At 33.1% G+C, this 60,948-nt stretch overlaps 3 protein-coding genes across 6 annotated transcripts; all 3 read left to right on the top strand.

The window, feature by feature from the left end:
* The first annotated feature begins 560 nt into the window (after positions 1–560).
* LOC137822520 (uncharacterized) lies at positions 561–6,957 on the top strand. Of its 3 annotated transcripts, XM_068627417.2 has the most exons (12): positions 561–682; positions 886–1,141; positions 1,691–1,840; positions 1,988–2,155; positions 2,530–2,682; positions 2,799–2,951; positions 3,107–3,271; positions 3,390–3,521; positions 3,996–4,179; positions 4,266–4,479; positions 5,303–5,588; positions 6,574–6,957. In XM_068627417.2, exons 2-12 carry the CDS (start codon positions 985–987, stop codon positions 6,636–6,638), a joined length of 1,827 nt encoding a protein of 608 aa, XP_068483518.1. In that variant the 5' UTR covers positions 561–682; positions 886–984; the 3' UTR covers positions 6,639–6,957. The 3 variants fall into 3 exon arrangements, with proteins under 3 accessions (XP_068483518.1, XP_068483517.1, XP_090152015.1); XM_068627416.2 differs by lacking the exon at positions 561–682 and having other exon boundaries at positions 687–1,141; XM_090295889.1 differs by lacking the exons at positions 561–682; positions 886–1,141; positions 1,691–1,840; positions 1,988–2,155 and adding an exon at positions 2,406–2,435.
* Positions 6,958–11,150: 4,193 nt separating this feature from the next.
* LOC137820079 (uncharacterized) lies at positions 11,151–22,665 on the top strand. Its single transcript, XM_068623866.2, has 6 exons — positions 11,151–11,547; positions 11,748–13,027; positions 16,951–17,157; positions 17,668–18,568; positions 18,987–21,558; positions 22,199–22,665. The coding sequence occupies exons 2-6, from the start codon at positions 11,836–11,838 to the stop codon at positions 22,226–22,228; spliced, it is 4,902 nt and encodes a 1,633-aa protein (XP_068479967.1). The 5' UTR covers positions 11,151–11,547; positions 11,748–11,835; the 3' UTR covers positions 22,229–22,665.
* A 27,719-nt stretch (positions 22,666–50,384) lies between these two features.
* Positions 50,385–59,468, top strand: LOC137820903 (pentatricopeptide repeat-containing protein At2g38420, mitochondrial). 2 transcript variants are annotated; one of them, XR_016515654.1, is made up of 3 exons: positions 50,385–51,760; positions 55,478–57,181; positions 58,407–59,468. XR_016515654.1 is itself a non-coding variant. In XM_090295462.1 (2 exons), the coding sequence occupies exon 2, from the start codon at positions 55,542–55,544 to the stop codon at positions 57,081–57,083; it is 1,542 nt and encodes a 513-aa protein (XP_090151588.1). In that variant the 5' UTR covers positions 50,385–51,760; positions 55,478–55,541; the 3' UTR covers positions 57,084–57,350. The 2 variants fall into 2 exon arrangements, 1 of the variants encoding a protein (XP_090151588.1); XM_090295462.1 differs by lacking the exon at positions 58,407–59,468 and having other exon boundaries at positions 55,478–57,350.
* The last annotated feature ends 1,480 nt before the right edge of the window (positions 59,469–60,948 follow it).

Genomic DNA, 60,948 nt, shown 5'->3' with positions numbered 1-60,948 from the left:
GCTAAACAAATTCAGAATGATTGAACAAATTTCCTCACAACAAATCATTTTAAAAATGAACTTAAAAGGGAAGTTAAGTTATATTCCTATAAAATACTAATCTAGATGTTACTTAGAGAGAGAAAGTGTTTAAAACATTTTTTTAAAAAAATAAACTTAATTTAAATTATGTTTTTCTATTGTGTAAAAGAATTACTAAATTTTCTTTGAAAAGAAACGGTAAAATTATTTATTATTACTATTATTATATATATATATATATATATACTATGAATCTATTTATTTATTATGTAAAGAAACAATTCAATTAATTCATTTATTTATTATACAATGAAAAACTCTCAACAGTCTAGAGTTACTATCCAATATCTCACCATTACAAATATAAAATAAATTTGGAAAAAATATTTTACAAAAAATTTAAGGCTTAATAAATGCAATCTTGTAATAATAAATTAAATGAATCAGTACACACACTTGGTCAAACCATGTAAAGCAGACCAGAACAAAATTATAGAATAATAAGAAGTATAATTTCCAATTAACAAATATTTAACCTTGAAAGAAAAATAACATTGAAGAAAATAATATCAAAATTAAAATTCCAATGTCTTCTTTAATCCTCTCTCACTGATCAGATTCTGGAGAACTGTTATCAGTATTCAGTCTTTACCCCTTCCTGGTTTGTATTCTTTAACCCATCTTCACTCACCTTGTTATGCTATATACATTTTTTTTTTCAATTTTTGTCTTGTGACAGTGATATCAGTGATACACATTTTATTTATTTATTTATTTTTGTTTTGCATGAACAAAAAATAATCACAAATCCCAAAATCTCTTTCTGTATTCTTTAATATTCACACACTTTCTCCTGTCTCTCAGGTTAGGGAAGATTAAAAATTGAAGAGAAAAAGCTTGATTCTTTTTTAGTGGGGTAGTGCGTTTTGTTTTGTTTAACCATTTTTGAAGAAGAGGGGGAAAATGAGGTGGGAAAAGGTAAAGGTTACAGGAGGAGAAGGACCAGGGAAGAGGTGGGGCCACACGTGTAACGCGGTTAGAGATGGCAGACTTCTTTATCTCTTCGGTGGTTACGGCAAATTTAACTGTCAGACCAACCAAGTTCACGTCTTCGACACTCGTAAATTCCACAATCTTTCTCTTTTATTGTGTCTGAGTATTATTGTTTTTGTTTCTTTAAATCTTGATATCGTTTTTAGTTATAAAGATTGATTTTTCTTCTTAACTTTGCTTGCATTGTCATTTTGTGCTTGGTACTGTTCACTAAGCATGGTTACATTATATTTTTTCATGTTTTCATCTTTTAATTTCTGTTATGGGTGGGGTCCCTGTTGTTCTTGAATCTTATGATCGAATGCATTCTTTATTGGGGCATCCTATACCTTTTAGGTTGAGTGCATTGTTTATTATTTATTTGTTATATATTTTAATTATATTTTGTTTTGACGAGGTGGTAATGAGATCTTTTTTTTTTTCTGCTGTACACCGTAATAAAGGTACAACATAGACCTAGAAGGTTTGGGAAAATAGATTTTGGTAACTTGTTTACTGTTTGATGGTGTAGTAGTTTTGTTTTGTGCTTCGTGGTGTTTGCGTTATTTTTGAAGTGTTTCTATCCATTTATTCTGTTATCTGCAGCTATTTTATGGCTCATGTTGGTGATTTGCAGTGAGGCGGATTTGGAGTGAACCAGCTGTTAAAGGGACCCCACCTTCTCCTAGGGACAGCCATAGTTGCTCGGTTGTTGGCGATAATCTTTTTGTGTTTGGGGGTACAGATGGGACCAGGCTGCTGAATGATTTGCACATTCTAGACACTGGTGAGTCATTATTCTGGTATTTTTAATGTGGAAAGGGAATGTTATTAGACTAATTTTTACACCATAGTGATGATCTACTTATGTACACCCTGTGGTGTACAGTAACTGTTTCACTTCATGACACTCACTATTGTTAAACTATCTTAGCTTCACATACATGGATTTTTCCAACTGTGAGAGGGGAAGCACCAGATGCACGGGAGGGTCATGCTTCTGCAGTTATTGGCAAACGACTATTTGTGTTTGGTGGTTGTGGGAGATATTCAAATAATACTGATGATGTGTACTACAATGACCTTTACATATTGAATACAGGTGACTTTTCTTTATCGCAGACTACCATTTATTTATCTAACTAATTCACTTTTCAATTTTTACCCTTAAAATTCATGAGACCTCACACAGTCACATATGTTGATATAGTGTGACAAAATTGTTAAAGATTTCTTATCGTAATTATTATATTCTAGTACATTGGTGGAAATGGAATAGTTATGCTTTTTGTCTTGATTCTAGAGGTTCATTATAATTTCAGTTGTGAATGAAATGCAAGGAAGGCTGCACTGTTTGGTTGTTCTACTATTTACTCTGTTCTGTATAATTCCATTTGCATTAGTACTTTGCAGTTTTTCATTAATGGATAAGATGACAAATATACTAATGATTCCTTTTCATCTTTTCACTTGTAGAAACATATATGTGGATGCGTGCTATAACATCAGGCACTCCACCATCTCCTCGAGATAGCCACACTTGCTCATCTTGGAAAAACAAACTTATTGTGGCAGGTGGTGAAGATGAACAAGATTATTATCTGTCTGATGTTCATGTCCTAGATACTGGTAATTGTTGTATCCTTTTATATAAGCATTATACTTTTGGTGCACTTATTGAATATTTGTGCAAGAAAGGGGATATTTATCGGAGTAGAATTTACTAGAATCTTCTGTAAATGCAGATACTCTTATCTGGAGCAAAGTGTGTACGTCTAGCCAATCATTGCCACCTCGAGCTGGTCATTGTACAGTTTCTTTCGGCAAATACTTGTTTGTGTTTGGGGGCTTTACGGAAGCTCAAAGCCTATACAACGACTTGTATATGCTTGACATTGGTATGTCTAATATCGATATTTGTCTCTAAGTCTGATAAACACTGAAACAGGAGGTCAAACTTTTTAATTGTACTAGTGTGCATAGTAAATATTTATTGTTTGTTCATGCTTTAAATTTGTGCCCTATATAATTTTTCATTTCTGACTGAAAACAGAGACTGGTGTGTGGACGAAGGTGGCAACTACACCTAATGGTCCTTCTGCTAGATTTTCTGTTGCTGGTGACTGTTTAGATCCACATATGAGTGGTGTTCTTGTGCTCTTGGGAGGTTGTAATAGAAATCTGGAGGCCCTGGATGATATGTATTACCTATACACAGGTTGAGCTAAGAGTAAACTTTTTCCTGTATATACTGAGGAAAATTTTGATTGTAAAATTTCTGCAGATTAAGAAGTATGTCACAGAATCGTGTTTCTAATATATTTCTGAATTTTTAGGGATTGCACGGGAAAGAGATCCCAGACTAGATAAGCTTTCCTTAAGGAAGCAATTGAAGCTGAAATGTCAAGGGCAGAATCTCAATCTTGTCCAAAACCCAATTCTGTGTGGATATGGAGTTAATGCTGATGGTAACCATCCCATGAAAATCTTGAACTATAGCCAACTAAGTGAGAATTTGCTTATATATGAACGTTCTGAGGAATATAACAAAGTCTTGTTTTTCCTTGAAGTGATATGTTTTCCTGTCATTCTTGGTACATTGGATTTTGGAAGTCTGTCCAATGTATATCACAGCTTATATTGCGTGCTCTCTTGTTAATGTATTTTCTTGGTCTTCTACCATTTTGTGTGGATAATGTTAAGGTAGTGAGGATTGGTCTTCTTGGCTGCACTCAAAATATAGTTAGATTCTCCGACTACTTTGTGTGTTTATTCTGAGACATGTACCTTAGTTGTGGCAAGCTGATATTTTGTAAAGTTTTATAAGTTCTAAAAGATGGAAAATGGTGTTTCGTTATGGGCCTGGATTAAAAGAATGGAAAATGGTGTTTAGTTATTTCCATTCAAAGTGCGAATCTAAGTATCGAGCATCATGTTTACAGGTAAACTAAATACCCCAGTAAGGCAACCCATGCATCTGGGACAGAGAGTGTTTCATGCCAAAGTTACGGAAAAAAACTCAACAGGATATACTATTGAAACTGTTATTGATGGAAAGCATCTTCGTGGAATTCTGTTTTCAAACAAGCCAAACATTCTTAGTTCAGTTGCTAATACTTCCAATAGGTATGTCTTTCTCTTTACAAATTTTCACTACAATGAATCTCCCTTTTGGAAAAATTGGTTTTAACATAGTGCTTGGTTCTCAACAGGAAAAGGACTGCTAGTGAAATTGAAACTGTTGCTGCTTCAGATGATATTCTTATGCAATCAAACAATGTAACAACTTCTACAGTGCTCAGGCAAGACAAAAGGGAAGATCAACAGGAATTACGGACAGAGAGTTTAGAATTTCTTGAACGCCATAATGAAGCAGATACTATTGCTGTATCAAGTATCCCGACAACTGCTGCTGAGTCCTTTAAGGTCAAGTAGTTTTTTTATTTTACTTCTGTTGAATTGAATTCTATATGTGGGCCAGATTAGTGGCTCTAAAATTTTATGTAGAGGCACCAACAGGGAATAATTAAAAATTTAAAATTGATAGTTTCAGTTGAGTTTTGTTATTGGAACGAAGTTGATTATAAATGTGATCTTATAAACGGTTTTAGATTCTGTTTGCAGGGTGAAGTTTATGAGAATTTGAGATTTTTCAATTGCTGAATAAAATTTTCAGTGTCCAGTGCCTGGTTTGTCCATAAGTGTTGTGCATGTAGGCACTATGCCCATAAAATTAATAGGACTTGCACATGGTTGTAAGTGGTGTATACCCACACAGGCTCTGTCTGCATGCAAGAAAAGCTCTGGATTGCCACTAAATATTGATTTTTTTTCCTATGTATTATGGGTTGAATCCTGAAATCCTTTTCTATGTAACCTTACCTGAGATATAGTTGGTCATGATCTAATTTATTTAATACCTTGGTGGGATATTTGTACCAACACTAAAGTTTTTCCTTTCTTGCCGTGTGTTAAATTATGTTCAATTCAAGATAGTGATCTCACAAAATAAACATTCTTAGAGTTTCCACACAGGGAGACTATTTCCCTGGCTCTAGTGGTGTATGTGAATGAAAAGTCACCCGCCAGTTAATGTGCATGAATCTAATTCTAAGGTTGAGTTATGGAGTCCTAGATGGTTTCTAATGTTCCCAAATGGATACCTAACTAATAAGGAGTATCCCTGGAATGTAACGTGAGTCTTTGGTAAGGTTTCTTTCTTACTTACACATCCATGAATATCCTTCAGGTTTCTGTCGACCCGGAACCAGAAGCTAGTTCCTTGAATCTAAACAGTGATGAGAAAAAGGACAGTGGTGAGAAAAATGACGCACCAAAATCCTTAATTGAGAGCTTGGAAAATGATGGATCCAATGATGTGACAAGTTCCAAAGGTGAAATTCAAATTGGTGATCAAATAAATGTGCCATTTTTCAATTGTGAAATTTCAAGACAAACGAGTGATGCACCAAACTGTGATGCTAATATCCTGGAACCTGCAGCAGCGGAAAGTTCTGTTTCTCCGCCAAATCAAGGTATGGAACTATGGAGAGCAGTTACTGGAGATTCTTTGGCTTGACCTTTTTCGTCTTTTGCATGTCTTTGCATAAAATAGTATCACCTTTTTCCATTTCACATATGCCAACATTTTCATGAAAGTTTGAATTAAATCTAAATAATTCAATTGATAAGTTGCTTCTATCCCCCTCCCACTATAGAAAAGAAAGAAAAAAACATCTGGCTTTACATATTTTGTCTTTTGCATGTCTTTGAGTGAAATGACATTTCCTTTTCATCTCACATATGACAGCATTTTCATGTGAGTTTGAGTTAAACCTAAATAATTCAATTGAGAAGCTGCTTCTATCTCCCCTCCCAAGAAAAAAAAGAACCTCTGGCCCAATATGCTTTGGGATAATTGATTTAGTTTTATAAATGGGATAGGGAGATAATGGTGATGTTTCTTACCTCTTACTTAAAAGAAGTCATCATGTATGCACTTGAAAGCCGCATGAACGATTAACCCTTTGTTTTGTTTCAATTATTTCTGTTTAAAAACTTAAAAGCAATCATGATTAGAGATAAGATATATTTTAGCATCAGATAGATGTCTTCGTAATGTTAAATGAACTCTTGTAATGCTGAAAACTAGAAAATCTGGAGTAAATTTTCCTTTGTTATATATACTGAGTATATGTGAACACGCAGTTGATTACAATATAATTTTTAAATCAAATAATTAGGACTCGATTTCTAATATATTAAATTGTAAGAAATTCTATTAAAAGAAATTGTTAGAAATTTAGTCAGTTTAAAAACAATATGATGCTACTATCTTTAGAGCACTTAACTTTGTTACTAATAGTGAGAAATCTTGATTACCACAATGTTGCAGCACTGTGTTGTTCACTCATAGTGTTTTATAGTTTTGTTTACAGCATACCACATTTAAGCACTTGCATTATTGTGAGTTTGAGCACAATTCTTGTTATATGAGGTGCAATTTTCCTTTGAATACAGGAATAACTGTGGATTGCGCAACTCCAAGGACAGAAGGCCAAAGTGAAGAAGCAAAATTAACTTGAATTCAGGCATTTGTACATTCCTCTTATGAAGGTTACAACAGATGCACATAACAGTTCAATACAGACAAACGTGCTAACTGGTGGGATATACTGTTTACCTAGACAACATATCTTGATCTAAAATTGTTGAGCAAGACCATTATTACCTTAGGTATAGGTAGTGTTAGAAGTTTTTGTCTGCTACTAGTTAGTTTTTGGACATCATAAACTGTTTATTCATTAGGAGAAAAATATTGTTAAGAAGCTGACAATAGTTGCCAGCTTCTAATATTTTTTCTTGGTCGGGGTATCATCAATAGAGGAATATTGTTCTCATCAATTCAGTTTTATGGGACCCATGGTTGTAGCGTGTTTAAGAAATTATATTAACACATTAATTAGCTCATATAATTTAGTATAGATTAAATTTAATTTAATAAATTGTTAAAAAATATTTTATATCACAAATTTTTAATACACTCTTTTTTATCAATTAAATTTTATAGAAAACTAAAATTTAAGAGTTATTAAATAAGAGAGAAGTCCTATACTGTTTTGTTTTTTTAATAATTTTCAATCAAAATACGAAATAAAGAGTACATTTATAGTACTTCATTTATATTTATAATTTTAAAAACATTTGTGGTGGACGATGGAGTTCATGCATTGACACTGGACAAAAGTATCAAGGATCCACAAGAAAAAGAAGAGCACAACTTCATGAGAGTTTGAGTTGCTTACTATGAAAGAAGGTGAAAAAGTTTACAACTTCTTGGCACGAACCTTGACGCTAGTGAGTAAGATGAAGTCAAATGGTAAGACAATGGAGCAAAAGTACAATGGTTAGTAAGATACTTATATCATTGACGACCAAGTTCAATTATGTTGTTCGGAAAATAGAGGAGTCCAATGATTTAAGTACTTTATGCATTGATTAGTTGCATGGGAGTCTATTTGTACATGAACAAAGCATATAGGGATACCAAGAGGAGAAGCATGTGTTGAAAGTAACTCAGGAAACTAACCCAACAGAGGTACATTTAGCCAAGTTTTATCGATGATTTAACTTGTAAAACTTAGGTATATTTCTTACATGAGAAGTCAAAAGTGTGTGTACATTTAAAAAGTTCAAGGCTGGTGTTGAAAAAGAGATAGGTGCATACATAGCTTGTTTAAGGACAAATTGGGGTTTGAAGAGTTTTGTCAATCACACAACATCAGTAAACATTTGACTGCATCTTATACTCCTCAGCAAAACAGAGTGGCTGAAACAAAAAATAAACAAGACAATTATGAATGTTTTTCTCCATGTTAAATGTGAAGCAAGTCCCTAAAGTTTGTTTTTGCTTGAGGCTGTAAAATGTTGTGTGCATATTTAGAATCGATGTCCAACAATAGCAGTTGAAAACAAGACTCTAAAAGAGGCTTGGAATGGTGAGAACCCTATGGCGGAGTCCATTTTTTTGGATCAAAGGAGGACTAAGCTAGACTATAAGAGTAGAAAATGTCTCTTCCTAAGAGTTAGTGATGAGTCCAAGGTATGTAGGTTATATGATCCAATCTCAAAGAACATTATTATCAGTAAAGATGTTGTTTTTGTAAAAGAAGAAAATTGGGACTAGGGGAGAGCAGAGGAAGAAATCAAGCAATACCACGAGAGGACAAAGCACATAGACATCAAACTGCACTTGATGAGAGACATTATTGAGTTTGGGAAGGTCATGATCAAGAAGATAGTCTCATAAGTGCTTATGAAGTCTTTGCCAAGATTAAGGTTTAGATATTGTCTGGATCTAGTTAATTTTTCGTTTAACGAGAAAGAAAGTTGAAGTTGGATGCTCTTCAATGATTTGAACTCAAGGTGAAAAATTGTGAAGATCGATTCTAAATCATATACAACAAACTATCTGTTGAAGAGCTTAGTCAGACGGTTTGGTTAGATTGTTTAATGCAAAGGAGAAGAAAATCGTCTATTAGGAACAATTTAGTAGTGTTAAGATGGGTGAGATCATCTAGTACGTGTTTGTTGTAACTATCTTAGCGATTTTATTGTTTTGAACGATTTTCTATTACTCCTTAGTCTAAGGACTATATAAAGGCTTTAAGAACTCAAACGACACACACGGTATTGTGAGTAGACTCTATGTATAGACCATTTGGTATTAATAAAAGTAATTTCTTCAATCTTATGTTTTTGTTTATTGTTGTGTTATTGTTAAGCAACATATTTTTTTATGTACGTATTGTACTTTTGTATTAATACAATCATTGAAAAATGATAAATCATACTAAAAAAATATAATAAAGAAAAACAAATATTAAAGAAAAGAATTAAAAAGCATAAAAGTTTTATGACTAAAATTAATATTACCGCATAACGAAGTTTACACATTAATGCATGATAATATAACTATTGTTGAAAATTCAATGTCAATTAGAGATAAAGTCAAATTGCATTATATAAATGCGAGTAAACTTCATTTTACAAGTCAATCTTGCAATGATGTAGACTTAAACCCACTTTAGTGATATGGTTTTTTTTTATCAACAAAGAATTTAATGACATGGTATCATAGTTTATCCTAGGAAGACATTTTGAACTTATTGTGTAACCTGCTATCGCGTCATTATTAGACCACCTATAAATATGTAGTCCCACGTAGGGGTATGTTGAAAATACATGTTGACTAGAAATAAGACTAAATTACAATATATAAGTAAAGACAAACCTTCCTATAAAAGTTAATTTTGTGGGAACTTAAACCCACTTTTTAACAATAATATCCACAAATAAGTAAATATCACGTCAATCAGTTCTGAAAACAAAGTGAACAAATCTTCCATCTTTTTTTTTAAAGACAAATATATATGTTCTTCCCTTATCAATACTTTGCCTCTCATGTTCGTGAGCCTTTTATTGTTGTAATGTAGTAGTAAGATTATTTCTCATATGTCAAAAAGGATTCCTTCATACATAAAAGAATGAAAATCACAACAAAATTTGAAGTAAAATCTATCATGAACCCAACTCTTTTTCAACTAGGCTAGCCGAAAGTCACTCCTTCTACTGATCCAATATTGATGATCCAATATTGACAATCCATTTAGAGTGAAGAAAAGACATGTTATGGACAATGACATCACAAATCCATTTGAGAGATGATTATTGAATTACAAGTCTTTTCTTATTCTCAAATTGATTTCTTATTGAGGCAGTTTGTGTTTTTTTAATTATTTTTTTATGATAATAGAGTCTTCTCATATATAAGTCTTGAGATATGTTTTGTTAATTATGGCTTAAAGTTTTGCTATTTTCCTTAAATGATGTCATTTCAAATTTATCCATCTTTATGTTACATATTTTTTGCTCCACTCAAATCTCCAATAATGTTATTATTATATTTTATCAATTACATAATTAGATGTAACTCAAAAAAATTCTACAACATACTACATACTAAATATGACTATAGATCAATGATAAGTCCATAATAGTAAACCAATTACAAGTTAATTAATTCATATTCTAAGAAATACTCTAAACCTATCATACTCTAATGAATTAAGATAATTTTTAAAGTAAAAAAAGTTAAACTTAATAGATTAAAGTTGAACCCAAACTCATCTTTTACTTATGTAACAAATTAAAATAACATTTAGAGTAGAAAAAACTTAGGCTTCACATGACTTTATTATTAACCTTCAATAACAAAAATCATCATGACTTAGTATAACTCCACTTAATCTGCTAAAATAAATTTATCGCACTAAGAAAAGTCATATTGTTCCATACAACTTCACCATAAACATTGAAATTGTTCCTAGATCACACAACTTCACTTCATTTTAGCTAAGTCGTCTTAAGTTTACACGACTTTAATAAAATTTCAAACTAAAACAACTTGAATAAGTTACCTATTTACTTAATTAAAAACACCCTTTTTGATAATAAACAAGTGAAATTTCATCTCTTAATTAAATTTTCCAACAAAATAAGTGGAGTATAAATAAAATAGAATAAAACATTTATTATTTAAATAAATTAAAACAATAAAAAATTTATTTATTTATATTTATTTGAGTGGAAGATAAAATAAAAAAAATGTAAACATTTATTGCCGATTAAAAATAAATTTAGATTTAAAATTTTAATTTTTAACATTACTTTCAAAATTAATCTTTTATGATATTTTTGACGATTTTATTGTTTAAATAATTACAGCCTCTTAAACTTTATTTACCCATAAATATATCTATTTAGATTTGTTTGAACCAACTTATATCAAAACATCTTTATAATTTAAAATTAATTTATAAAAATTCTTTAATATAATTTTTTTAAAAATATTTTTAAATTATACATAAGTTAATTTTAATTTACAAAAAGTTATTTTACTTTTAAATATTTTGGGATAAACTTATCCAAGATACCTTAATCTAAATTTAAAGATTAAAAAAATATTTTGATAATTATTTTTCTTATTTTAATTTATTCTATAACAATATTAATATTAATGCAGAGGAGAGTCTCCTATTTATTTTTCTCTAATAAAACAAAATAGACAAAAAAAATGCGAGTTTCTCAGTGTAACGGTTCTGGGATGCGTTTGGGGCAATTGTGTTTTTGCGACATTAATCTGTTGTTTTCACTCCCCCAAATTCTTCTTCTTTCTTCTTCTCACTAATCACGCGCAATAACAATTACGCGAATCCACCAATGTACTTCTCCCCAACCCCTCTGCTCTCATAGCTTCCGACCTAGGGTTTATCTCTCACACTCCTCACTCGCTCCCAACAAAACCCTACCCCACCGATTCCCATTACCCACAAGCTATGATTCCTCTTCTCTGAAGCTGTGGCTTCTCAGAAATCCACAAACGGAAACGGCGCGTTCTGCTCGCGGCAATTTTCGATTATTCAAATATGAAGAGTAAGGGGAATTGGTTTCTTGTTTTTATGGGAAAATGTTACCAAATACTATATCACCTTTTCTTGAAAGCATTTTCTTTCTTAATTCGAACCATTAATATCCCACTTGCTGAGTTAGTTAATAATACTTTGTTGCTTCTGGTTGTTTTGCTTGCTTTTCTCCTTACTTGTTTTATTCACTTTATTGTTGTTGTTGTTCAGGGTATCAGATATTGGAAGCAGTGAAGATTATGATTTTGGAGTTACTTTATTGCTAGTTTATGTTGAATAGGAAGTTTGCATTGGAAATATGTATAGTCAAGTGAATCGTGGTTCTCATTTCGGGCAGAGTCCTGCCCCTCCGGTGCTGCCGCCTCCACCACCACCACCACAGCAGTATCAGCAGGCTCCGCCACATTTCCATCGGTTCCCACCACCTAACGTTGGTGGTCCTCCTCCTCCTCCACCTCCGCCTAACATTGGCGGTCCACCCCCACCACCACCACCTCATCATATTTATTTAAATGGACCTCCTCCTCCTCCTCCACCACTGCTTCCTAATTCGTCTTCCTTAGTTCCCATTAACCTTCCGGTTCAAGGTTCACTTAATGTTAGGCCAAATGCAGGACAATCTTATGCTATCCCTTCTCAATTACACCATGGGAACACCATGGCGCCACAAGCATCATGGGCTCCAGGGCCATCGGCTAGAGTATTGCCACCACCACCTCCACCCCATCCTCCCTCGGCTTCTCAAGGTCAAATTTTGTATAACACCCCTTTCCATCGTCCACCTCTGCAGCCCGGTGATGTTCAGAATCTGCATAATGCTCCTCCACCACCACCCCCTTCACCAGGTTATTTCCATTCAACTATTGGGAATTACCAAGTGCCTCCTGTTATTCCCCCACCTTTGCCGTCGTCTCCACCACCTGCTCTTCCGGCTCCACCGCCTCCTCCTCTTAATGCTCTGGTAACGTCTTCCTCCTCATCAAATGCTGCACGCACTGATGACCTTCACCCTGTGAAGGTTTCTGGGTTAGAATCAAAGACTATGGATTCGGTTGACGGAGTTGTAGCTTCTCTTCCGTCTGGTATTGTACCTGTACATGGTTCTGATTCTAATTGGGATGGTCCAAGTTGTAGAGAGGTTGCTGGTGCTGAAAAAGATGAGGATCTTCCCCCACCTAAGCCAACGGAAGAAAATACAATATTGAAGATAGAAGCTTTGTGTCAGCTTATTTCTGAGAAGGGTGCTGATATTGAAGATAGGATTCGTCAAGATGAATTTCAAAATCCTGAATATGAATTTTTGTTTGGCGGAGACCCAGGAACGGAGGCTGGAATTTCTTACACTTATTTCCTGTGGATGAAGAAGAAATATAATTTAGATACTGGATGGCATGAAAAGAAAAGGCAACCAGAGAGAGTATATTCTTCAGGTGAGCAGTATAACCTGCATGTTGCAACTGCGGGTGCTGATTCTGACATGGAAATGGAAGGTTAGTTTTCTTATGATCCTCAAATTGAAAACTGATATTTAACACTTTATATTTGAGGTATTAAATTATGACATCTCTCATTCTAGTCCAGCATTGGTTTGAGTATGCTGTTACGTATTCTTAACATGAAAGCCCCTATAGTTTGTATTGAATTCCTTATAATTATAGAAATAACTGATCCTATATAATAGAAAAATATCTAGATTGTATATGCATTATTAGGAGCGATTTTATTTATTAGCCGAACTTATTAGCCAAACGTAAAAACAAGTATCTTATTGAAACTACTAGGACACTTCTTCTCGGTCATCTTCCTAACCATTTTTGGGGGATGTTGTCCTTATAACATGTTATCTCATTAATAGAATATCATCATTTGTCCTTAATGATTGGGTATCACATTCTGTCCTTTTTTCTCCGTCACTACTCTATACAACCTTTCTCCACGTGTTTTTGGTACCATATATTTTGTACATAACCTCACACTTGGTCGAGATAAACTTTTCCTTTGTCATTCAAATGTGTCTTCGTGGGATATCATCGCAGTCAAAAAGGGTATTGATATTTCTCTCCTAATCTTCATAGGTATTTTGTGTCTTCTAACATTTCTTTCTTTGAGTCTGTTCCATATTATACAATTATTCATTCCAATAACGACATTTGTGGTCACTTTCCCACCATTGTCATTCTTCCTTCATCACAATCAATGACTTTATTAAAACTTAGGATGCTTCTCCAACACCTCTCTAGGAATATCATCGTTGTTCACAACCTATTGAAATTCCAGTACAAGATTCGTCTTCGATGGATAAAGATATGGTGGAGTCCATGCTTAATCCTTCCTCAACACGATCTCCAGTACTAGATCCAATTTTCTTTGAAAATGATTGGCCTATTGCTATTCGAAAAGGTACACGTTACCTGCAACCTTTTTCCCCACTATACTAACCTTAGTTATCATCAACTTTCCAACATACATTATACTTGCTTGTTTTCACTATCTTCTATTCCTATTCTTAAGTCTCAAGGTAAAGTTTTATCTCACCCAGAGTGGTGACAAGTGATGATCGATGAGATGGGTGTGGTATTTAGGAGTTGGTTCTTCTTCGAACTAGCAAATCAATTGTTGGGTGTCGATGTTTATGTACGCTTAAAACAAGAGTTGATGGTGACATTGATTGCTATAAAGCCGGACTGGTTGCCAAAGGATACACACAAATCTATGACCAACGCTTAAAATAAGAGTTGATGGTGACATTGATTGCTATAAAGCCGGACTGGTTGCCAAAGGATACACACAAATCTATGACCAATCTTATACTGATACTTTCTCTCGTGTTGCCAGAATGACATGTATTCGACTTCTATTTTCCATTGCAGTTATTTAAATTTGACTCTATTTTAAGTTGACGTAAAGAATGCATTTTTGCATAGTGATCTTGCTGACAATGTCTACATGGAGCAACCTCCTTGAGTTATTGCTTAGGGGGAGTCGTCTAATATGGTATGTCGTCTATGCAGGTCCTATAATGGCCTCAAGCAATCACCCTGGGCATGGTTTGAGCATTTCTAGGTTGTCATTTAGCAGCTTGGAATGATATGAAGCGATGTTGATAATTTTCTATTCTATCGTTGTTCTCCCTAAGGATGTATTTATCTCATTATATATGATAATGAGGGTATTGCACAACTAAAACAATATCTTGCTCAAAAGTTCTAGACAAAAGATAATGGACACCTAAGTATTTTCTTGGTACAAATTGTCATTTAGCAGCTTGGAATGATATGAAGTGATGTTGATAATTTTCTATTTTATCATTATTGTCCCTAAGGATGTGTTTATCTCATTATATATGTGGACAACGTTGTTATTATAGGCAATGATAATGAGGGTATTGCACAACTAAAACAATATCTTGCTTAAAAGTTCTAGACAAAAGATTATGGGCACCTAAGTATTTTCTTGGTACAAAAGTGGCACAATCCAAGGATGGTTTGGTCATATTTCATAGAAATTTGCTCTCGATATTCTGAAAGAAACAAGGATGACAAATGCTAAGCTTGTGGACATGCTAATAGATCCAAATGTCAAACGTGTACTTGGCCAAGGAGAACCAAATTTATTCTGGGAGATACCAAAGGATAATTGGTAAGCTAAATTACCTCATTATTACTCGTTTTGACATTACCTTTGCAACGAGTATGGTAAATTAAATTTTAAACTCTCCTTGTCAAGAAGACCAATAGGATGTGGTTGTTTGGATCCTAGAGTATATCAAGAAGGCTATTGGAAATTGCTTAATTTATGAAGATAAGGAAAATACTCAAATTATTTGGTAGTCTGACGTTGACTGACGATAGATGCTCTTCTTCAAGGTATTGTGTTCTTATTGGAGGTAATTTAATCTTGGGGAAAAGTAAGAAACAAAATGTTGTGGCAAGATCAAGTGTAGAAACAATGTACAAGACAATGACATTAGTCACTTGTATGGCTAAAATAACTCCTCCAAGGGCTTACATTTGAAGAAAGTTCTCAAATGCACCTTGTATATGACAATTAGGTAGCATCACACATTGCCTCTAATCCTGTCTTTAGGAGAAGACCAAACATAAGAGAAAAACTGGTGTGTGGAGACATCATCACTATTTGTCAACTTTAGGGAATAATTGGTTGACATATTTGTCAAGTCTTTAGGAGGACTTTTAGAAAGTTTAAGCCTAACTCAACCTCACTTTTAGAGATTCCACATCGACTAGAGATATGACCAAATTATAATATATAAGTGGATGCAACATGTTATAAGTCAGTTTTATAGGGTTGAATTATGTTTAAAGTTTGCTTTATAAGATGGTATTAAGGTCTTTCCTTGTGAGGTTTGTAGGGCCTATCGTGACACCCTTTATCGAGCCACTTTTTGGACCACCCACAAATATCTATCCCACGCTCGAGATGTCCAATCCTCAGTGTGAGTGGGTGTGTTAGAGTAGGGGCCGATAGTGGGTGACATGATAAATCCAACAAAAACTTTATTAGGTTAGGCTTTGATGCCACTTTATGAAATGGACTTTAAGTCTAACTCATTATCGCAAAAATGACTTGTAAGGTGATATTTGCATTCACTTATAAATATTTATTATTATTTGACCATCTCTCTAATCGATGTGTGATCTCTAATATGGATCGAAGATCGATTATATTTGCAACAAGATGGTCACATACGACTTATATGGTCCAACATGAGGGAAAACGTTATAATTGTAGAATTAAGGAGTTGATCCTATATAATTGAGGATATCTAGATCATATATGTATTATTAGGAATAATATTATTTATTCCCGTATCATATCTTTATTTTTAGATGATATCAAATCTCCTTTATTCATTATTGTATTGATTCATTTTTCTCAAAATAAATAAAACACTCATGTTGTTATGGTTTCAGCTCAATGTTTCTCTTTTAGCTAGAGTTAAAGAAAATTTGTTGGATATTCTAGAGTGCACGGTGCATTTTAGAAAGTGAAGTGCGGAGTAGACAGCTGTTTAGGGAAAGCTGTAGTTTTTAGTGTTATAAAATACCAGTTTTTGGATAACAAATCATGGATACATGGCAACTCAATTTTTTTGTTATCATGATGATTTTTTTGTTACGACAGATAAGTGTGTGTGTGTGTGTGTGTTGGGCTGGGGCAAGGTAGTGGTTATTAATTTTGTTTTTAACTGACTGGTTATTTATTGTTTTGGATAATGGCTAGTTACTTGGCTAGGAGAGAGCAGGAGGGACCAAACCTAGTCTCCTAATACTTATTTGGATTACTTTGTAATTTTTATTTGATAAATGCTTCACCCCATTACGCAAATAAAAATTCATTTTAGATGTTGAGCCTGATCTGCTTTGTTTTATTTCTCCATGGATGGGTTAAGATGATATCACACTTTCTGACAAGGACCAAGGTTCAAACTATGCAACTGAAGTCCATACTCACCAACATAATCGGGATGATGAAGCGTTTAGTGTGAATCAGAATATAGGGAAGCTGCAGACACTATCAGAGAATGACCCTGCCAGGGACATCTCATCCTGCTGTCCATCATACTTTGGGTCCATGGGAGTCAGCAAACAGAATGAAGGTTTCATTTCAGAAAAATCTCTTTTCTCTATGTTTAATTACTTTTTGATACTTGTCAACTAAGTATTACTTAATATGTTTTTCTTTACTCAATAAAGTTAGTAATGCCGGTGATTGATATATGTCAAAAGTTTAGGGACACAGGCAGTTTCTATTACATTGAATCAATAATGCCGGTGCTTAATTTAGTGTTTTGATAGTTTTCTCACTTTACACACTGAATCTGACTTGACAGTTTGAGGATTGACTTTTTTTATATAATTGAAAAGAGGATAGCTGTAGGAAGTCATTGTTCATGATAACTGCATGTGGATTATTTGCTCCTTTTTCACTGAATTAAAAGATAATTACTTTTATCTCATATTTTATGTAGTCGATCAGAATTCAAAGTGGTAGAATATTAATAGAGTTGACTGTTATTTGATGTCAAATTCATTCTGGGGCTAACTCTAATATACTGCTTTATTAGAAAAATATTGTTTGTGTTAATAAGGCTCTTTAATAAATACAGGACCAGAGATTTTATCTGATCTGGAGCACATGAAATCTGTAAGACCAGTTACCAAGGTTTGTAGTCCTGAGAATAACTCCACTGAAGTGGCCAAGTTATCCTTGAGCACAGCTTTGGAGAAAGCTGCAGCTTGTGTTGATGATTTGGTATGTAATGTTACTTCGGATCACAATGAAACCACTACTACTAATAGGGATTATGGGCCACTCCTAGCGAGTGGCAGCCCAATAAGACTTCTTCAAGATTATGCTTCTGATGACACTTCAGCTAATGAGGATGAAAGCAATGCTGCAAAAGCTAATGTTTTCACATTCTCAGGAGGTGCTGATACTGGTGTTTCAGTTGTCCATAAAGATTCTGGGAGTCATATGGAAGTTGGTATTGGATCTAAGAGTTCCACCAGTACTCAAAAGGGGTTTGGGTCAGTCTCCATAACTTCACGGGATGATTCAGAAATATCTCCACATTTATTACCAGAGTCTAAGAAAACTCGGAACCGAAAAAAATTTGTCTCACGTTGGAGTAATGATGGATGTATTGAGCACAACCTTGAAAACCAGATGTCTGTTAATTTTGCTTCTTCGATAGAAGCTTTCAAGGGCAAAGATAGATTAGAGGATACTGCCATTGACAGTGATATTAAAAGTGGTAATGTTGAAAAGGAAGATGAGGGGAAAACCTCAAAATTTGAACCAAATGTTATGAAAGTAGACGAATTCGGAAGACAACTAAGAGAAGGTCTTTCAGATAGTGATTCTGATGATTCATGCCTTCACCGGACAAGGAGGCTAAATAAAAGAGATAGAAGCTGGAGTCGCAGCCGGTCTCCTCCAGACAGGAGGAGTAGGAGGAATAGGAGGAGTCCTCGGAGGAGAAGAGATAAAAGAAACAGGTCTCGCAGGTACATACTGCTGCTGTGCATTGTAGAATGTCCCTAATTCTCGCTGTTAATGTGAATCTTATCCCTGAACAATTTGTATTACAATGTGCAAGTCTCCTTTCCTAGGTCATCTGTTGTATGGATTAAACATAAAATCTCTCCTGCTAATAGGATCAATTGTCTTTCTTTACATTTCAAATCTTGGTTCTTGATATCTTTAACAATAGCTTTGATACAATTGATGGACAATTATAGAATATATATACATGTAGATACAATATTATAGCATGTGATTGTAGTATGAGAATGTCTAACCTGAATTCTCGTTTGATTCCATGAGAGTCACTTGATGGTGATAAAATCCTAATTCTTCTTTAGAGCTTTCTATATCTGTATAGAATACCATTACATATAATTTTTCAAATTTTGTTGGTTTCAGCTGGTCACCCCGGCATCGAAGAAGCAGTAGGTCTCCAATCTCAAGACGTCCAGGTGACTTTCGTGGTGAGAATATTAAAAGGGACAAGGATCAGTGCTTGGACTTTCTTCGAGGTAAGTGCTATCGAGGAGCATCTTGCAGGTACACTCACCATGAATCTGATATGAATGCTACTTCAAGGCACTATAAGAATAAACATGATTTGGAAGTCAGTTATTATGAAAAAGAATCCAAGACTAATGGAGACATGACGAATATTTCTTCTAAAGTGTTTGATAATGAGCTTGATGGAGTTAGAAGTCAGGATGTGGATCTTAGCTTGAATGTGACTCACCAGGAAGTAGTGCAGAAAAAAGAAGATTCGGGGAAGAATGTTGTTGCATCAACTATCATTCATCTTGATGGTCAATCAGTTAATAGCAATCCTGGTAAATCTAAATCTATCAGAGAGGTTTCTCCTGAAATGCAGGAAACCATTGTAGTCAGGGAGGATAGTAAGAATTCAATCCATGAGAATGATGGTTCGGAAGCAGGTGATTCTCAACAGCAACACATGGTTGAAGGCTTTCACCCTGATGCTTTAGGCTGTGATAATACTTCTAAATCATCTGGTACATATAAAGATATTCCCTCAAGAGATGGTCTATTTCTTCAGAAAATGCCACTCAGTGTTTCTTCTGTTGGAATTCAGGAACATTCTGGTTACCCATCTCAGCATGTAAATGCATCCTCTGTGACTGATACATCACATGATAAAAGATCAACTGTTTCTACTATTGTTAATGAAGTTCCTGGCAGTGTCATATCAGAGCAGGCTTCATTGCACCCTCAGGCTTCAAAAGAGTTACCTCCACAATTTGGTTCTTCAGTGGAATTTCCCCATCATAATTACCAGTTGACTGCATCTGTTGTTTCACATTCCCCAGGTGAAAATCCTGTGCATATGCCACAAATTTCAAGGCAGTATGATGTGATGCAACAAAGTGCATTCTTTCCTTTCCAATCCACTACCAGAGAAAAGTTTGAACCTTACCCACCTCCTTTACACATGCAGAATGCTCACTTCAATGTACCACCTAATAGCTCTTGGACATCCTTGCCACTGCCACCGCCACCACTGCCACCGCCACCTCCACCGCCACCAAGAGTGGTGTATGATCCCAGTGTAAACTCAGGAGTTGTAAAATCATATATTTCTTCTGAATTCATTCAGAATCAATTGCAGTCAAGAACTGAAATTGTTTCCCAGACTTCCATGAAACCTTTACCAACTAGTTCTCAGAATTCTGAATTTCAGGATCTAGCATACCCTCCAATGCAGGATCATTCACGAACTTTCATGCTTGCTGAACCTTTCTCTCCAAAGCAACTTCCTCATGGGAACCCAGCTAGTCAACTGCTTTCAGGATCTAGTCTCAATAGAGATGAATTTCATAATCAACTTCCAATGCAGGATTCAAAATTTTCCAGTACCACATCATTTGGCAGCTTGCAGCCTCAACAAAATCAATTTTCCTGGAAATCGGATGTGAACAGACAACAACCTTCTTTGGGTGGCAAGTTACACCCCGAAGGACATTTTATGACATCCTCGCACATTGATTCATTATCACAGAAGCAACAATCAATGTATAATTTTCAGTGTTCTGTGCCTGAGGCTAATTTGGGTGTGCCTGGGGAGACTGCTACTGTTTCCAGATATCCACCTGATTTTCTGGATAGCAATCATTCAACTTCTCTTCCACCGTTTGGTGGATCAAGAATATCTGCTCACTATAATCCTTATGCATCAACCTTTGAGAAACCACTAAGTTCCAAATTCAGTTCAAGTATTTTTAGACAGGAAAATGAAATAATCCATGGTAACAATTATGCTTCTTCTAGGTTGAACCATAGTACTGTAAATGGGGAGAGTGATGGTGGGGTTGGATCAAGACATTCGGCATCTGCATCAAAATCAGGTAGATCTCTTGGTCAGATTTTACCTAGATCTGGTGGTGACCAATATGATCCACTTTTTGACAGCATTGAACCATCATCCTCTCTGAGAAAAACTGATTTTGATCAGCAGCAGGAAGTTACAGGTGAATCCAATGTCAGCCTAAGGCCCAAAAGTTCTTACATGTCTTTGGATGTGGATGAGAAAAACAAGCAGGAGGAGGTTGGGGCTGTTGCCTCTACCACTTCTCAAAATAATGATGAATATGGTGAGACAGCAGATGCAGAAGTTGGTGATATTGAAAATGAGAGCCTAAGTGATGATGTGGATGTTGCAAGAATGTCTACAGAGGAGGTTGAGATTAATCGGGTCAAGTCTCCGGGGAAAAGAAAAAAGAGTAAGGATTCCAGATCGATGAAATTGTTCAAAGTTTCCATTGCGAATTTTGTAAAGGAAGTTTTAAAACCATCATGGCGGCAAGGTAATATGAGTAAGGTTGCTTTCAAAACCATTGTGAAGAAGACCGTGGATAAAGTGTCAGGAGCCATGAAAGGCCACCGTGTACCTAAGTCCCAAGTGAAGATAAGTCAATATATTGATTCATCACAGCAAAAGTTGACTAAACTTGTGATGGTAATTAATTGATTTTCTCCATCACTTATTATTTGTATTTTTTCCTTATTAAAGCCAAGTAGATAGCTGCAATGGGTATGGTTTTGTGTTTTTGCATCCCTACCTGAATCTGTGCTGAGAATTAACAAAGGTCTGCATTTTACAAACAAATATCTGCACTGATAAAATGACAAGACGCTTGATGCACAGACTTCCCTGTTTGTCTTGAAAATTAGTGTATTTCAATGGAAAGAAAAATTCTTTGTAACACGTTTGAAAGGGTCAGCACAGCTATTTTAACTGCATTTTAGATGTTTTCTTCAGTGATTTTAACTGGAAAGTTGCTTCTGTACTGAAATGTGTACCTGGATACATAGATCCACAATACGAGATAGTTTGTTTCCTGGTGTCTATAAGACAGATTTTTAGTGATCTACTGAACATCTGTGTTCTAACTTCCAATGATTTTTATATGCAAGAAGAACTACCTGTATATTATTTTAAAAAAAGGAATTGGAGATGGGAAGCATTATATATAATTTGCTTAATAAAAAACAGTTAATTACTGGTCAAACTAGGAAAGTTGATTTGATTATAATATGCATAAGCGGTAATATTCAAATTGCTTTTAGTGATGTTCTATTCCCTACATTTTCGGCAGGGTTATGTTGACAAGTACGTGAAGGTATGAAAGTGAACTATGCCAATGTTTCTCCAACATTCGATGTCAATGGGTGTGGCATTTCAACAGGAGGGTATGGCATCTCAACTGGAAACATCGGTACTTCCCTGGAGTAGTCCTCAATATTAAAGGCGCACTGGATAGGTGCGAGATGCGAGAATGGTTGGTCGATTCCAGTTCCTGAAGAATTTTTGGTCGCCCCCAATATGTATGTATTGTATTTTCTCCTTGTTATTCTTGTGATTTTCTTTTGATTTTATAGATTCAACTCCGTGCTATATAATAGCATTTTGAAGTGTTATGATGAATATCGCGAAGTTGGAATTAGTTCACTCTCTTGTAGCTTTTTATAAGCAAAAACTAGAAGGAATGCATGTAAAAATACTAAAAGAAAACTGTAAATTTGTGCTGGTGCTTAATTGTTTTCTTTTTAATGTTCCAAAGCATCTAGTGGACTAAGTTTTTCTTTTTATTAGTGACTTCATCAAATATCTTCCCCGAACAGAACCAGGAAACAGAAGAAGCTTTTCTTACCGAGACGCTGTTAATCTCACCTGTCTTTAATCGCGGAGAATTTGTGATGCTTTATTACATTCTGGTTATTTATAATGCAAAATGACATTGGTCTCTTGATTTATCATAGAAACTGGCATTCGATTGGAGGGGGAGTTGAACCAAGTTCTCCCCGGTCAGAAAGCCAGGCTACCACCCTAGCTTGTCACTTAAGTGCCAACATCACTTGTCTTTGCTGTGTAGAGTTTAGCTTGCTTGTGAAAATTTTTTCTTGACATAATCTTTTACATCTCTTCGTGTGAAAAGATGATATTGGCTTGAAATGTTTCTCGTTTTCAATGGTAGATGAATCCAGATTCAAATTATGAATAGTAAGATTGATAATCAACTTAGCTGAGCAAAGCTTGTCGACGCAACATGTTACTAGCGATGACATTCTCCCAGTGAAAGATGGTACTAGCACTAGGATGTGTCATTGAAAGTCTATATATATAATCGAAAAGGATGGGTGATATTTGATTATAGTGGCCCGAATGAAGACTTAAGCAGGTGTCAATAGTAGCAAACATATTGTTGCCCATCATATATATTCAAAGTAAGCAATTTAGCAACAGCCAATATTATAATACATCTCTCCAGGAGGGTTATTCCATTGTCAAAATAGGCAATTGTTTTTTCATTTGTCATCTTCACCTAACCTCAACCCTGAAAATGTTTCAACATCATCCTCAATAGTAAAATTTATTCTTTCAACATCTTATAAAGCTCAAGCTCGTGTCCAAGGTTATTAGACTCTAGAGTCTACTCAGACTCGTGGGAGGTCTGTAAACTTGACTCGTAGACTCGAGTCTATTTTTTCCAAAAATTTCTAATAATTTTTTTTATGATACCAATTCCAAAATATTAAAATAAATAAATTTATATATTGAGAAAATATTAATGGTTAAAGTCATAAAATAATTAAATAACTAAACTTAATTAGTTAAAAAGTTCCAACCCAACTCAATTTAAAAAACCTCAACCCTAAACCCAATCTGCTAACAATTCTAAATTTGTCAAAAAGCCCAAACTTAATTTAAAAAAACCCAATCCAATTTAAAAATTCACAACCCAAAATCTAATTTGTCAAAAATCCCCAACCCTAAAACTAATTCTCCACGAAACGCACACAGTAGCAGCAGTCGCCACTGCCCACCCTAAAATGAAGCCACGACGTCGAGGCACAACAAGGCGCGACGCGACGACAACGCATCATTTTGGGTTGTTTTTTGGAACTCGTTGAATCGGTCTGAAACTCACGATTTTACACTGAGTTCATCGAGTTAGTCCGAGTCTACACCGAGTGTGTCAAAAAACGAGTTTATTCACGAGTTGACTCGCCAGACACATCTAGACTCGTAAACTCGAAAGGGTTCAAGGGTGAACCCGCGAGTTTGATAACCTTGCACTGTCTTGTATAAAAACAAATTGGATCTATAATCATCATGATTTGAGAGTTAATCATCATAATTTTCTACCTTGATTCCAAATTATGAAGTTGCTTTTGCATCACCTTCCTTTCTCTTCAAATCAAAAATTGATCTGCTTCAAACAATGTTTGAATCTCGATCTTGGCAAAGACTTGATAAACACATCTACGAGATTCTCCTCTGAGGCCATCTTCTCAATTCTAACATCTTCAGACTCAACAATGTCTCTCACGAAGTGTAGTCTAACATTTATGTGTTTGGTCTTTTCATGGTAAGTATGATGATTAACAAGATGGATGACAATTTGACTATCACAATGTATAGTCACACTCATACACAATACCCAACTTTGCTATCATCCCCTTTAACCATAATGCCTTCTTTACCCCTTCTGTGATTGCAATATACTCAACATGGGTAGTTGATAAAGCCAACACTAATTGCAAACTTGCTTTCCAACAAACTATAATTCCAAACAATGTAAAAGTGCCCAAAAAATGACTTTTTACTATCAACATTCCCTCCATAGTTTGTGTCTACAAATTCTTTTATAACATCTTTGTTATGGGTGGATTGTCTATATATCAAACTAGACGATACAATTCCTTTCATATACCTCAACATTTATTTTAAAGCCTTTTAATGAGCACGTGCAAGATCTATCATGAACATGCTAACCACACTCACAACTTGTGCCAGATTTGGCCTACTATGCACTATCCTATACGTTATACTCCCCATTCCATCAACATATGTAATGGTCTTCATCTCCCTCCTACCTTCTTTAGAATTAAGAGCTTAGGTAACTAAGAGCTTTGAGCAAGGAACAAAGGTGTATCCATAAGCTTAGACTCGCAGATCCTAAACCTTCTAACCACCTTTTGTAAGAATCCCTATTGTGATAAACACAATTCCCTAAGTGTCTGATCCTTCCATATTATTAGAATATATGACCTTAAACGAGAGGGGGGGGGGGGGGGGGGGTGAATTGTTTAAAAGGGATTTTTGAAAACTTTTTCTCCTAGAACAAAATTCTTTGTATGAAACTCAATCAGAAATTCAGTTAGCCAAGAAATTAAGCACAAAAGAAGCAAGGAACCAGAAAAACAATCGATTGTTTATACCAGTAAAACAATAACAACTGAATTTAAAGGAGTTTAAGGGAAGAAAGAGATACACAAACAATTTATACTAGTTCACTCTTAAACCAAGAGCTACATCCAGTCCCCAGAAGCCACTAGGCAATCCACAAGGCAAACAACGCAGATTACACACAAACCACCAAAGTAGTGACCTTGAACCCTTCAAGAAACACACTCACTTTGGCACAACACACACCAAGAATGTTGATCTTGACCACCTCAAGAGCAGACAACACTCCTTGGCAACATTACCAAAATTTACAGAAAATTCAGAACGAATTACACTTGTCTATAGAATAATCTGAAATCAATACAGATGTAATCTCTCTTGAGAAAACCCAAAGCTTTTTGTGAATGTTCAAAAATTGAAAGCAATCTTTCACAACTAAAAAAACTCAAATCTATTTTTTTGTTATAAAACCAAAACAAACTATTTATATCTTTCAAAGATTGGTCAAAGCATTTAATAGAGGAACATATTCAGTTGAAAATCATTTAAAGCACACTTAACTAACAAAACATAATTCTGTTAGGATTTTCAAATAAACAATCGATTGAAACCACGAAACAATCGATTGTTTTGGTGTGACAGCAAGTCAACCAACCAAAACAATTTTCAACATTTTCAAAAACACCTAAGAGTAAAACAATCGGTTGTTTCAACAAAACAACAGGTTATTTTTCACTTAGTTTGAAAAACACTTTAAACTTTAAAAAAAGGTTTTAAAACACATAAGCTTTAGATTCAACAAAGACTGGATTATACATTTAAACTGCCCATATCCTATCCTAAACACAACAACAACTCCAGCCTTGCATCAAACACTCAGATTTGGATTCTTCAAAGCCATTGATCACTCCAGATCAACACATATGTCCATCTAATTATTAGCCTCACATGTCAAGATTATTCATTTCAAACTCCAAACCTAATTTTTCTTTAAGCTTCTTTATTTCATTTTTATATTGACTAATTATAAAGATATTGTTTATATATAAGAGCAAGAATAACACACATTCTCCTATAAAAATGTAAATAAAATTATCGTAATTGTTCCTCTAGAATCTCCTTTTCCTCGAGAAATAATCAAATATTTATTGTCTTGGACTTTGTTTCAAGCCATACAAAGATTTTAAGCTAGACATTTTTCCCTAATATTCTAGAAAACTCACAGATTGTTGCATGTAAATGGTCTCCTCAAAGATTACATGTACAAAAGGGGTATTTCGTCCAACTATTCTAACACTAAATTGTACTTATTAACTATTGACATCAAAATAATTATTTAACATTTTTTTGTCATAAGTGAGAATATCTTATTATAGTCTGCTCTTTCCATTTTTATAAAACCTTTTGCCACCAATCTCGTCTTGAACCTCTATTTCTCCAAACTTGGTATTCCCTCATTCTTCTTAAACACCCACTTACATTCTATCAGCTTTTGATCTGTGGGAAGATAAACAAGTTTCCATTTGTGATTTTTCTTCAGAGATTCAATCTCCTCCTCCATGACAAATCCCTAGTTGCTTGTGTTGAGTTTTGTTTGAATCTGAAGCAGTTCTTGCAAAACAAAATTTATGCAAATACACAACATCTATAGTAGCAGGTTAGAACAACACATTAGCTCGTTTTCTGCATAATCATTACAACAGAGAAAACCAGCCAAAAACCATATTCAAACTTTAAAACATCAGCGACAACAGAATAAAAATCACTTAAAAGATTCTTGACACTTTGAGGAATCACCTTGAGCTGGAAAATGTAGAGGCACTTTCTTAGAAGTTGGATCATGGTTCTAAGATCAAGAACTCACCAATAACAAGTACCAAATCCCAAACTCATTTGGATGAACCAAATATTGTCAAATTGAATCAACAAAGAAATAGAAACTAGATCAACCGAACAGAATTAAGCTACTAAACAAAAGAACTGAACAGAATTTAAAAACAAAACAGAATATAGGTGCTGAAAATAGAAAAAACCGAAAGCTAGACAACTCAAAAACACAAGGTAACATGAACAATTGAAGAAGAAGAAAGGAAGGAGAAGAGAATGCTCATGAAGATGGAAGATAGGTTGGATGATCACGCCACTAGAAGTATGGATGCTCCTAGATGAGTGTGGAAGCCGCCACTTGAGGAAACCATGGTCCTTCAAGATAAGACTAGAGAAGAAGCTCAAAGCTCTCCAAATGCTCACTCCAATTTTGAGTATAGTTTCTTTAGATAAAATTCAAATCTGAATTTTACAAAGGAAGCACCTCTATTTATAGCCTAAGGTGCTGAAAAATAGGTGGGAAATTTCAAATAAACTCATTTGAAATTCCCACCAAAAACAAGTCACATGGGAGGTGTGACCTTTTTCTACTATGACACCTCCCAAAAACTATACCTACACCACTCTCCTAAGTCACATGGACAATGTGACTTTATTTTACATTTTCACACACCTTTATTTAATAACCACACCTCCTAAAACTATACAAGAGTATTTCAAAGCTTGGCCTTGCCCCTCATGGGATGGACTTGGGCTCTTTGGGCTTTGGCCTTCTTGGGCTTGGGCTTGGGCCTCATCTTTATTTTATGTCTTCTTTTAATTTTGAGAAGACTAGAAGGAAGAACTTCAAATGTGAGGGTGGATGTCCTCTTCCTCCATTAATAAAAGCCTCCTTTATTTGATTCTCATCATACTCCTCGAGTTGGAGAGAATTCGTCCACGAATTCTGAATCCCTGCATATAACAAAGTCAGTTTAGTTTTACAATTAAAAGTTGAAGAAAAATGTAAACATGACTTAGCATTTGTAAATAATGGGATTTCAGAAAAGGAGGTTCTATAAATCGACCAAGTTGGAAAAATTTGTTTGGGAATGATGTGATGTTTTGGAAAAAGACCTCTTAAATGGTGACAACCATTAGGAGGTATGAAAAAATCATCCCTAACATTTTTTAACCAAGATGGTGGTGAAATAGGAACCTTGGGTAATGAAAAAGATAAGGAAGGAAAACACCTTGGAGGTGAAAGGATAAGACCCATGTCAACTTGGCCTTCTTTGTCTTTTTCTTGTTTACTTGTGGTAGGTGGGTGAGTTAGGTCTTGTTTTACCTTGTTGATCTTTAAGATTTGCTTTTGTGGACAATGAAGAGCTATGTGCCCAAAACCTAAACATTTAAAACATTTGATATTTGAAGTTTTGGTAGGTGACTTAGGAGTAGAAAGATTTGTAGTAGAAACTTTGTTTGGAAACATGGTTTGTTTGGAAAAATTGGAAGGAGAAATTTTGTTTGCATCCTTCCTAGAAGAGTTGTAGAAATCATCATCATGAGTATTTTTGAAAGTTTTGTTCAAAAGATATGATTCTACCTTGATGGCTTTGCGAAACACGCTCTTTAAAGAAGAATATTCTTTTAATTCTACAAAATCTCTAATATCTCTTTTCAAACCACGTACAAACCATTTAATCTTTGACTCTTCATTAGCATGCATATTCATTTTAGTCAAAGTTGTTTCAAAATCTTTAAAGTATTCATCTACCATCCTATGTCCTTGAGGAAGCCTTTGGAACTTCAACAAGTGTTCCTTCCTAGAAGGAGGAACAAACCTCGCGCGCATACACTCTTTCAAAGCATTCCAAGAAACCACGGGAGGTTTCTTGCGATATATAATGTCCATTACAATTTTATCCCACCATTCTTTGGCATAGCCCAAAAAGGATAAAGAAACTAATCTAAGTTTTTGGTCATCTTGGACCTTATACACATGAAAATAATGGTCAACCTTAGTCTCCCATTCTAAATACACATTAGGATCACTATCACCATTAAAACTAGGGACTTTTTTACAAGCAATGTTGAACACTTGGTGATATCTTTGGTCACGGTTATAGCTCTCTTCATGAGAATGATGGTGATGCCTCCTTCTTCTATGTTCTTCTTCACCAAGGACTGAAGCTTTGGAAGGAGAATGCTGTTTGTAAGATGCACCACTTGAATAGCCAGCCATTTTGCAAATAAAAAAAAACAGCAAACACACAAAAACAGCAAACAAGTTAAGAAACAAAATTAGCAAAAACAGTGAGCTTTTTGGCAATGAAACTGCCGAAATGAACTAAGGCTGAAAAGATATCACTCTCAAAGAAATAATGTTCTTGCACCAATCTGATCTTGAGGCCTTGGAATCCTCAAATGAAATATGTCAAAGCAAGCACACCAATCTTAAGAGCAAACCACCACAAAACCAAAGAAACAATAAAGACAAACAAGAAAAGGTATAAGCAAGGAAAGGTAATTGCAAAAGGAATACTATATGTAAGACAAACTCAAAGAGTAAGAATGAAAGACAATCAAGAAAATAAAGAACTCAATGAGAAAAGTAGGCACACAAAAGATTACCTAAGGAAAAGCACTAGAGTAGATGAAGAAAACAAAAAAAATTTAGCTACTGGAAATTATTTTTTTTTATGCAAACTGTGTTTGATATTCACTGATTTAACTGGAACGTTGTAGAGCGAACTGGATTATGAAATTTTTACCACAGAAACTTCAAGATGTTAACTCAAAAATGGCACTGGAATCAATTAAAAACAGTAAGCCAATTGAGAGAAATAAATTTTTTAAAATCACTGCCAGATTACCGTATTTTTTTCGGCAGGAATGTACACTTTTTTTATTTTATTTATCATTTTTTGTGTACTTCATATTTTTGAATGATTCTTTTTTCTATTCTTTTCTAACACTTTGAATATCTCAAATCCAGAATTTCAGAATTTTACAGTACGTAAATCAGTTGCAATAAGGAAAAACAGTAAGCACTCTTTTCAGAAACAGAGGAATCTTAATAGGAATAAAAAAACAGAATGATGAACTATCAAAGACATAATAGAAAATGATGTATTGGAACTTGTATAGGTCTAGAATACAAGTATGAACTCAATGCTAAAAAGAAAATGCTCAAAGGATCAACATCAATTCAGAAAATTATATGACACTAAAGCAAGAAACAATCAAAACAATAAAAGTACTACTAGAAGTAATGACATATATGGAATAACATGACTTAAGACAAAACTTGACATGATTCAAAAATTAAAAGACACAACACAAATTGTAACAAGTGAAAGGAAGCTTAAGGTAAACTCTAGGAAGGATAATGCCATTCCAAAAGAGCAACCATACTCATAAGAATTATGAGTGCCATAAACCTTTCCACAAACACTTGGAGCAAAAGAAAAACAGCAAGAATACTCAATTAAAATTCTAAAACAGAAACTTAAATTGCAAGAAATTAAAAAGAGCTCTTGAAATAAAGTGCACACAACTCAACAATTAAACAAGAATGAACCTAAGACTCATGATACCACATGATGTGATTCCAATAGCCACATAGAACAAGATTCTTGACACTTTGAGGAATCACCTTGAGCTGGAAAATGTAGAGGCACTTTCTTAGAAGTTGGATCATGGTTCTAAGATTAAGAACTCACCAATAACAAGTACCAAATCCCAAACTCATTTGGATGAACCAAATATTGTCAAATTGAATCAACAAAGAAATAGAAACTAGATCAACCGAACAGAATTAAGCTACTAAACAAAAGAACTGAACAGAATTTAAAAACAAAACAGAATATAGGTGCTGAAAATAGAAAAAACCGAAAGCTAGACAACTCAAAAACACAAGGTAACATGAACAATTGAAGAAGAAGAAAGGAAGGAGAAGAGAATGCTCATGAAGATGGAAGATAGGTTGGATGATCACGCCACTAGAAGTATGGATGCTCCTAGATGAGTGTGGAAGCCGCCACTTGAGGAAACCATGGTCCTTCAAGATAAGACTAGAGAAGAAGCTCAAAGCTCTCCAAATGCTCACTCCAATTTTGAGTATAGTTTCTTTAGATAAAATTCAAATCTGAATTTTACAAAGGAAGCACCTCTATTTATAGCCTAAGGTGCTGAAAAATAGGTGGGAAATTTCAAATAAACTCATTTGAAATTCCCACCAAAAACAAGTCACATGGGAGGTGTGACCTTTTTCTACTATGACACCTCCCAAAAACTATACCTACACCACTCTCCTAAGTCACATGGACAATGTGACTTTATTTTACATTTTCACACACCTTTATTTAATAACCACACCTCCTAAAACTATACAAGAGTATTTCAAAGCTTGGCCTTGCCCCTCATGGGATGGACTTGGGCTCTTTGGGCTTTGGCCTTCTTGGGCTTGGGCTTGGGCCTCATCTTTATTTTATGTCTTCTTTTAATTTTGAGAAGACTAGAAGGAAGAACTTCAAATGTGAGGGTGGATGTCCTCTTCCTCCATTAATAAAAGCCTCCTTTATTTGATTCTCATCAGTATCTCTGCATCAAAATGAATGCAAGCAACAAGATTTGGTCCCCTTACAAATGTGGGTCCATTTGATTTATTTTTTTCATTTGAAACCTCACAACCTTTGGGAATCCATTTCATGAAACCTTTGGGAACAAAATATTTTCTTAGTTTACAGAATCTGACTAAATGACATCTTTTCATACAATAAAAGCATGTAACAATCAGTTGTTTCGACTTAACAATCGGTTGTTTTCCTGACAGTTTTGAGAAAGACTTTGAAAACTTGTCTTGTTTGTTCTGTGGATTAAAGCCTAATCCAGCTCTTCCAAAAACACACTTTTGAGATGCCAAGACATTATCAAAGTTGGATTTTCCCTTTGAAAGCTTATCCACAGTTCTAACAAGATGATGAACTTTCTTTTCAAGATTTTCACAAACAAGAGAGTCACACACAAGAAGAGTTTTTGCAAAGCTTTTCAAAATCATTTTTTGATTTTTCCAGCTCTTCTTCAAGTGTCTTGACCCTTTTTTCAAGCTTGTTATTCAACCCTTTCAATCGGTTGTTTGAGAGAGCCAATCGGTTAACTTCTTCATGAGTTTCTTTAAAAGCTTGAAACAATTGACTATAATTTTCAGCTCTTAGGGAAGCACATGAACTTACACTGCTTGAGCTGCTTGAATCATCATCTTCTTCTGCCACTAAGCATATGTTGGCTTTTTCATCTTCACTTAATGAGGAGTTTGATGAGGAGACTTCATTTTCATCCCCAACAATATATGCTCTTCTTGATTTTCCCTTCTTTTCCTTGTAGCTTGACTTCTTTTCATTGCTTTCATTATTTGGGCAATTAGCTTTTATATGCCATTGTTCACCACAACCAAAACAAGTATAATTGTTAGAATTGAAATCACTAATTTTCTTGTTTCCATACCTTTCTTTGTTGACTTCTTTGTTGCGATTTCTCTTCAAGAATTTACTAAACTTCTTGGACAACAAGCTAAGGTTTTCTTCATCACTTTCATCGCTTGAATCTTGTACTTTTGTGCTTGACAACTTTCAGGCAATGTTTCTCACATGCTTGTCTTCACTTTCTTGAACATTGAGTCTATTCATTTCTAACTCATGTTCTCTAAGCTTACCAAACAATGAAGCCGTTGTTAAGGATGTCAAATTTTTTGATTCAGAAATTTCTGTTACCTTAGGTTGCCAAGATCTATCAAGGCACTTGAGAATCTTGATGTTTAGTTCTTCTTTATCAAAGGTTTTCCTAAGGCTCATAAGATGGTTGATGATGTGAGTGAACCTCTTTTGCACTTCAACAATAGATTCTCCCTTAAGCATTCTGTACATCTCATACTCTTGTATTAGAGTATGTTTCCTTGCTCTCTTCACATCATTTGTTCCTTCATGGGTGACTTCCAAAGTGTCCCACATCCCCTTGGCCGATGAACATTGTGATATCCTAAAAAATTCATCCGAATTCAAAGTAGATGTTATGATATTCTTGGCAATACAATCAATCTTGACCTTTTTATTTTCTGCATTAGTTCATTAGGACCAAGGTTTTTCAATGGAAAATCCATCCTTTTCAAATTTACGAATAAAAGTGTCATTTTCAATTGCATCCCAAATTCCTTTATCAAGAGATTCAACAAATATTTTCATTCTAACTTTCCAAAATTGATAATTCAAACCACAGAACATGGGTGGTCTGTTAATTGAGGCACCCTCCCCAAAAGGTAATTTTTCAACCATTAAAAAAGATTTTAGGATCAAACTTGAGTATTTTTCAAGTACCAAGCTCTTGATGTCAATTGTTATAATATAGGTCTTAAACGAGAGGGGGCTGAATTGTTTAAGAGGGGTTTTTGAGAACTTTTTCAGCTAGAACAAAATCCTTTATATGAAACTCAATCAGAAATTCAGTTAGCCAAGAAATTAAGCACAAAACAAAAAGGCACCAGAAAAACAATCCGTTGTTTCTTCGAAACAATCGGTTGTTTATACCAGTAAATCAATAACAACTGAATTTAAAGGAGTTTAAGGGAAGAAAGAGATACACAAACAGTTTATACTGGTTCACTCTTAAACCAAGAGTTACATCCAGTTCGCAGAAGTCACTGGCCAATCCACTAAGCAATCAATACAGATTACACACAAACCACCAAAATAATGACCTTCAACCCTTCAAGAAACAGACTCACTTTGTCACAACACACACTAAGAATGTTGATCTTGACCACCTCAAGAGCAAACAACACTCCTTGGCAACAATACCAGAATTTACAGAAAATTCAGAACGAATTATACTTGTTTACAGAACAATCTAAAATCAATACAAATGTAATCCTATTCCACCCTCTCTTGAGAAAACCCAAAGCTTTTTGTGAATGTTCAAAGCTTGAAAGCAATCTTTCACAACTAAAAAAACTCAAATCTGTTTTTTTTTTGTTATAAAACCAAAACAAACTATTTATAATCTTTCAAAAATTGGTCAAAGCATTTAATAGAAGAACGTATTCAGTTGGAAATCATTTAAAACACACTTAACTAACAAAACATAATTTTGTTAGGATTTTCAAATATACAATCTGTTGAACCAAGTGGTGTTCAAGCTTTGAAGAATCCAAACCCTTTGAAGGATGTTGAAGCCTTGGCTGTGCTTGCTGTTGATGTGCTGATTTAGTATAGTTCTGGGGTAGTTTGAGTTTTGTAATCCACCCCTTGATCGAATCTAAAGCATAAAGCATCTCAATCTTTGTAAAGATAAAATGTTTTCAGACTAAGTTAAAACAACCGATTCTTTTGTTGAAACAACCGATTGTTTATACTTAGGTGTTTTGAAAAAGATTGAAAATTGTTTTTCAAATGGTTGAACTGTTAAGAACCAAAACAACCGATTGTTTGTTTTGGGACCATAACAGAAAAACTGTTTTATCTTTGACTGAGCTTTAAATGATTTTAACTACTTACGCTCCAGTCATTAAATGCTTTGACCAATCTTTTAATGCAATTTAAGAGTTTGTTAAGATTTGATAACAAACTACATCTTTGAATAAATTCAGAAAAACAGATTTGGGAATTAATCTTTGACAAGTTTTTGCTAAGAGTTTTTGAGTTTTTCAAAGAGTAGAGATTGCTGAAAGTTTGTGATTGATCAAAGTTTGTGGAATAGGATTCTGCTTGTATTGATTTCAGATTATCTTCTGTAACAAGTGTAATTCTTGTACTCTGTGAAAACAAGTTTCGTTTCTGTGTTTGCTGAGATTGGTTGTGTGTTCTTGAGGGGATCAAGATCAGCAATCTTGGTTTTGGTGTGTTGGCCAAGGAGAGTGTGTTTCTTGAGATGTTCAAGGTCATTATCTTGGTTGTTGTGTAAGTTATCAAGTTGTGATTGCTTAGTGGATTTCCTCAGGGTTCTGAGAAGACTGAATGTAGCTCTGGTATTGGAGTGAACCAGTATAAACATCTGTGTGCAATCTCTCTTTCCCTATCTCTTTAAATTCAGTTTTGATATTTGCTAACTGGTATAAACAACCGATTGTTTTTACTAGTATTGTGCCTTTTGCTTTGTGTTTTGAAAAACTGATTTCTTAATCAAGGTTTTCTTGAAGCATTTTCATTCAAGGCTTAAAAGTTTCTAAAAACCCTCTTTAAACAATTCACCCCCCTCCAGTTTAAAGCCATATATTCTAACATAATCGATTGAAACCACGAAACAATCGATTGTTTTGGTGTGACAACAAGTCAATCAACTAAAACAATTTTCAACCTTTAACAATCGGTTGTTTCGACAAAATAACATGTTGTGTTTCACTTAGTTTGAAAAAGACTTTAAACTTTAAAAAAAGGTTTTAAAACACATAAGCTTTAGATTCAACAAAGAGTGGATTACACATTTAAACTACCCAGATCCTATCTAAACACAACAGCAACTCTAGCCTTGCATTAAACACACGAATTTGGATTCTTCAAAGTCATTGACTACTCTAGATCAACACATATGTCCATCTAAATATTAGCCTTACATGTCAAGATTATTCATTTCAAACTTCAAACCTAATTTTTCTTTGAACTCCTTTATTTCATTTTTATATTGACTAATTATAAATATATTATTTATATATAAGAGCAAGAATAACACACATTTTCCTTTAAAAATGTAAATAAAATTATCATAATTGTTCCTATAGAATCTCGTTTTCCTCAGAAAATAATCAAATATTTATTGTCTTGGACTTTGTTTCAAGTCATACAAAGATTTTAAGCCATAAATTTTTCCCTAATAGTCTAAAAAACTCACAGATTGTTGCATGTAAATGGTCTCCTCAAAGATTACATGTACAAAAGGGGTATTTCGTCCAACTATTCTAACACCAAATTGTACTAATTAACTATTGACATCAAAATAATTATTGAACAATATTTTGTCATAAGTGAAAATATCTTATTATAGTCTGCTCTTTCCATTTTTATAAAACCTTTTGCCACCAATCTCGTCTTGAACCTCTATTTCTCCAAATCTGGTATTCCCTCGTTGTTCTTAAACACCCACTTACATTCTATCAACTTTTGATCTATGGCAAGATAAACAAGTTTTCATTTGTGATTTTTTTTCTCAGAGATTCAATCTCCTCCTCCATGACAACCTACTGACCTTTTACACCTTTTCTAGCCTCCTTGAAGCTTTTAGGCTCTAAACCTTTTATCTCTTAAGCCACTATCAAAACATAACAAACAAGGTCAGCATACCCAAACCTTTGTTTAGGTTTTGATTGTCCTTCTCTCTTTATCACGCGTAAGCTAACCTTCTTGAGTTAGAGGAAAAAGGTTGCTTTTTGTTGTTTGATGTTGCATCATCTATTTTCTCTAAATGGTTTGATCCATCACAAGAAGGTTCCACCTTAATGTGAAATTTACACTAAAAATTCATTTGAGTCTCATATGTGACGTTCCTACTAACGAAGAATCTAGCTTTCACATGTTCTAACTTCATAACTTATACCCTTTACTCCTTTTTCTTGTCGATTAAAGACACGCCTCTTAGTCCATGCTTCTAGTTTATCCTTTTTGTGATGCACAAATTCCAAGTCCCCAAACAACAATAGATTGTCATAATCTGCTAACTTTCCACTCCACATCTCTTTAGGAGTCTTGCAATTCAAATTATACATTGAACTCCTATTTATCAAATATACAACAATGTTTGCAGCTTCTTCCTAAAAGGACTTGGGCAATCTACCTCCCAGCAACATACAACTCACCCTTTCTAAAATGGTTTTGTTTATTTTCTTAGTCACTCCATTTTTGTTGTCATGTACTTGTAACTATTTTATGCCTCTTTATACCTTCTTTCCTACAAAACTCATTAATTTCCCATAAAACAAATTTGAATCTATTTTTTTTGTTAGGAGTACTTTAAGTTTTGGTCCTCCACAGATTACTTATTATGGTGTGTCAGTTCCTAAAACTTTGAAAAGTTTCAGTCTTACTTTTCAAGATATAGATTCATACCCTCCTCCTCGAGTAACCGTTTATGATATTAAAGAAATAACACTATTCACAATAGATATGCATGAGCATACTCAAACGGTTTGCTAGACATGTGCTAATGAATTTCAAAATTCACTCTGTGAGATTTTTCCAGTATGCAGTGATCATAAAACTCTAGCTCCTCCAACCTATCACCTCTTAGGAGATTCTGCTTTCCTACCTCCACCAAACACCTCTTGTTGATGTGCCCAACCACATGTGTCACAAATTTGTCTTATCTTACATAATCTAACTAGCACAAATGAATATGCGATCACTGTCAAATTGTTTACACGTAAATACCATTCTTTGTCACTCCATTTACAATTACAAATGTTCCTTTTAAAATCTTTATCATACCTTCTTCAATCTTAGAGTCAAACCCATAAGATAACTATTAAAGGAAAAGAAAGAATAGGGTAAATCCCTTGTGTATATTGAACACATAAGATTATGTCTATATCGGAAAAGAAACATATGGGTTAAGCCTATTACATAAATATGAATTATCTAATAATATCTATAATATCTCATAATATCTAATTATATCTAACACTCCCCCTCAAGTTGATCATATGCACCCAGCTTGTTACAAATGTAATCAATCTTAGGCCCTTGTAAGGGTTTAGTAAAAATATCTACTAATTGATTATTTGAATTAACAAACTCCGTCTTGATATCTCCCAATATAATCTTTTCTCGAATGAAATGACAATCAATCTCAATATGTTTGGTCTTTTCATGAAAAACTGGATTTGAATTAATATGAAGAGCAACCTGATTATCATATATAAGTGTCATTTTAGTGACCTCTCCAAATTGTAATTCTTTAAGTATCTGTTTAAGCCAAATAAGCTCACAAGTAGCCGATGCCATAACTTTATATTATGCTTTTGCACTAAATCTCGCCACAACACTTTCTTTCTTTCTCTTCCAAGAGATCAAGTTATTACCAATGGAGACACAATAATCAGAAGTTGATCTTCTATCAAATGGAGATCCTGCCCAATCAACATTTGAATAAAACACGACTTTAGTATGGTTATTATGATCATACAAAAAATCTTTTCCAGGAGAGCCTTTAATGTACTTCAGTATACGAATGACTTACAACATCAACCCAAAAATATTTTGGTAAAGAGGAATCACTTAACATGGTTTTAGCAAGTTCCTCAAGAGATTTGTTTTTCCTTTCCACAACCCCATTTTGTTGGGGAGTTCTAGAAGCAAAAAAGTTATGAAAAATGCCAAATTTTTCACAAAAAGAACTAAATTTTTCATTTTGAAATTCCCCTCCATGATCACCACATATGACACAAATGTTACTGCAGTTTATGTTTTGTAATCTCTTGACAAGCGTTTTGAATGCAGAAAATGCATCAGTCTTGGATTTCAAGAACAATGTCCATGTGAATCTAGAGAAATTATCAACTATAACAAAAACATAGTAGTTACCACCAAGACTCATGGTTCTTGAAGGACCAAATAAATCCATGTGTAGTAGTTCAAGGGGTTTTGAAGTAGAAACTACATTTTTCAATTTGAAAGAATATTTAATTTGCTTCCCTTTTTGACATGCTTCACATATATATGGTCTTTCTCAAACTTGAGTTTGGGTAAACCTCCCACAAGATCCTTAGAGATCAGCTTGTTTAGATGATGCATGTGAATATGTGTTATCCTTCTATGCCATAACCATGATTCCTCATGTTTGGTGAGAAGGCAACCAAGAGATGCAGAATGTGAGATATCAAGAAGATAAACATTGTTGATTCTTTTACCAATCAACAATACTTCTTGTGATTTGAGCAGTCGTATCTCACACATGTTGGCCTTGAAGGTTACTTGATAACCTTTATCACACAGGTGGTTTATGCTAAGGAGATTGTGCTTAAGTCCTTCCACAAACAACATATCATGAATCAAGAATGAGTTCTTATCACCAATAGTTCCTCTTCCAAGAATTTTCCCTTTGTTGTTGTCACCATAAGTCACATGACCTTCATGCTTGAGGAAAAAATTGACAAATTTGGTTTTATCCCCTGACATATGCTTCGAACAACCACTGTCCAAGTACCACATGTGCTGATTTTCCATCAAGGAGGCCTGCAAGAGATAAGATCAAGTAGCAAGGTTTGGTCCCCTAACAAATTTGGGTCCATTGGCATTAACTGGATCTTTAGAAGCCTTACGAATCCATTTCATAACACCATTAGGAACAATTTTTTTTTTTAATTTACAGAATCTGACAGAATGACCTTTTTTCATACAGTAGAAGCATGAAAAATCGATTGTTTCGACTTTTCAATCGGTTGTTTTTTTCCTGGTGGTTGAATAAGGCTTTGAAACACCACTTTTCTTGCTTTGTGGATTAAAACCCAGTCCATATTTTCCAAAACACAATTTTGAGATGCTAGAACAATCTCAAAGTTTGATTTTCCTTTTGAAAGCTTATCCACAGTTTTCACAAGATAGTGAACCTTCTTTTCAAGAGATTCAAAATTTTCACAAACACTTGAGTCACATTTGCAAGAAGAGTTTTTGTAAATCAATTCCAGATTTTCAAAATCATTTTTTAAGTTTTCTAGCTCTTCTTTCAATGCTTTGACTCTTTTTTTCAGCCAATTATTCAAGCCTTTCAACCGATTATATGAAAGGGTCAGTTTGTTAGCTTCTTCATGAGTTTCTTTAAAAGTATTGAGAAGTTGGTTGTAGTTTTCGAAATTAATTGAAGTGCTGGAACTTACACTGCTTGATTCAGATTCATCCTTTGCCATAAAACACAGATTGGCTTCTTCATCTTCTTTGATGATGAGCTTGAGGATGAATCATCATTGTATGCTCATTTTTATTTGCCTTTCTTCTCATACTTCTTGTGACCTTTTTACACTTTGCTCTTTTTATTGGGGGCAATCAACTTTAAGATGTCCCTGTTCACCACATCCAAAGCAGATATATTTGTTAGAATAAAATCATTAAGTTTCTTGCTATTATACATGTTGGAAGATTGATTCTTGTTGCTGTTTTTCTTGAAGAATTTGTTGAATTTCCTGGTCAGTAGACTTAGAGTTTTTCCTTCACTGTCATCACTTGAATCTTGACAGTTTTTGTGTCCAGCAGCCGTCAAGCCAATGTTCCTCACATGTTTATCCTCACTTTCTTGAACATTCAGCCTGTTCATCTTTAACTCATGTTCTTTGAGTTTTCCAAACAGTGAGGCAATGGTCATAAAGGTTAAATCTTTAGACTCAGAGATAGTAGTGACCTTGGGCTGTTAGGCACTTCAGGATTTTGATGTTGAGTTCCTCTTTTTCAAACATCTTCCCAAGACTCATAAGGTGGTTGACAATATGGGTAAACCTTTTTTGTACCTCAACAATTGTTTCTCCTTTCCGCATCCTAAACATCTCATATTCTTGGATGAGAACATGCTTCCTTGCTCTCTTCACATTATTTGTGTTGAACCAAGTGGTGTTCAAGCTTTGAAGAATCCAAACCCTTTGAAGGATGTTGAAGCCTTGGTTGTGCTTGGTGTTGCTGTGCTGGTTTAGTATAGTTCTAGGGTAGTTTGAGTTTTGTAATCCACCTCTTGATCGAATCTAAAGCATAAAGCATCTCAATCTTTGTGAAAATAAAATGTTTTCAAACTAAGTTAAAACAACCGATTATTTATATTTAGGTGTTTTGAGAAAAAGATATAAAACTGTTTTTCAAATGGTTGAACTGTTAAGAACCAAAACAACCGATTGATTCGAGGAAACAACCGATTGTTTGATTTGGGACCATAACTATTTACGCTTCAGTCATTAAATGCTTTGACCAATCTTTTAATGCAATTTAAGAGTTTGTTAAGATTTGATAACAAACTACATCTTTAAATAAATTCAGAAAAACGGATATGAGAATTAATCTTTGACAAGTTTTTGCTAAGAGTTTTTGAGTTTTTCAAAAGAGCTGAGATTGCTGAAAGTTTGTGATTGATCAAAGTTTGTGGAATAGGTTTTTGCTTGTATTGATTTCAGATTATCTTCGGTAACAAGTGTAATCCTTGTACTCTGTGAAACAAGTTTCGTTTCTGTGTTTGCTAAGATTGGTTGTGTGTTCTTGAGGGGATCAAGATCAACAATCTTGGTGTTGGTGTGTTGGCCAAGGAGAGTGTGTTTCTTGAGGTGTTCAAGGTCATTCTCTTGGTTGTTGTGTAAGTGATCAAGGTGTGATTGCTTAGTGGATTTCCTCGGGGTTTCTAAGAAGACTGAATGTAGCTCTGGTGTTGGAGTGAACCAGTATAAACATCTGTGTGCAATCTCTCTATCCCTAACTATTTAAATTTAGTTTTATTTGTTGTTTGTTGGTATAAACAACCGATTGTTTTTCTGGTTGTGCTGATTTTGTTTGCTGTTTTTGGTAAACTAAATTTCTTATCAATAGTTTCCTAAGATAAATTCATTCTTGTTTTAAAAGTTTACGAAAATTCTCTTTAAACAATTCACCCCCCCCCCTCTAGTTTAAAGCCATCCATTCTAACAATTGGCATCAAGAGCTTGGTTCTTGAAAGTTATTCAAGTTGATCCTGAAAATTTTTTTTAATGGCTGATAGACTACCTTTTGGGGAAGGTGCTTCAATTAACAGACCACCTCTGTTTTGTGGTTTGAACTACCAATTTTTTGGAAAGTAAGAATGAAAATATTTATGGAATCTCTTGACAAAGGAATTTGAGACACCCACAATTTATTTATGGAATCCATTCTAACAATTTGTTCCTTCATGAGTGACTTCTATAGTATCCCACAATTCCTTTGTTGATTCACATTGAGACACCCTGGAAAACTCATCAGAACTTAAAGTAGATGTAATAATATTCTTTGCAATATAATCATATTGAGACTTTTTGTTTTCATGCTCATTCCATTAGGACCAAGGTTTTTTAGAAATCACTTTATCATTTTCAAACATAGGAACAAAAAGATTATTTTTAATTGCATCCAAAATTCCTTTATCAATTGATTCTACAAAGATTTCCATTCTTACCTTCCAGGTAATTTACACCACAAAACAGAGGTGATCTATTAATAGATGGACCTTCCCTAAAAGGTAGTTTATCAACCATGAAAACAAATTTTTGGATCAAAACCTGAATGACTTTCAAGAACCTAGCTCTAATACCAATTGTTGGAATTGTAGGCCTTAAACAAGAGGGGGAAGGGCTGAATTGTTTATAAACATATTCGCAAATATTGAAGGTAGAGTAAAGTTCAATGAAGAATCAAAGAACAAGAAACCAGATCAACCAACAAATAAAATTGTTTTAAGTTGATTCTAGAAAATCAACCGGTTTTTATGCGAATCAACTGGTTGTTTATCACCAATGAATAAAAACAAGCTAAAACAAATTTAAAGGAGATAAGGGATAGAAAGATCACACAACAAATTTATACTGGTTCACTCTTAACCAAGAGCTACATCCAGTTTCCAGAAACCTCTGAGCAATCCACTAAGCAATCAAAACCTTGATTACAAACCACACACCAAAGAGGTGATCTGGAATCCTTAAAGAACACACACCTCTTTTGGCTAACAACACGCCACAGATCATATCACTTTCTAGATCTGCACACACTAGTCTTTACAGAATTACAGAGATCAAGAGAGAAAATGAATTATCACACCTGATACAATAAAAAGATTGAATTGAAAAATACAAAGCAATCTTGTTCCACTCTTTAAAAGAATCCAAAGCTTGAAGCAATCTTGGAAAAAACTGATTTGAAAGGTATGATCTAATTTCATAACAACTAGAAGCGTATAACAGATTATTTATACTCCAAAAAGATGTTAAAAATATTTAATGCAAGCGCCAAATCAGTTTTGAACCATTTAATACAAATTTAACAAACTTAACAAATTCTGTTAAGGATTTTAAAAAATCAATCGGTTGATATCTCGAAACAATCGATTGAATTTATTTGATAGCAAAGTCAAACAAAGTCAAGCTTTTCAAATTCTTTTCAAAAAGCACTAAATGTAAAACAACCGATTGAAACGATAAAACAACTGGTTATTTTTCCACTTCTTTAAAAAACACTTTTTCAAAAGATCTTGATTAAAACAAGTTTGGATCATAACAAATAGTGAATTTACAAATTCAAACTACCCAAAACACACACACAAGCAACACCCTGACCTTCAAGCAATCCTCATAGATTTGGAGACATCAAAGTCTATCTTCAACAATATATATATATATATGTGTGTGTGTGTTTATCATACTTCTTGTACTTATAAGGCACATGTTATTTTTGTTGAATTTGATTGTAGTTGTTGGACATTAGGAACAATTAATTGAAGAAACATCATAAAGGTTATTTTGGCTTGGGAAGAAAGTAGAAAGAATTGGGGGAATTTACTTCAAGATTAACTTTTTAAAACTGTATTACTAGGTGGGTATGCGCTTCCTCTTAGCATATTTGTTAATGTCGACTTTTTGATCTCGTAAGACATAATTATATTTATGATAATTATGCAGTAAAACTTGATTATTTATTAAGAGAACAATTAAGCACGTATTGGGTCTAGATGATCCTATCTTAATCCTTCTGCAGAAAAAATGTTCATGAAAAAACTACAAATAAGAAATCGTTCAAGGTGAAAGATAAGATAAGTTTGAATCATGAGACCTGTAAACTGATAATTATATTTGTCTTGAGCATCAGAGTGTTTTTGCGTTTTACAGATATTCTCACCATATATACAACCTTGTAAGAACATAAACTTTAAGCATATTAAGAAATTTTCAATCAAGACAGACTAATAAGTCTTGCATAAACTAATATATAAGATATATATATATATATATTAGTCTTCATAAACTATACCCTTATACCATAACAAGTTATTTTCTCTGACTGTTTGGAACAGATAGAAATGTGTAAAAAAAAATTCTATTTTATATAAGGGTAGAGTCACCCTTTAAGTAATTCATATTTATTTAATTTTTCTTGTTATAAAAAATATATGTCAAATGAATTATTTAACTAAAAAATCTTAAAATAAGGTAACACTAACATTATGTTTATACTATTAAGTTAATGGATCAATTTAGCAAAGATTGAAATGCTGTTATATTTTTTATCCCAAAAGGCACTATCCGATATTTTTTCATTAAAAAACAAAAAAAAAATCCTGCACTTGTTTTCTTTTTCTTCTTTTAATAATGAGAAATCTTATGATTTGATCCCAAAGTTCCACTTTCTTAAAATGAGTGTTGGATTCCATTATGAGAGAAGTTTAATTAGTGCAACAGAAATTAGCATTTCCTACATAACATGAAATGATTGAGATGTTCATTTTGGTTCCCTTGAATTCAAAGTATTCACCAGTTACGTTCTAGGTAGAACAACTCATGTTTCCAAGTCCTAAGCAAAACTTGGTCAGTCTCATGGAAACAACAAAATGCATGCCTGTAATTTACTCCATTGGAAAATACTTCCTTCCCTTTCAACGTTGAAAGAAAAGTGATCATTCTCTTTAGACGAGTAAAGTTTTATAATAATTTGATGATATGAATAAACTAATTTATACAAGTATGATATGAGCAAAAAATTAAATCCTTATTACCTAATTAATTAAAACATTTCTGAAGTGCTTGCGTTATGATGATGATACGATGGTGCCAGGTACTGAACCTTAATTCTTTATTCTAAATTTTGGAAGAAAAGAAAAAGCTATATTGACAGCAGATGTAAATTATATGAATATGGGTGAATTAGATATGCACGTTCCCAACTTTATGAAGCCTTATTATTATTAAAATGTTGCCAATAAAACTGAAGTAAAACAAATGTTATTAGTTATCCAAACCATAGCTATTTACTCAAAAGAAATCAAAAATCAATATAAAATGTTTTGGTAGCTGTGTTCTGGTATATTCTTGTTATGGTATATTAATGTGAGTGATGTGTTGTAATATCGATTGGATTTCCAGTTGGTTGAGGATAAAAAACTTGTTTTGAGATTCTTTGTATAAGGATTGAGACACTCCTGAAATGCCTTATTTTATTTTATTTTATTTTTATTAATAAAAAAATTAGTATTTAGTAGGGTTAAATATGTTTTTCGTTTCTGTATTGTAACATGAAATTAATTTTTATCTTTTGTATAAATTTTAGATATTTTTCTACTTATAATAAGAAAACTATTGGAGTGAGTTTTCGTCATCTTACACATAATAAACGAATTTTCAATGTAAACTGTATTATAATATTAAAATATCTACCTCAATAATGAGCCAATATAAAATATTTTAACGTTTTCATTTATACTGGAAATTATTTTATCACGTAAAAAAATGTTAAAAATAACTAATTTGAATATTTGTCTTATTACAAATCATAAAAAATCTAAATTGTAAAATAAAAATAAAAATTAATTTCTTATAAAAATACAGAAAAAACACGAAAAATATATTTACCTTAACTTATAGTAACAAGAGGTAGTGAGTTTTCTGATGGCAAATATTGAATTGTTTCCCACTTAATTAAACTGGTTTTAATTATTCGTTTTGGGTCCATTATTTGACATTGTGGTTGCAAGTGACATGCCCATTTAAGAGAGTCCAATGGCACCATACCTACTTTCTTTGTCCAACTCCCTATCTTGGTTAACACCACATAAAGCACTAATTTGATTGTTAATTAAACTATTTCGTTTAGAGTGTGATGTCAAGTGTAGCTTACAAAATTGACGTGTCTGGGATAATATATTTGTAAATCCTAAAAGGTCTTCCAAAATCTCACTCTCTTTTCATATATTCCTATACTATAACCTAATTCTTTTCATGCATACCTATTCTTTTATATTGCAATATATTTGGTTGATATTGTCTTCTACTACTCACATCATTATCAGTGTCCTAGTGGAGAGGGCTGCATCCACATGGTGTTTATCAGTACCATCCAGCCAAAAAGTTAGTCTCTTTTGTTGGATCTTCAAAGTGTTAAGTACATGGCAAATAACATAATGAATGTGTTAGTCATAATTAATATACAACAAGGTTTGGCCATTTGCAGAATCACACTCCATTCTCTATGGTTGCAATTTCACTGTCAAATTTGCCAAATGTCAGACCATGGTTGGTTCAAGAAATCCAAAATGTGAGCTCAGACTCATGCAAGATCCAAAGGAATAAATTTTACAGAACCACTAATCTTTGTTTTCACACATAACATGTCTTGTTGGGAAAACACATGACCCACCAATGCCTTTTAGACTTACCATGGCTCTTTATTCAAGCCAAAAACAGTGTGTTAACACCTATGCATGCTGTGGAATAGCACAAACTTTTTCTAAATAAACTTGAGCAAAGTCATAGCTAGCAATTCGTGGTAACTTAGGGTAGTCAAGGAAAACTCCAGTAGCCTATTAGAAACAAACAGAAACCAGCAATACCTATTATGTAGCAACCTATGATAAAATGCAGAGAGAGAAGGGTCAAAAAATAGGCATGTAGAAACAATAGAGACACATGTGGTTTCTGATTCCTAGGCCCTATATAGATTTGTTTTTATTGTAAAGTGAAGTAAAAAATTCATTAAGTGAAATCATGAAGCTTTAAAAACTTTACCATTTTTATTCTTCTTAACAAGAAAACAGAAAAAAAAAATCATATATAAAAGATAATAGGTAGTTAGGTTGTTGATTGGAAAAGAATATTCATGACCACAAAAACAAGACAAGAAAAAGCTACCAAGTATTATTGGAACAAAGAAAAACTTTCCACTATGGAAGAACTTTACATATTTTTCACAAACCCTGGATTTGGTTAGCATGATAAACTCATTGTGGAAACCATGCACAAGAGCTATCTGCAGTTCTAGATACTGTAGTACAAGTCACTTTCAAACATAATTGGTGGAACAATACTCCATATGACAGAACATTTTGCAACTGTGCCAATTTTCTTAATCACAACAAGATTAAGGTGCATTTGATAAAATCTTAACTTTACTTTTCCTTATTTATAGTAATATCTGAGGAAAAGAAGTGTCGCCAAACATGAGACAGCAACATCTGTGATCATGACACAATTGGGCATGTTATGTGGCAATCAGCCGTCTAAATGTGTGGACATGAAAACAATATGCTAACAACCTCGTGCTGAAGAGTGGCTCATTATATTGTCCACTTCTCAATGAGGGCAAGAATATGGTTTAGAAAGATTGGTCTATTCCAAGTCTTCTTTTTGGTCTGATATCATATTATAAAATGGATTTTAAGTCTAACTCAACCAATAAAATCGACTCTTAAAATGAAGTTTGTACCCATTTATATACAATGAAATATTCTTATTTAATTGAGTAGGATATGGAACAATAGATAATGACATAATGTAAAAAAAATACCAAAGTTGATGAGATAAAGATAAGGGTGAAAAAAAAGTACCAAAAGTTGATGAGATAAAGATAAGGGTTTATCATATTATTGTGATCTTCAATATATTCGGGTAAGATCTTGTGATTTTTTTACATACATATACACATGTTGCCATGTTATGTTCCTACACTGCAACTGGTTCAATTTGCACTAGAGCAACACATTTGGCAGTTATGGTGGTTAAAGGAACTTTAGTCTCATTCCCCAGAACAATTATTGCTACACACTACGTTAAGTATATATCATGGTGAGATTTGAAAATGACAAGATTTTTTATTTTGGCCACATCTGTATTTAATTGATGATAAACTAAAGTGGTGTGGCAAGACATTTGTACTTTAGTCTTTCTTTTAATAAATTTACATCCAGATTTGAAGCATAAGGGTTTGTTTGTGTACGTTTTCTTTAGTTCAGTGACACAAGTTATTAATATGGGTATGGAAAACTTTTTATTGACATTTTAAAAAAAAACTGTAACAAGTGAAATGTAGTGACAAATAATAATTTAATAAATATTATATAAACTTTGAAAAATAGTTGGTTATCAAAATAGAGTGTGTTGACAAGAGAGTGTGTACCATGTCACTACTTTATTAAGATTGGAGTTTGATATGTTGATAACTATTGTTTTACATTTATTTTATAATTAAAAATATTATTATTTTAATATTTTTTATACTATTTAATTATAAATATATTTTTATTATATATATTTATTTATAAATTCATCACAATATATAACTTTGAGCGCTCTTTTTTTGTTTTTTTCCCTATTTGTTTTAATTTTGTGTTTACTAATTTGTATACATGGTTAGATCTTCAATCCTACAAGTTCAGTTGAAGCTTTCTCAAGGAAGCTTTGAACTTTAACGATAATAAAAAATGTCAATTTTCTCAAAATCTAAATTTAAATCTCTAATTTGAAGAAACCCTTGCAAAATGCTACTTTTCAAACTAAATCATTTCTTGGCTGGCTGACATTCAGAGACAAATTATCGAAATATTGAGATGTAAAAAAAAAATTGAAATGCAAAAATTTAATTTTTCAACAAACAGTCTTTCAACATACTACCAATTTAATTTTTTTTATCAACAAATAATAAATTAAATAATTTTTTCATACATTTTACATGAGTAATAAAACCTTGACATACCACTGCATGTTCATAAACTATTAGTTTATTTTATATTGGAGATACCATATCGACTAGAGATTAAAATATTTTATTATATATAAGTGGGTGCAAACATCATCCCATAAACTGGTTTTATGGAATTAAGTTAGACTTAAAATTCACTTCATAATATGGTATCAAATTTTTGAGGAGAAGGTGGAGATCCCACATTTTCTTTATATTTAATGTTTTTTTATTTGCTTTTGTCTTCTTCCCCAAAGCATTACATGGTCAACATGGTTTAATAATAGTTTTTTTTGTCATGGAGAGTTCATGGGATATCATATCATATAGAAATTAAATAATTAAATTTCACTGGCGTATAGTGGGAATATACTGAAAGAATAATTTAGCGTGAACATAAGATCCAGAGAAGCAACCAATCAAAATCATAGAAAAATACTAAAATAATATAAGTTAATTAAAAATATTTTATTATTATTTTACGAGTTATGTAAAAATCTTTACACAATGAACAAATTAACCATTTTTTGCATGACTTCTAAATTTAACTCACTAAGATGGGCCTATGATTTATTTAAGTGATTTGCATTAGATTTTAAATTTAAATTTTGCTGTCAATGTTGTACACTAAAAACAAAAAATATAGAAATTTAAAATTAATATCATAAAATTCAACAAAAGTATGAGTTTTGTTCATGATACTTTAATTCTTTATTCGAGTATATCATAAACTCTTGATTTGTTGTGTTAATGTAAAACTTACTTCTTCATCAATAATTATGAATTTTTTTTTAAATCTTTTCTCTGTTTTAGTTAAAGGTTTGGACTTGATTCACGTATAAGTTTCTTACAGTTAGTTTTTTTTTTCTGATTAGGGTCTCGCTCCTTTGGTTTGTCTGTATTCACTTTAGTAGGATGTTGGAGGTAGTTTCTGTCAGATTTTTATCAAAATAGGTCAAAAACTGCTTTGTTTCTTAACTGTTTGAACACTACAAGAAAATCATGAAATAGAAACCAATTTTTAGAGACTAAAATAATTAGTTGCAATAGTAACTAAATTAGAGACCATTTTAGAAACTAAAACAAAAATTGGTTTCTAAATTAGTTTCTATTATTGTTAAATAGTTTCTAAATTGGTATCTAATTAGTAACTAAGGTGGTTTTAGAGACCAAATTTAGAAACTAAATAATTGGTAGTTAAAACCTTGGTTGCTAACTAGATACCAATTTAGAAACTATTTAACAATAATAGAAACTAATTTAGAAACAAATTTTTGTTTTAGTTTCTAAAATAGTCTCTAATTTAGTTACTGTTACAAAATTTAGTTACTGTTACAACTAATTATTTTGGTATCTAAAAATTAGTTTCTATTTGATGATTTTCTTGTAGTGGAAATGTTATACAATTAGGTTGTTCGTATCTTTATAAAGGTTGAATCACTCCTGAAATAGTTTGTGTTTATATATTCTTGATTGTTGATAAAAAAAAATAAGGAAGATGGTACTTAATTTTGGAGGGGTATATGAGTAATTGAGTGTGTGTATGCGAGTGATAAAGTGGTGTGGTCCTGTTATGTATGACTTGTGACAAGCTGTTTGGGGTAAAATCTCAAGCCCCGCACCCAACTAAGCCTTTTTTCATTTCTTGTTCCCATCTCCCATTCCTCCCTCTAAAAACACTCTCATTTCCCTCTTTTGTTATATATCACTAGGCTTTCCACTCCAAATATTCACCACTTCTTTCTTTAGTCTTTCTGCTTCTTCAATAACTTTTCTTCCTTTTTCTTCTGAGGCTCAGAAAACTACTATTACTATAGCAAGTCACATGATCATCAGAATTGAAGGTGCATGTTAGCAAGATGGAGAAGCAGGGCACGTGCAACACTAACTCAGGGGTCTGAACTCAGAAAATTCTCACATTCTTTTCTGTTATAGAGACCACATATTTGCTGCAGCGAGTTAGTCCTTCATGTGCCCCTCTTCCCCATCATGACAACAGCACCTTATATTGCATTTCCAAGTTTTGAAGGATGGGATTTTTATTGCCTTCTGTTCACAATCCAGCATCAAATTCAAAAGCTTCATATACAAGGTATCTTCATTCATTTTAGCCCCTTTATTCTTCAACATTAGCATGCCTCACTACTCAACATGTGTTGAGATCGAGAACACTGTTTGAAATCACAAAAAGGTGCATTTATAGCAATATATACTTAAAACATTTAGAAAAACCATTATTTGGTAGGAAGACTTGATTATTAAATTTTATGACTGAATCAAAAAAACATTTATTCAGTTGAATAGACATTCAAACTTTGATGATATTGAGTGGCTTGGAATATATATAGAGTGAACTATTTTAATTGTCTTAATCAAAGAGCGTGACATCTTAAACATGTATATTAATGAAAATGATGAAGGGGTTAGTGTGAGTCACAGTCTAATTCGTAGGTTTCGCGTTCCCTCTTTTTCTCTCTTTCTTCCCCCCAATCACCCATCACAAAAAAGATTTTCTCTGATGTGGAAAACCCAATGTTGCATAAAGATCATCATGCTTTGGCTTCAGTTTCATCTGGTGTCAACTGAGGTCATTCTCAATGAAGCACTAGTTATGTTAGTGACCTTGCCACACCCTCAATTTCTTATGCTTTTATTGTTAAAATTGACCAAAGTGGTATATGACTCAGTGCCAGGTTTATCCTCCTCAAAAGAAAAACTTCATCTGCTGTGCGCACTTGGGAACTATATTGACATAGTGGCATGCTTTTTCATGGCATAACCATTGATTACACAACTCTCTTGTTAAAAGTGGCCATATAATTTTACACCCTAAGTTTATGTTCACATAACTTCTTTTGATCGTTTTGCATGCCATCATTGTGATGTCAATTGAAAGGAAGCCTTTGAACAAGACAAAATGAGGGAAAGGAGTTTTGAACTTTTGTAATATACCTATACTTACCGAAGGGGTAAAAAAAATGCAGGTATTCCATTCTCCACACTCGTTCTTGTGTTAATTTCCGCAATGGCTAAGTTTGTAGTAGCTAGGTTTATCAAGCCTTGGTTTCTTCTTGCTTATTTTGTTGGTGTGGTACTTAATTGTTTATCTTTTTTTGGTATATCTATGGTTAAAATTAACTTTCAAACTTTATATGAAATTGTGGTCGATATTGTTGCTAATGGAGAAATCTAAATTGTACTCATCGACTGCATTTTTGCTTGTAAATTTTCAGAATTTTTACGGTCTCAATAGTAATGGATATTTTTTTTATCTACAATAAACAAATTATATTAAATAAAATTGAACAATTAAAAAAGTCTCAACCTATATACATAAAAAAGCTCAATATTTCCAAATCAGAATTTATTTTATAATCCAATAACATACTAACTTAGCAATCTATATACGTCATGCATAATGAAGTGGTTTAATCATAAAAATATAACTAAAAATTCAAAAACATTACATAATAATATAATAATTAATAAAACAGATGAAAACCACGAGTTTGTGTAGAGTACTGTGGATATTAAAAATTCAGTCACGGAATTAGGTAATCTTCACTATTATATCATCATAGTTGTTGATTATTGTCCTAAAGTCTTGAGACAACTATAAAAACTCCACCATGAGAGAACATATAGGCCAGATGTCTATGGTAATACAAGCCATATACTTACCAAAATTACATAAAATATAACTTCTTTGATACACATATAAGAAGTAACTGGGACTAATATCTTTCTGGAAATCTAAAAGCATTAAAAGGTGAGCTACCTCACACAAATAGGTTTCCTCCATACATATTTGAGTTCATATGATCATTTATTTGAATTCCTTCTCTCATGAAGGGCAATTTACATATCACTTTGAATGCTAGCTAGTATGAGAATTGTCCCAAAACTTCATCAGTTTGTTTACCAGTATACATACATGTAAAACTGTGTAGGTAAGTTGGAGCATAGTTATTTCATAAAAAGAAAAATTACTTGAGCGTATTTGCCAAACTAATTATTTTGTGGGTTTTACGACCATTATGGGGTCTTTTTTTTTGTTTTTATCAAAATGGGTCATTGTCAAAAAAATTACAAATATGGGGCAAGTCGTGCCAACTTGGCACGTCTTTGCCACGTCAGTCTGAAGTCGTGTCAACTTGGCACGACTTCTCCCACGTCAACCTGAAGTCGTGCCAAGTTGGCACGACTTTGTCCATATCATATTTTTTAAATTTTTTTTTTTTTAAAATAAATATATATTATAATTATTTAATTATAATTAAAATTATAAGTTATGTAATATTTGAAATTAATTTGATAAATAAATTTTTTATGGAGGTATAAATACTTAGGTAAAGAAAATGAGAAAATTAATAATCAAACTTGAAATTGAATTTTATTATCAAGCTTGCTTGTGCGGACAATTACTTTTATTGTGATCTTCGGTTCTGCAATATGAACATTTTTTTTGTTTTTCATATTTTTTATTAATCTAATAACCAAATTAATATATTACATTATCGTCAAATATGATCCATACACAATTATTCATTTTTTTATTGCTTAAAACTAACACCCTTAGAAAATTATGTATCAAATTAATTTTAAACATTACATAACTTACTAGTCAATATCTAAATAAGAAAATTTTACAAGAAAAAATAAAATAATATATATATATATATATATATATATATGACGTGGACAAAGTCGTGTCAAGTTGACATGACTTCAGGGGTTGACGTGGCAGAAGTCGTGCCAACTTGGCACGACTTCAGGCTAACGTGACAAAGTCGTGCCAACTTGGCACGACTTCTGCATATAAAGTTGTGCCAAGTTGGCACGACTTGCCCATATTTATAATTTTTTTGAAAACGACCCCATTTTAGTAAAAACGAAAAAAAAAGCCCCATGATGGTCATAAAACCTATCTTATGAGGGTGATGTTAAGAAAGAAAAAAAAGTGAAAACAATGCGTCCAAGAGACAGCATGTAAATGGCATAGTGAGGAGTCCCCATATGATGCTTTGGCCTTACCTACTTAAAGTATCTCTCTTTAATTAACCACACTAAAAAGGGTTTTGAAAACTTTGGAAAATATGTGACTGTTTCAATGGGACTGTTCGTTTTGTTTGCATATATAGCATCTAAGGAAACATGGGGTCGTAGGGATAAGACTTGAGAGTATTACCATTACTTATTTGTTATCTTAATTCAGATGCCAATTTATGACATCAATTCATCATTAACTCATCACTCACATTTTGGAACACAATAGGACCATTCCATTTCCATTACAAACCAAAATTCATTGTGAGCGTGGGAAAGTATCAATCAAAATCCTCTTTTTTAACTGTCACAGTGATGAAGAAAATTGGCAATTGTCTATAGCAGGAGTCTTCATATTTTAAGATACGTGGGCCATTTTGTGATAAAGTGGTTTAGTATTTGCACCCACACACTCTAATTTCAAATGATCTACTCAAATTATTTTCTTTTTCTACATCTTATTTTTCTTGGTTTTCTGTGTTTTAGACATGGCAAAGCACTTGTCAAGTTTGAAAATGGAGATAAAACTGGGTGATTAATTAAGTATAGTTAACCTTAAATGCAGTTCGTTTGATTATTTATTCAACTTGAAGCTTAATTCGGCATTTTTTTTTACTTTTTAAGGTTTAATATGGCTTTTTTAAAGGGTTTAAGTTTTAATTTGACCTAAAAAATTTGTTCAAATGTTTATTTTATGATAGATTAGTTTTACAAATTTTAATTTTAATTTCTCTGATTCAAAATGATTTATTTTTTATTTTTATAATCGTAATAAAAATTTATATATTATTATTTAAAATTATGTTAGAATCGTATTAAAATTGTCAGAAATTTAAAAGATATTTTTTTAATTAAGCACTTCACCGATACGTGTCTTACGAGTGTTGTGTATCTTACACGGACACAGACACACCATTTAAGAAACGTGTCCGAGTCTTATAGCTTTTAAGTCTGTATATGTACTTAAAAAAAAATTAATTTCTATATAAAATTAATTTTTTTTTGTTTCTTGTTATTAAAACGAAATTAATTTGGTTGGTATGTGAGAAAATTTCCATACCTAGAAATCACTATTCTCGGAGAGCAGTGAATTAGGTTGGACATAAAGTTTCTTGGAAACCAAATATAATATGTTATTTTTATTAAAAAAAAATCTATTACTATATTAAATTATTTAACACAAGTAATTTAATATTTTTCAAATTTTTTCTTTTAACCAGGAAAAGTTAGAATTTTACCTTTCTCATAAAAATATTTTGTAGAAAACTTGGTAACTTATACTTTCATTAATTATTTTGAAGTTTTAGTTCCAATAATTGTAATATAAAATATAAAACTACTGATTTTAGTTTGTATATGAGCATTTTTTTTAACTATTTTAGTCCCATACCAATACCTCTCTCTTTTGTTTGTTGTCTTTTCTTTTTCCTCCTCTTTTATTTATGGATTTTGTTTCTTTTATATTATCTTATATATTTTCATTTATTTAAATCAAATAGTCTTGAAGTTGCAAAAGTTCAAACATGTTTGAAAAAAATACTCTTAACTTATTTTCATTAGAGAAAGTTATTCTTTTTTTTTATCAATGAATAGTATTTATTCTAATTTATTATTATACAACCATACGTGTATAATTTTGTCAAAATGAATTTCAGTTGAAGGTTTTGGCTTGTGATCAATCCCAAGGTCCGTTCTTGCTCTGTTCCTCATCAAATTGAAATGGTGAGACACCCTTTATCCAAGAGAGCCAACAAATACCTCCGAAAATTCAGGAAATGGCCACACTCTCCTTATAAGACCTCATGGCACCACAACTTTGGTGAACAACAAGCTATGCATAAGCTCAAACAAGCAACCCTTGAAATGGGTTGTCCCCAAACACCCAACCTTCCCCACCCTTTTCTTCTCTCCACTCTCATTGACTCATTCAAATCTTACAGCTGTGACCCAACTCCAAAAGCTTACTACTTTCTCATTAAAACCTTAACCTGCACCTCCCAGTTTCAGGACATTCCTCCTGTCCTTGACCACCTTGAACACTTGGAGAAGTTTGAAACTCCAGAGTTTAACCTTGTATACCTTATTAGGTTCTATGGTCTCTCTGACAAGGTCCAAGATGCCGTGGATTTGTTTCTCAGAATCCCCAGGTTCAGGTGCACACCAACTGTTTGCTCATTGAACTTGGTTCTCTCGCTGCTTTGTAGGAAGAGAGAGTGTCTCAAAATGGTTCCTGAGATCTTACTGAAGAGCCAGCATATGAATATTCGCGTTGAGGAATCGACATTTCAGGTTTTGATCAAGGCCTTGTGTAGAATTAAGAGGGTGGGTTATGCCATTAAGATGCTGAATTATATGATAGAAGGTGGGTATGGTTTGGATGAGACAATGTGTTCTTTGATAATATCATCATTGTGTGAACAAGAGGATATGACCAGTGTTGAGGCTTTGGTTATTTGGAGGGATATGAGGAAACTAGGATTTTGTCCTGGGATCATGGATTATACCAACATGATTAGGTTCTTGGTGAAGGAAGGGAAGGGTATGGATGCTTTGGATATTCTTAACCAGCAGAAAAAAGATGGAATTAAACCAGATGTTGTTTGTTATACTATGGTCTTGAGTGGGATTATAGCAGAAGGGGAATATGTGAAGTTAGAAGAACTATTTGATGAAATACTTGTATTTGGACTCGTTCCTGATGTTTATACTTATAATGTGTATATAAATGGTTTGTGTAAGCAGAATAATGTAGACGAGGCCCTTAAAATTGTTGCTTCTATGGAAGAGTTAGAATGCAAACCAAATGTGGTTACTTGCAATATTTTATTGGGTGCGTTGTGTGTAGCAGGGGATTTACGTAAGGCAAGGGGGGTAATGAAGGAGATGGGGTGGAAGGGTGTTAGGCTCGACTTGCATTCATACAGGATAATGCTTGATGGTTTGGTTGGGAAGGGTGAGATTGGTGAAGCATGCTTTTTGTTGGAGGAAATGTTGGAGAAGAGTTTCTTTCCTAGATCTTCAACATTTGATCATATCATATTTCAGATGTGCCAAAAGGGCTTGATTGTTGAAGCAATAGAATTGACCAAGAAAATTGTTGCAAAAAGTTTTGTTCCTGGGGCCAGGGCTTGGGAAGCACTTCTAAAATCAGGATCTAAACTTGGGTTTTCAGAAACCACATTTTCTGGCTTGTTGGGCCAAAAAAATAATCTCAGTTATCAAACTGGCTCAGGTAATAGATCTGTTATTGAAAATATTTAGACTCGCTTCTTGGTAGAAGAGCTAAACCAGATCAGCAGTTAACTAACTGTAGACACGATGCAGTCTTCTATGGGCATATGGAAAAGAAACCTTTGACGGTATGTTTGGATAATGAATTTTAACCGAGTAATTCAGTCTTTTAGCGAATTTTAGAATGTTCTGTGGTAAAATAATTTGTTTGGGTACTGTATTTAGAAAGATATTCAAATTCTAATATTTTTAATAGGTATTTTTTATAACCTTTAATTATATAATTTCAAATTCCACTTAAAATACTTAAGAATTTGGATTTTTTCAATTGCTCTCTCTGGTGCGCTTGCTCTTTCTCGCTTGCTACCCCGTTCAGAGCCCTCTCTTTCCCGTTCATGCAGTCATGTCAGATTCATCTTTGTGCATTTCTTCTGTATTATATCTGACGTTTGTTCCTTCAATTTGTGTTTCGTTTTTTATTTCATTGTTTTGTGTTTAAATTTTGCTTGCATTGTATGCTTGTGAAAATAAAGTGTAATCTTGCTTCACTTGGTGTAAATAAGAATTCATCACTAACTCCTCAACATGGTCCCAACCATTCCGTTCTTATTTAGTCTATACTTTGTTTTTAGTTTCTTCTCATGATACAATCTCTATTTTTTTGTATAAATTAAAGATATCAAGTTTTCGTTAGCTGCAACAGTAATTTATTTGTACTGAATTGCTTCGCTATTTTTTAAAACAATATCAAGTTTCTTAGTTTGTTAAACTTAATAGATTTAACCAACTTGTCATATGCCATTACCACCTTTAATGATTGATTATATAAGAAAATAAGTTACTCGTAAGAGGAGCTTGACTTGTTTTTCTTGTTATAAAAGAGGCATTATGTTTTCTTAATAAAACACACCAAAATCACTTCCTTTTGTTTTTTTATATCTTGGTGAATGAGAAAAATTAAGAGAAGAAAAATAGTTTCTTATTTTAAGGTTCTCTCAACAGTTTGGTTTTCTTATTTTTAAGAGAATGTTATTGTTTTCCTCTTGGATTTATAGAGAGATATTGTAATTTTGTTTTTTGTAATAAAATTACATTTTTGCCTATTATCAATTTTGTTTCTCTTTTTCATCTTTTATTTAGTTGAGTTGTTATTTGTCACTTTGGTACCTAAACCATTGTGGCATCAAAGTTCGGTTGTTGATAGTATTATCTCGCAATTGATGATGCAGTAGCGTTGTAGAGGTGATTTTGGTGTGTTTTTCTAAGAAAACACGATTTATTTTATAACAATAAAAACAATCACTATAGTAAAGTTTGTCTAATGTTGGATTTCTCTCCTCACACATCCTTCAGTTTATAGTGAGATAGAGAAGAGATTGAAGGATCTTGAATTCAAACAATCTGGAAGGGATCTCAGAGCATTAAAACAGATACTTGAAGCAATGCAAGAAAAGGGACTATTAGAGAGCAGAAAAGAAGAACAAGCTCCAAATGTTGTTGGAAGTCAAAGTGACTATGAACCAAAAGCTACCAGCCAAGATCAGAATACCGGGTCAGTAAGGCAACAAAACACTTAGAGAAACAATTTTCTATCATCCACACTCAAGGGATCTGAATCAGCAAGGGCTTTTGAATCCCCAATAGTTATTATGAAACCAGCAAAGCTTGTTGAGAAAACTGCAATTCCTGCTTCTTTAGTCATTCCGATTGGTGGTCTTTTTGTTTCCCAGAAACACCAAAATGGTGGTATATATGTAGATAATAAAACAAGTATATCTGCTACTCCAGAAACTTAGGTAAGAAAATAAGTTACTCATAAGAGGAACTTGACTTGTTTTTCTTGTTATAAAAGAGACATTATGTTTTCTTAATAAAACACACCAAAATCACTTCCTTTTCTTTTCTGATATTTTGGTGAATGAGAAAAATTAAGAGAAAAAAAATAGTTTCTTATGGTTCTCTCAATAGTTTGGTTTTCTTATTTTTTGGTTTTCTTATTTTTAAGAGACTATGCTATTGTTTTCCTCTTGGATTTATAGAGAGAGATATTGTAATTTTCTTTTTTTAATAAAATTATATATTTTTGCCTATTATCAATTTTGTTTTTCTTTTTTGTCTTTTATTTAGTTGAGTTGTTATTTGTCACTTTGGTACCTAAACCATAGTGCCATCAAAATTGATTGTTGATAGTATCATCTCGCAATTGAGGATGAAATAGTGTTTTAGAGGTGATTTTGGTGTGTTTTTCTAAGAAAACACGATTTATTTTATAACAAGAAAAACAATCACTGTAGTAAAGTTTGTCTAATGTTGGACTTCTCTCCTCACACTCTATCACATGAAGATTTTCATTAAATTAATCATATCTTCATGCTATGCTTTATTCTTTCTCATTCATGCTGTTTATTTTTTTGTTAGACTATAGCAGGATAGACCCTATATAAACTTGTCAATGTTGATTGAACAATACATATGCTAGGTTTTCATTTGTGTGAATCTTTTGTATATGCACACTTCCTTCCTCTACTCCTTCACAAATGAAGTGATATTGTATACCTACGTGTTTTGTACTGTAATGAAAGGTAGGTTTCCTTGCCATGTGCAATGTATTCTATCTTTTCTTGTGTGTGCAAGTTCCTCCATTAATTTTTGAATCTTTATAGCTTTCTTGTATGTTTGAGTAGTTGTCATGTACTAAATATTTGTAGTAGTAGACAAAACTACAACATTAACTTCAATAACCAACTTATTATCCCTTTTGCCATATAGACAAATACATGTAAAAATGTACTAATATCTTATAACATCTCTTTTGTTAAAAGACATAAGATGAATGTATAAACTAACAATGAATTTATTTTACTCCATTGCCTAAATAACTTAAAAATGTGTATTTATTAATTTTAATAATGTATTTTTATTTCATTAAAATTGGATTTTTATCTTAAAAAGGAATTAGTACAATTATTTTTTTAATCGGGACAAAATGACCCTTGTTCCTGTATATCTTAAAAACAAATGAGGAAGTTTAAGTTAAATATGTTTTTGTTGTTGGTTATTACTTTTAGAAAAAAAAACTAATTTATTTAAAACTTAGGAATTATCATATTAAAGGTATCCTTTCTCCTCATGTTCAGCAAAATGCAAGACAAGTGAGAAAATTTAACATTTTATAATATAATCAAATAATCATATAAATTTTATCTATATATTAAATATGATGACACAATAATTTGACAAGGTAATTGGATGTTACAATATCTATAACTTTATCAGTATAATGTATAATAAATAACTTATTTAATTATATTATTTTCATATAATAAAGAATATATAAAGTAAAAAGTAATATATATGTTAACATATTTAATTTTTCTGTTTTAAGTTATTGGATTTTATTTGTTTGGTCCAACTTTTTTTTGTTTCAGTTAGGTTTTAATTTTTTTTTTTTATATATACACCATGTATTTTATTCTCTAAGAGTTTTATTTCTTTTCTCTATTTTTGTCTCTTTTACTCATTGTCTTTTTTTCATTTGCAATTAGGGTTCATCAAAGCCTCTCTTTCTACATTGCGAATGAAGAACTTTACTACACTTCTCTCTGATATTTATTTCTCCTTTGTTGTTCTTGGTTAACTTTTCTGTTCTCTTTCAAAATCTTGATTGGGTTTCAAAGTCTCTAAGACAATGTCTAATGAAAACCCTAGTTTCCATAGTCGCACTATTACATGCATATTATATGGTGATACTGAGGTTGTTTGTTTTCGCAAAGTGGGTTTTTCTTCTGGTGATATTAAAACCTCAAAGTTTTCTTCTACTATAAAACTCTGCACTTTTTGTAAAAGTTTTAGCCACATTGTCGACACATGTTATAAAAAGCATGAGTTCCCTCCT

Source organism: Phaseolus vulgaris, chromosome 9 (assembly GCF_051622355.1).
Source record: "Phaseolus vulgaris cultivar YP4 chromosome 9, ASM5162235v1, whole genome shotgun sequence".
In the NCBI taxonomy this organism is placed as follows: Eukaryota; Viridiplantae; Streptophyta; class Magnoliopsida; order Fabales; family Fabaceae; genus Phaseolus; species Phaseolus vulgaris.
The sequence above is the reverse complement of the archived record's forward strand: the minus strand, read 5'-3'. Positions and strand labels throughout refer to the sequence as shown.

What these genes read in the sequence shown, in the direction of transcription:
- LOC137822520 (XM_068627417.2), top strand. Translation starts at nt 985, where the DNA reads ATGAGGTGGGAAAAGGTAAAGGTTACAGGAGGAGAAGGACCAGGGAAG. An exon ending in CTTGTATATGCTTGACATTG is followed by an intron (nt 2,952 to 3,106) that starts GTATGTCTAATA and finishes GACTGAAAACAG; the next exon opens with AGACTGGTGTGTGGACGAAG. An exon ending in CTGCTGCTGAGTCCTTTAAG is followed by an intron (nt 4,480 to 5,302) that starts GTCAAGTAGTTT and finishes AATATCCTTCAG; the next exon opens with GTTTCTGTCGACCCGGAACC.
- LOC137820079 (XM_068623866.2), top strand. Translation starts at nt 11,836, where the DNA reads ATGTATAGTCAAGTGAATCGTGGTTCTCATTTCGGGCAGAGTCCTGCC. An exon ending in AGTCAGCAAACAGAATGAAG is followed by an intron (nt 17,158 to 17,667) that starts GTTTCATTTCAG and finishes TAATAAATACAG; the next exon opens with GACCAGAGATTTTATCTGAT. An exon ending in AAAAGAAACAGGTCTCGCAG is followed by an intron (nt 18,569 to 18,986) that starts GTACATACTGCT and finishes TGTTGGTTTCAG; the next exon opens with CTGGTCACCCCGGCATCGAA.
- LOC137820903 (XM_090295462.1), top strand. Translation starts at nt 55,542, where the DNA reads ATGGTGAGACACCCTTTATCCAAGAGAGCCAACAAATACCTCCGAAAA.